The sequence below is a fragment of the Salvelinus fontinalis genome, unplaced genomic scaffold (assembly GCF_029448725.1).
Source record: "Salvelinus fontinalis isolate EN_2023a unplaced genomic scaffold, ASM2944872v1 scaffold_0457, whole genome shotgun sequence".
In the NCBI taxonomy this organism is placed as follows: domain Eukaryota; kingdom Metazoa; phylum Chordata; class Actinopteri; order Salmoniformes; family Salmonidae; genus Salvelinus; species Salvelinus fontinalis.
In genome coordinates, this window is record NW_026600666.1 from 48,649 (window position 1) to 120,737 (window position 72,089).

At 41.7% G+C, this 72,089-nt stretch overlaps 3 protein-coding genes and 1 long non-coding RNA gene across 5 annotated transcripts; all 4 read right to left on the reverse strand.

Annotated features, from left to right (window-relative positions):
- Positions 1 to 8,598: 8,598 nt before the first annotated feature.
- On the reverse strand, positions 8,599 to 10,468 carry LOC129846104 (equistatin-like). The gene is made up of 5 exons (XM_055914096.1): positions 10,405 to 10,468; positions 9,829 to 9,892; positions 9,001 to 9,132; positions 8,800 to 8,898; positions 8,599 to 8,720 (listed from the first exon to the last, which is right to left on the reverse strand). The coding sequence occupies exons 2-4, from the start codon at positions 9,878 to 9,880 to the stop codon at positions 8,816 to 8,818; spliced, it is 267 nt and encodes an 88-aa protein (XP_055770071.1). The 5' UTR covers positions 9,881 to 9,892; positions 10,405 to 10,468; the 3' UTR covers positions 8,599 to 8,720; positions 8,800 to 8,815.
- Positions 10,469 to 23,963: 13,495 nt separating this feature from the next.
- LOC129846103 (equistatin-like) lies at positions 23,964 to 50,914 on the reverse strand. 2 transcript variants are annotated; one of them, XM_055914094.1, is made up of 5 exons: positions 50,494 to 50,914; positions 28,890 to 28,953; positions 24,352 to 24,483; positions 24,151 to 24,249; positions 23,964 to 24,071 (listed from the first exon to the last, which is right to left on the reverse strand). In XM_055914094.1, the coding sequence occupies exons 2-4, from the start codon at positions 28,939 to 28,941 to the stop codon at positions 24,167 to 24,169; spliced, it is 267 nt and encodes an 88-aa protein (XP_055770069.1). In that variant the 5' UTR covers positions 28,942 to 28,953; positions 50,494 to 50,914; the 3' UTR covers positions 23,964 to 24,071; positions 24,151 to 24,166. The 2 variants fall into 2 exon arrangements, with proteins under 2 accessions (XP_055770069.1, XP_055770068.1); XM_055914093.1 differs by lacking the exon at positions 50,494 to 50,914 and adding an exon at positions 29,464 to 29,612.
- A 2,176-nt stretch (positions 50,915 to 53,090) lies between these two features.
- On the reverse strand, positions 53,091 to 55,038 carry LOC129846098 (uncharacterized). The gene is made up of 2 exons (XR_008758201.1): positions 54,310 to 55,038; positions 53,091 to 53,894 (listed from the first exon to the last, which is right to left on the reverse strand). It is a non-coding gene; the product is annotated as an uncharacterized LOC129846098 (long non-coding RNA).
- Positions 55,039 to 57,163: 2,125 nt separating this feature from the next.
- On the reverse strand, positions 57,164 to 58,782 carry LOC129846102 (equistatin-like). Its single transcript, XM_055914092.1, has 4 exons — positions 58,718 to 58,782; positions 58,138 to 58,201; positions 57,370 to 57,501; positions 57,164 to 57,259 (listed from the first exon to the last, which is right to left on the reverse strand). Exons 2-4 carry the CDS (start codon positions 58,187 to 58,189, stop codon positions 57,177 to 57,179), a joined length of 267 nt encoding a protein of 88 aa, XP_055770067.1. The 5' UTR covers positions 58,190 to 58,201; positions 58,718 to 58,782; the 3' UTR covers positions 57,164 to 57,176.
- Between the last annotated feature and the right edge of the window lie 13,307 nt (positions 58,783 to 72,089).

The window sequence follows — 72,089 nt, forward strand, 5'->3', positions numbered from 1 at the left end:
CTTTGAAAGATACATGTTTTACATATAATTCAAGATACACTTGTTCTTAATGCAACCGCTGTGTCAGATTTTAAAAAAACACTTTACGTAAAAAGCACACCATGCAATAATTTGAGACGGCGCTCAGATTTAACAACATTTCTCCGCCATGTTGGAGTCAACAGAATACAAAATTACATCATAAATATTCCCTTAATTTTGATTATCTTCATCAGAATGCAGTGCCAGGAATTCTAGTTCCACAATAAATCGTTGTTTTGTTCGATAATGTCCATTACTTATGTCCAAATAGCTAATTTTGCTAGCATGTGTAGTACACATGTCCAAACGCTCGCGCAGATGCAGGCGGACGAAAACGTTGGACGAAAACTTAAAAAAGTTATATTACAAGTCGAATAAACTGGTCAAACTTAGTAGAGAATCAATCTTCAGGATGTTGTTATCATATATATCCAATAGCGTTCCAACCGGAGCATTCTTTTCAGTCTCTATAAGTAAGGGAACGCATGACGATATCATGAGGAAAGTACGTGACCAAGAACTGGCACTCTGCCAGACCACTGATTCAAACACCTCCCATCCGGTCTCACAACACAGCATAAGCTTCATTCCACGTTCTATTGACTGTTGACATCATATATTACAGGGAATTGAATAGGCGATGACTTTAACATCGACCACTCTCAGAATTCTCACTTCCTGTTTGGATTTTTTCTCAGGTTTTTGCCTGCCATATGAGTTCTGTTATACTCACAGACATCATTCAAACAGTTTTAGAAACTTCAGAGTGTTTCCTATCCAATAGTAATAATAATATGCACATATTAGCATCTGGGACAGAGTAGGAGGCAGTTCACTATGGGCACATAATTCATCCAAAAGTGAAAATGCTGCCCCCTATATCAAAGAAGTTAATGCAACCGCTGTGTCAGATTTAAAAAAAACTTTACGGAAAAAGCACACCATGCAATAATCTGAGTACAGCGCTCAGAGACCAACACAACCCAAATATCCGCCATTTTGGAGTCAACAGAAGTCAGAAATAGCATTATAAATATTCCCTTACCTTTGATGATCTTCATCAGAATGCACTCCCAGGAATCCCAGTTCCACAATAAATGTTTGATTTGTTCGAAAAAGTTCATAATTTATGTCCAAACACTTCCTTTTTGTTCGCGTGTTTAGCCCAGTATTTCAAATTCATGACGCGCGATCACTAGGAGCAGACAAAGTCAAAAAGTTCCATTACAGTTCGTAGAAACATGTCAAACGAAGTATAGAATCAATCTTTAGGATGTTTTTAACATAAATCTTCAATAATGTTCCAACCGGAGAATTACTTTGTCTTCAGAAATGCAGAAATGCAATGCATGGTCTGCAAGCTAACTATCACGTGAAAGCGCATGGTCAGCTCGTGGCACTCTGGGAGAGACCTTACTCAATTCCCGTCTCATTTGCCCCCACTTCACAGTAGCAGCATCAAACAAGGTTCTAAAGACTGTTGACATCTAGTGGAAGCCTTAGGAAGTGCATAATGACCCCATAATGACATAAAGGCATGTTTGCCCACTTGGAGCTATGGAGGCATATGAGAAGATGTGTCACCAAATCAGAAGGTCCAGTAGGTCAGGGGCCATTTGGGAGGCAAAGGGTTTTGGCCATGGCTGATGTAGCTCAGCTCCCAAGAGACACACCTGAAGGACTTGTCAAGATGTTCAACACAATGAGACCTGACGAGACAACGGATGCTGCCAAAAATGATCACTGCATTTTAGAGTATGCAAAGTTCTTATTCAAGAGGCTTGTATATGATATGACACAACAAAAAAGATATTAGACAAAACAAATCTGGGAACTTGGGAGGTTGTTGGTCACCTTGAGAAGGTTAACATCACTTACCACTGTAGAAGAAGCCATCAAGCCAGCCAATTTTGATATAGTTATTTGAGCTGTCAAAGAAACTGCCAAGTTCAACGAAAGTGAAAATACCTACGGAATTCCTAAGCTTGCTGTGAAGTTAGGCAGTTCCCTAAAAGACGTGGAAGAAATGTTGGAATGCTGGGCAATAATGGTTGACGATGATGAGTTGATAAGGAATACCAAGGGCTTTGTGACGCTCTATACTAAGGCATGGTCTGGAAGTGTCTCACATGCTGCACGTTCCACAATCAGTGCGGCCAAGTACAATAAACTAACATCATTACCCAAAACAGAAGATGTTAAAACCTGTTGAGGACAGAGGGCGCTGTTTTCACTTTGGGGGAAAATCGTGCCCAATTTAAACGGCCTCGTACTCAATTCTTGCTCGTACAATATGCATATTATTATTACTATTGGATAGAAAACACTCTCTAGTTTCTAAAACCGTTTGAATTATATCTGTGAGTAAAACAGAACTCCTTTTGCAGCAAACTTCCTGACAGGAAGTGGAAAATCTGAAATCGATGCTCTATTCTAGGGGCTGCCTATTAAAGTCCTTGATATTTAAAAGTTTAGATGCACTTCATACGTCTTCCACTAGATGTCGACAAGGAGTGAGAGAAGAAATGGAGTGTGTAACTTGATCTGGACTCGAATCATAGCTCTTGGCATGGCGTGTCACCAGTTTCCTGTTTTCTTGAGAGCGCGAGGAGGGACCTGGATTTGCCTTCTGATAAGCTGCCGTTATGGAGAACTAATATCTCCGGCTTTGATTTTACATTTACATTTACATTTAAGTCATTTAGCAGACGCTCTTATCCAGAGCGACTTACAAATTGGTGCATTCACCTTATGGCATCCGGTGGAACAGCCACTTTACAATAGTGCATCAGATCTTTTAAGGGGGGGGGGGGGCAGAAGGATTGCTTTATCCTAGGTATTCCTTGAAGAGGTGGGGTTTCAGGTGTCTCCGGAAGGTGGTGATTGACTCCGCTGTCCTGGCGTCGTGAGGGAGTTTGTTCCACCATTGGGGGGCCAGAGCAGCGAACAGTTTTGACTGGGCTGAGCGGGAACTGTACTTCCTCAGTGGTAGGGAGGCGAGCAGGCCAGAGGTGGATGAACGCAGTGCCCTTGTTTGGGTGTAGGGCCTGATCAGAGCCTGAAGGTACTGAGGTGCCGTTCCCCTCACAGCTCCGTAGGCAAGCACCATGGTCTTGTAGCGGATGCGAGCTTCAACTGGAAGCCAGTGGAGAGAGCGGAGGAGCGGGGTGACGTGAGAGAACTTGGGAAGGTTGAACACCAGACGGGCTGCGGCGTTCTGGATGAGTTGTAGGGGTTTAATGGCACAGGCAGGGAGCCCAGCCAGCAGCGAGTTGCAGTAATCCAGACGGGAGATGACGAGTGCCTGGATTAGGACCTGCGCCGCTTCCTGTGTGAGGCAGGGTCGTACTCTGCGGATGTTGTAGAGCATGAACCTACAGGAACGGGCCACCGCCTTGATGTTGGTGGAGAACGACAGGGTGTTGTCCAGGATCACGCCAAGGTTCTTAGCGCTCTGGGAGGAGGACACAATGGAGTTGTCATTTTATTTGATACATGTGACAATATCATCGTAAAGTATGTTTTTTTCAATATAGTTTAATCAGATTATTGAAATTTTTTCGGGAGTTTTGCCGTGTTCCGTTCTCTTCCGTTTGTTGACATGGAGAGATTCGCGCCACTTGGCAAGTGTGCTTGCTAAATCGAGAGGGAAAAAGGCCGTTCTAAATCCAAACAACGATTGTTCCCGACAAAGGACCCCTTGTCCAACATTCTGATGAAAGATCAGCAAAAGTAGGACCCATTTTATGATGCTATTTCATATATCTGTCGAACATGTTGTGCTAGTCGTTTGCGCCCAGCTTTTGGGTACTCTCTCGCTATAACTAAGCTGGATGTCGTAATGAAGTTATTTTTAGAATTCTAACACGGCGATTGCATTAAGAACTAGTGTATCTATCATTTCCTATACAACATGTATTTTTTAGTTATGTTTATGAATAGTCATTTGGTCAGAATATGTGTGTCAGAAAAAGTGTCAGAAAAATATCCAGACGTTGTGGGAAAAGATGCTACCTTAGCACAATGTATAACCACTGATTTCAGCTCTAAATATGCACATTTTCAAACAAAACATAAGTGTATGTATAACCTGATGTTATAGGACTGTCATCTGATGAAGCTTATCAAGGTTAGTCAAAAATTATATATCTTTTGCTGGTTTGTCACGATCGCTAACTTTTACTACTGGGGAATGGCTTGTGTTTCTGGCTATTGTGGTAAGCTAATATAACGCTATATTATGTTTTCACTGTAAAACACTTAAGAAATCGGAAATATTGGCTGGAATCACAAGATGCCTGTCTTTCATTTGCTGTACACCATGTATTTTTCAAAAATGTTTTATGATGAGTATTTAGGTGTTTGACGTTGGTGTCTGTAGTTATTATGGCTGCTTTCGGTGCAATTTCTGATTGTAGCTGCAATGTAAACTATGATTTATACCTGAAATATGCACATTTTTCGAACAAAACATAGATTTATTGAATAACATGTTATAAGACTGTCATCTGATGAAGTTGTTTGTTGGTTAGTTTGGTTGGTTCTTGGTTAGTTAGGTTGGCTTTGTGCATGCTACCTGTGCTGTGAAAAATGTCTGTCCTTTTTTGTATTTGGTGGTGAGCTAACATAAATATACGTGGTGTTTTCGCTGTAAAACATTTAAAAAATCGGACATGTTGGCTGGATTCACAAGATGTGTACCTTTCATATGCTGTATTGGACTTGTTAATGTGTGAAAGTTAAATATTAAAAAAATATATATTTTGAATTTCGCGCCCTGCACTTGAGCTGGCTGTTGTCATAAGTGTACCGACGTCGGGCTTGCAGCCAGAAGAAGTTAAGTATGCTCCCTCTAATTCTCTCTTTCTTTCTCTTTCCCTTCTCTCGAGGACGTGAGACTGAGGACCATGCCTCAGGACTACCTGGCCTGACGACTCCTTGCTGTCCCCAGTCCATATGGTCGTGCTGCTGCTCCAGTTTCAACTGTTCAGAAGAGGACCTGCCACCCCTCAGAGCATGGTTCCTCTCTAGGTCTCTCCTAGGTTCCTGCCATTCTATGGAGTTTTTCCTAGCCCCCGTGCTTCTACATCTAAATTGCTTGCTGTTTGGGGTTTTAGTCTTGGTTTCTGTATAGCACTGTGACATTTGCTGATGTAAAAAGGGCTTTATAAATACATTTGATTGATTGATCGAATGTAACTCTCGGTCTTCCTTTCCTGTTGCAATGCTCATGAGAGCATGGTTCATCATTGCGCTTCGTTTTTGAAACTGCACTTGAAGAAACTTTCAAAGTTCTTGAAATTTTCCACATTGACTGACCTTCGTGTCTTAAATTAATGATTGGCTGTCATTTCACTTTACTAATGTGTGCTGTTCTTGCCACAATATAAACTTGGGTCTTTTAACAAATAGGGCTATCTTCTGTATACCACCCCTACTATGTCACAACAACAGATTGGCTCAAACGCAATAAGGAGTACAGTAATTCCACAAATGAACAAGGCGCACCTGTGAAGATGGCGCCGATGGAGATCGTTGCCTCGCTTCGAGTTCTTAGGAAACTATGCAGTATTGTTTTGTAATGTATTACTTCTTCTATTGTTACACCAGGAAATCTATAGTCTCATTACATTCAGCCGGGAAGAACTATTGGATATAAGAGCAACGTCAACGTATCAAAACTACGACCAAGAATTCGACTTTGCCGAAGCGGAATGTCTGTTCGGACCACCACCCAGGACAATGGATCTAATTCCAGTAGCCGACCCAAAAACAGCAAAGAGGCCACCTGGTCAGGCTCAGTAGACGTGGACGTCGCCCACCGCTCCCGAGTATACTACTAGCCAATGTCAAAGTCTCTTGAAATCAATGTCAACGAAATTCGAGCAAGGGTTCCCTTCCAGAGAGACATCAGAGATTGTAACATTCTCTATTTCACGGAAACCTGGCTCTATCGGGATATGTCGTCGGAATCAGTTCAGCCACCGGGCTTCTCCTGTAACGGTTGTCGTCTTCCTCCTCGTCAGAGGAGGAGAAGTTTGAAGGATCAGAGGACCAATGCGCAGCGTGGTAATTGTTCATCTTATTTAATGAAGTGAACAACTCAAAATACAAAAACAACAAAGTGAAAACCGAAACAGTTCTATCTGGTGCAGACACACAACGACTGAAGACAACCACCCACAAAACCCAACAGAAAACAGGCTACCTAAATATGGTTCCCAATCAGAGACAATGACTAACACCTGCCTCTGATTGAGAACCATATCAGGCCAAACAAGAAACCCCACATAGAAACAGAAAAACTAGACTATACCTATCCAACTCACACCCTGACCACACTAAATCAAAGAAAATACAAAAGAACTATGGTCAGAACGTGACATCTCCAAGCATCGGGCCGACAGAGATAATCACCTCTCTGGGAAGAGGAAGGGCGGGGGTGTATGCTTCATGATTAACGACTCATGGTGTAATCAGAACAACATACAGGAACTCAAGTCCTTCTGCTCACCCGACCTAGGATTCCATACAATCAAATGGCTGCCATTTTACCTACCAAGAGAATTCTCGTCAGTTATAGTCACAGCTATGTACATTCCCCCTCAAGCAAACACCAAGACGGCCATCAGGGAACTTCACTGGACTCTATACTAAATGGAAACCGTTCATCCTGAGGCTGCATTTATTGTAGCTGGGTATTTTAACAAAGCAGATTTGAGAACAAGGCTACCTAAATTCAACCAGCATATTGATTGCGCTATGAGCAGGGTCAATACCTTCGACCACTGCTACTCTAACTTCCGCAATGCATACATAGCCCTCTCCCGCCCTCCCTTCGGCAACTCCGACCATCTTGCTCCTACCGTGTTATAGGCAGAAACTCAAACAGAATGCAGCAGTGGCGAGAACCAGTCAAAGCTGGTCTGACCAGTCGGAAGCCACGCTTCAAGATTGTTTTGATCACGCGGACTGGAATATGTTCCGGTCAGCCTCAGAGAATAACATTGACCTATACGCTGACTATGTGAGTGAATTTATAAGGAAGTACATTGGAGATGTTGTACCCACTGTGACTATTAAGACCCTAAGCTTGTGAGGTGTGGAAACAATTTTTTGCTTTAATGAATTTTGTCTTGCTGCTTTTTTGTTCTGTTGCTGCTGTCTGAATGCTACATCTTGCTTATCTTATGTTGCTCTGTCTGTATGCTATGGCTTGCCCTATGTTGCTCTGCGTGTGCTCACTGCTCAATGATTTTCTATATTGTAATTGTTTTTAATAACCTGCCCAGGGACTACGGTTGAAAATTAGCCAGCTGGCTAAAACCGTCACTTTTACTGAAACGTTGATTAATGTGCACTGTCCCTGTAAAAATATGATAAACGTACACCAACGTCACGCACCAGAGAGCATCCTGTCGGGCTGTATCACAGCCTGGTACGGCAACTGCACCGCCCTCAACCGCAAGGCTATCCACAGGGTGATGCGGTCTGCACAACGCATCACCGGGGGCAAACTACCTATCCTCCATGACACCTACAGCACCCGATGTCACAGGAAGGCCAAAAAGATCAAGGACATCAACCATCCGAGCCCCTGCCTGTTCACACAGCTACCATCCAGAAGGCAAGGTTAGTATAGGTGCATCAAAGCTTGGACCGAGAGACTGAAAAACAGCTTCTATTGCAAGGCCATCAGACTGCTCAACAGCAAACACTAACTCAAAGGCTGCTGCCTACATTGAGACCCAAACACTGGCCACTTTAAACAATGCCTCTGTTTACATTACTTTTATCACGTGTATTTTACACCTTGTCCATATACATATGTACATATTCACATCTTTAGATATGTGTATTAGGTAGTTGGGGAATTGATAGATAATACACTGTCGGAACTAGCATTGCTACACACTAAAATTAGCATGTGTCAAATAAATGTTGAGTTAATTGAAATGCATTCCAGGTGACCACCTCACGAATCTGGCTGAGAGAATGCTAGGAGTGTACAAAGCTGTAAAGGCAAAGGGTGGCTACTTTGAAGAATCTCAATATAGTTTGATTTGTTTAAGATATGATTCCATAATTGACTATTCCACAATGTAGAAAATATTATAACTGAAAACCCTGGAATAAGTAGGTGTGTTAAAACTTGCCTGGGACTGTTGATATAGTATTTTTAGCCTGTAGAAGCAGATGGGATCCTCCTCTTTTTAATAGAAGCCATCAGGCTGTTCTCACCCAATTGCATAGCTTATAGAAATGTTGGCCAACATGAACTCATGAAGTGATTTAGATTTTCAAATTACATTTGCAATGATGTCAGAGTGATTAGAGGGACAATAGAGTGCTGAGTACCAGGCAGTTAACAAGTGTGGTAGACTACTAATGACCATCACCAGCATCAGAGCTTGGAGAAGCCCAATTACTCCATGGTCACGTGGTATTTCATTGCCTTATTGTCCTGTAACCGCCAATGTAGTGGTAATACAGTCACCATAACAGTCCTACTTCCTCTATTTCCCAGAAATGGATTGGTTCAGATATCCTGAACAATTTATCACACCAACAATAAAGTAAGTAATTCAACCATTTAATCTGTTTATATGGGATGTGAATCAGTTCCTGTAGTACAGTAAAGACAACTGTCAATCATTTCAACGTCTTCTTTCCAACATCTTCATTCCAACGCCTTTCACCTACAATTACAGACATAACATTAACATCCAGAATCAGCTGCAAAGTAGTAACATTTAGTGAATGAGTATGTATATACACCTTGGTGGAACAGTTGCTAGCAGTTGATTGGAGCAGTGCCTGGTGGAGTCTCAGTACCCTGGATCTTCTGTCCGGTACTGGTCACACACCAACAGTAACCTACCAGAAATAGACATGTTCCATAAACAATAGACATATTACACTAACACATTGAAGTGTCACATTCAACTGAATTTAGTGTGTATGTGCGTCCGTGTTCACCTGCAGAGCCCCAACATTGCTTAGGGGTGTATTGTCCTGCGGTGTCACACGTTGGGATGTAGGCTCCAATTGGGCCATGTGTCGCAGCATCTCTAGCACGCTCACATGGGGTCTTGGGTCGTATCGTAGCATCTGGACACAGGTAACAAACATTGTAATGTGGACAAAATGTATGGACGTAATATACATTGCTGGACATACATCCCAGAATCTTGGTTTGCGTCCCATTTGGGACCCTACTCTCCCTAGTCAGAAGTAGCTTATACGGATTAGGGTTCCACTTCAGAAGTAACCTACGTACTAACTAGCTAAATACTGAAATTCTGCTACTTTTTTAAAAGCCTTATGCAGGCAAAATTCCATTTCTGTCTTTTGTATAACAGCTGATGAAACGAAGACTGAAAGTGGGGGTAAATTGTATCAGTGTTATTTCCTGATAGTTGCTAGACAATCCAATCATACATCCAGTTGAATGTATGAAACAGTTCATATCAGAATACCTCAGGCCAGCATCTAGACACCAATATACATCTCTGGAACTCGAGGAGTGGCAGGTAGACAAACAGTTAGAGTTGGGCCAGTAACTGAAAGGTTGCTAGTTTTTATTCCTGAGATGACAAGTTGAAATATCTGTCTGTGCCCTTGAGCAAAACCAAACCTTAAATTCTCCAGTGTCACAGTTGATAATGGCTGCCCTCTCAGAGGGTGTCCAAGGGACAACGGGTTATGAAAAGAAACATTAATACCTACGTGTGTGAATAGGACAGAGCAACACCCACTAATGTTTTATTTAAATGTTGGTGAGTAAGTGTGAAGTATGTAACTCACCTCCCAGAGCAAAAGCTGTGCTGACAAGCAGAATGATGGTCAATATCGCCATTGTGATAGTCTCCTGAGAGAGAAAGAGAGCATTTTAAATCTGGAATGGCTGTTGGTACTAGAGGAGAGGTTATGGAAACCCTGTGTTAAGTACAAACGGTTCAACGGCTGAGGCAGCATTTCCTACACCCAGTCCAGAGGACCCCAAGAACCGAGTACGGGCAACACGGCACTACTAAGCTATTGCCAAAACTCCGGTATCATCTCTTCAACCACATACGATAGATAAGCCTGGCACACAGGAATATGGATCCTTTCCAAATGGCTCCTCATTCCGTTTGTAGTGAACCACCTTTGACGAAGGCCCACAGTGCACTACATAGGGAATAATCCTAAATCTGGTCAGAGACTACCCATTTACTGCAAAGGTAACTGTTAGTCTATGCTCTTAATTTCAGGGGGGGGGGGGGGTGTCACTCCACAAAATGGGGACCTATATAGTGCATTACATTTGACCGGGGACACATAAGATTAAGGTGCCATTTAAAGGGGCAGCTAGTCTGTTAAATAATGTCACAATCTCACCTTCTGCACTCTTCCACGGGATTCACTGGTTGTCACTCTGTTGTCTGTGAGTTATGGTCTACTTCTTCCACCTCTCCTTTTAAAGGACCTGTCACAGGTGTGACTATTTGCCTCATTAACCCAATGAGAGTTCCGATGTCGGCCATTATCCAGTGGTGTAAAGAACTAAAGTAAAACTATGGGAAAGTACTACTCAAGTCATTTTTGGGGGTATCTTTACTTTACTATTAATATATTCGACATCTTTCACTTCACTACATTCCTAAAGAAAATAATGTACTTTTTACTCCATACATTTTCCCTGACACCCAAAAGTACTCGTTAGATTTTGAATGATTAGCAGGACAGAAAAATTGTCTGATTCACACACTTATCAAGAGAACATCCCTGGTCATCCCTACTGCCTTTGATCTGGCACACTCACTAGACACAAATGCTTCATTTGTAAATTATGTCTGAGTGTTGGAGTGTGACACTGGCTATCCGTAATCAAATAAAAAAACACGAAAATGGTACCATCTGATCTGGTTTGCTTAATATAATGAATTTGAAATGATTTCTACTTTTGCTACTTAAGTATATTTTATCAATTACATTTAATTTTGATACTTCAGTATATTTAAAACCGAATACATTTAGACTACTCAAGTAATATTTTACTAGGTTTCTTTCACTTTTACTTGAGTCATTTTCTATGAAGGTATCTTCATAGGCAGTGAAGAGAGTAGTAGAGGAAGATGGGTCCAGTTTCGAGGGATCCTGAGAGGCTCCCTGTGAGTATGCCGAGGCCAATAGAGAGTGATAGGAATAACACGTGTTTCAGTAAGGTTGGTTTCTTAGCATTCATAGTCATGGTTATCAACTGTACCGCAGAAATGGAACATAAATCACAGAAAATAGATGTGGTGGTGGTAGCTGCAGAGAACTCCTTGGGTTATGAGATTTTACTGCAAAAGAGTGACAAGGTGTGATGAATGATAGCGTCCTGTTATCCCAGGCTGCCGGCCTGCTTTAGGACAAAGCCCAAGCAGTAGTACTCAGCTCACGTGCTAGGACACAGCCCACGCAGTACTAGTCAGCCTACGCAGTAGTTCTCAGCTAACGCACTAGGACTCAGCCAACCCCATAGTATGATTATGCATTTAATGCTTTTGTTATAAAATTATATTTTTGGGGTGAAAATGATCTTCCCCAAACGTGAAACTCATGCGCTGCATGTGCATGCCAGTTAGGCTCTACACTCATTGTAAAGAGGTTATTTGGCCACTTTAGTTGTACTACAAATGTAGCCAGGTGGTTAAATGGCATAGTTGTATTCATTTATATCCACTAGATGGCACCGTCCCTTTAAGAGATTCATAAATAAGGTGTGCAAGCAGTTATGGGATTGTACATGCGCAGCGTGTAAGAGTAAGCAATTACACTGGAGGGCTACTGAAATCCATCATGGGTCCAACGTTACTTTGGATTGACATGCGGATGTTAGCTTCTTGCTAGCTGAATACCAGTGCTCCCAGAGACACGTTGTGGAGTTAATCATTACATTATTTAAAGCTGCTGTATGGGTGAGGATCTACTGTTCCATGTGGGGTTAAGGTATCACGTGGACAGTGTGTTTAAAGCAGAGCCACTTCTCAGATTGTTTTTATGCACTTTACCAACAGATGTATTTCACTTGATTGTGATTTAGACTGAATATGACATCATGGTGACTTCCTCTTGTGGTGATTTCCCTTCTACATGATCCTATTTTATATATAAGCTTCGACAGTACAAACAACCCCAAATAATGTTTTGTCCTGTGCTGGGTTGACTTTCGCCAGGCTACACAAACCTTATCAAAACATATAGGCCTATTGGCTAGGCTACATGAGGTGTGGCACTATGATTTAAAAAGTTATGCATTGCTTCTTGCCTTACACTGGGCATCATTCCCAAGTGATGGGCTAATATTGTCACCCATCAGACTATTCTTGATTTAATCTTGTCTTTACATGTACTAAATAATATTTGTGACATTTGTTTTGATTTAGAAAGGACAATTATCTTGCACCTGACTCGAATCGGGCAGGGGAAAAATACATTTAATCTATGCACTTAAATAGCGAATGGAGGATTATTTTCCCTTGTTTCATTTTCATGCCAGCCAGGTAGGCTATACTCCTGTAGGAAATATAAGCAATGTTCTTAATATTAGGAAAGTTGATGAATACAGCACGAGTCAAAAGTTTGGACACACCTACTCATTCAAGGGTTTTTCTTCATTTTTACTATTTTCTACATTGTAGAATAACAGTGAAGACATCAAAACTATGAAATATCACATATGGAATCAAGTAGTAAACAAAAGTGTTTAACAAATCAAAATATATGTTATATTTCAAAATATATGTTATATTTGAGATACTTCAAAGTTGCCTTGATGACAGCTTTGCACGCTCTTGGCATTCTCTCAACCAGCTTCACCTGGAATGCTTTTCCAACAGTCTTGAAGGAGTTCCCACATATGCTGAGCACTTGTTGGTTGCTTTTCTTAACTCTGTGGTCCAACTCACTGAGACTGCACTCGTGGAGGTGGTAAATGACCTTTTAATGGTGTCAGACCATGGTTCTTCCTCTGTCCTCGTGTTCCTATGTAACAGTTTAACTTTAGTCCGTCCCCTCGCCCCGGGCGCGAACCAGGAACCCTCTGCACACATCAACAACAGTCACCCACGAAGCATCGTTACCCATCGCTCCACAAAAGCCGCGGCCCTTGCAGAGCAAGGGGAACCACTACTTCAAGATCTCAAAGCGAGTGACGTCACCGATTGAAACGCTATTAGTGCGCACCACCGCTAACTAGCTAGCCATTTCACATCGGTTACACTCACCCCCCTTTCGACCTCCTCCTTTTCCGCAGAAACCAGTGATCCGGGTCAACAGCATCAATGTAACAGTTTAACTTTAGTCCGTCCACTCACGCGAACCAGGGACCATCTGCACACATCAACAACAGTCACCCACGAAGCATCTTTACCCATAGCTCCACAAAAGCCGCGGCCCTTGCAGAGCAAGGGGAACCACTACTTCAAGGTCTCAAAGCGAGTGACGTCACCGATTGAAACGCTATTAGCGCGCACCACCGCTAACTAGCTAGCCATTTCACATCGGTTACACCTACACCTTAGTGCTGCTTTGATACCATAGATCACCACATTCTTTTGGAGAGATTGGAAACTCAAATTGATCTACACGGACAAGTTCTGTCCTGGTTTAGATCTAATCTGTCGGAAAGATATCGGTTCGTCTCTGTGGATGGTTTGTCCTCTGACAAATCAACTGTATATTTCGGTGTTCCTCAAGTTTCCGTTTTAGGACCTCTATTGTTTTCCCTTTATATATATATATATATATATAATATATTACCTCTTGGTGATGTCATTCGGAAACATAATGTTAACTTTCACTGCTTGGCGGACGATACACATTTGTACATTTAGATGAAACATGGTGAAGCCCCAAAATTGCCCTCCCTGGAAACCTATGTTTCAGACATAAGGAACTGGATGGCAGCAAATGTTTTACTTTCAAACTCAGACAAAACAGAGATGCTAGTTCTAGGTCCCTAGAAACAAAGAGATCTTCTGTTGGATCTGACAATTAATCATGATGGTTGTAGTGTGGTCTCAAATAAAACTGGAAAGAACCTCGGCGTTACTCTGGACAATGATCTTTCTATTGATGAACATATCAAGAGTGTTTCAAGGACAGCTTTTTCCATCTCCGTAATTTTGCAAAAATCAGAAACTTTCTGTCCAAAACTGATGCAGAAAAATGTATCCATGCTTTTGTCACTTCTAGATTAGAGTACTGCAATGCTCTACTTTCCGGCTACCAGGATAAAGCACTAAATAAACTTCAGTTCGTGCCAGGGGCGAAAATATGATATCAACCTTGGAGGGGACAATTACATGAAATTTTCTCAGGAGCAATTCCTGAGGGGGACACCAAAAGTAGTGCTGTAACACAGCCTACGCTGTAATATTTTAAATGTATATTGAGGGACCATAATCACTACTACTGGATAATTGTTAGGTACAGTAGTTAACTGAAGGGTTGTCCCAACTTGTTTAAATCATTATAATACTACTACTAATAATAGTTATAGCAGTGTTCCTTATCAGTCCAGTATGTATGCAGGTATTCGTACTTACAACCAGCAATATCAAGAAAGGCCAGTAGGCGGCAATGGTACTGTACACTGTATGGGAGTAGTTTTCATAAATACAATGAACATGGTGTGATCTCATCGTAAAGAATCTCCATTGAGAACCATCACAAAGTTGGTCTCCGTATTGAATTGACCTTTTAATTTGACTTTGATACATTTATATAGTCATTAAATATGTGCACCTGGCCTGAGTCTACTACAATATCTTTACAAGAACAAAAAGCTTAAAATAAGTACAGTTCTAAAAGCAAAATAACTACTTAAATGAAAAACCCAAATAAATCAAACAAAATATCCTTCAGTCAGTGTCTCAACTCTTCAAACAGCAGCTATGGACAAGTATGTCACAAAGTATGCAATTTTAAATAAAATAACATGAAATAAATAATTTGTAAGTGTACTGTCATGTACTAAAAACTGAAAACTACTAAACAACAGAACAAATATCAATTACACCAGGGGTTCTCAAACAGGGGTCCATGGACTAATTGCAAGGTGTCCGTGAAATAAAAAAGTGTAATGAATGTAGTCAGTACCACAAGGTTTCCAGTAAGTTTACATATAATATAGAGGGGGTGGTGGTCCCTGAGGACCGCTGAAAACCTTGCCTGCCTTGCCTCAAAATATGCAGGGGTTCCAGTACCCAAAAAAGGTTGAGAACCACTGCTATACACACTACTGAACAAAAGAACCAAACATATGTTTGCGGGTTTCAATGGATCCAACAAATTGCTGGCAGATATTTTCCCTCGAGACTGTCCAGCCTGTCTTTATGTACATTACAGACAACTACGCCGTTCAGTCTCTCTTGGCCCATGCTAGCCCGTAGCCAAGTCTTTAACCTGCGGAGTGCACTGAAACTCCTCTCAGCCTCACATGAAGACACTGGCACCACAAACAAAATTCTGATCAGCACCTCAACTTGGTCAAACAACCCCCGCACCTCCACTGGAAGCCTCCTGAGGACCTCTGCTGCCTCTCCACTGCTGCTACAGGGGTATTTGTTGTGAAAGAGAGGGATCTGCACTGAAAGAGAATCTATGTTCAGCTCAGGGTACTGATCTAGAGACTCATCCAACTCCCCCGTGAGAAGCGCTCTTTCCAACTTTTGCAGGACATTTAGACTGTCCTGGTCAAAACGGTCGCCAAACTGAACCTCCACACCATCCAACACTTAAAAAAATTCTGCCCTATAGTGATCCACTGCTTTGCCAGCAAATCGCCTGCATACCAGAGACAGTCTGAGTTTTCTTCTGCAGTGAAATGTTTAGACATTCAAGCTCTCCAAGAACAGCAGAGGCAAGTGTGAGGCCCAACACAGTCTTGCCTTTGCTGAAGTGCTCGAATAAGCCACTGGCAGTTGAAGCTGTCTTGGATGCAGTTTTTGCCATCTCCTCTAGGCTGCTGAGTACCCGCTCATACTGCCCTAGCACAGCTCTAATAGCAGTATTCCGCACAGTCCACCTTGTTGGACATAGGGGTTTCAGGGTGGTCAGATTCGTATCTTTGGACGTGGCAATTGATTCAAACATGCTCTTAAACTTTCCTGACTGGCCATAAAGGACACCTAACTGATGGACCCAAGAAAGGGAATCCCGGATCAGTGGGGAGGCTGAGCAGCCAGCCTGTGTAATCAGATTTACACAGTGTGCTCCACAATGGACATAGAGGGCTAATGGCTGCTGCCTCCTCACAATTTCCTGTGCACCTGTGTATTTTCCTGCCATGTTTGAGGCACCATCGTAACTCTGCCCACGTAAGCCAGACATGGGCAAATTGAGCCTCAACAACGCATCAGTTGCCACTTTCGCAATGCCCTCGCCTGTTGTCTCCGACACCCTGTATAGCCCAATAAACTCCTCGTGAGGGACACAGTCATGGTCAACATAACGCAGACAGACACTCTCCTGTTCAGCACCAGAGACATCTTGAGTACCATCAACAGTTAATGAAAATTGTACAATCGGAAGAGACCTAATCTCAGCTGCAATGCCTCGAATGACTGTATTGGCCATGATGTTCAGAATTTCATTCTGTGCTTTGGGGCCTGTGTACATTGTGGTACGCTCTGTTAACCACTTCAGTAAAATGGGATCATCCTCTTCTGCCCTGAGTTTCAAAAGCTGGTATAAATTCCCACTGTCATCCGTGTGGCCTCTAAAGGCTTGTCCCTGTCTTACTACATGCCGCACCGAACTAACAATTTTCATCAAGCAATGCCTTGCGTCCTCCTGCTGTTTACCCCACGCGCTGGATAACTGGACACTGATTGGATTTAGCTGGTGTGCTGTTACAGTTACAAAGTGGCGATGGGTTTGGCAGTTTTGATGTGCTGTGAATTTTTCAATGGCTTTTCTCCAGTTCCTAAATCCTGCACTAATGAAGGCAGCATCTGCTCTTTGGCCAAAAGATGGCTGGCTTGAAAACCCTTGGCTACAGTGAAAACACAACACTCCTTTTATTGATGGATTATAATGTAGCCAGGGGAAATCGCGAAACCATTTCTCTTGAAACGTCAACACTCTGTTTGCGGTTCTATAAATTGTGGGTGTGGCTGATATGGTTTTGTGCCATCACTGAGGTAACTGGACGATGCTGTGCCACTGTCCCCTATACTGGTGCTGCTGGCAACAAGGGTGACACCTGGTCCTGCCGTGGCTGTGACACTGTCCTCTGAAGTCTCTCTCCTTGGCTCTTTCCCTTTCACCACCCTCACTGACTCACAGTCTGTCTCCTAGAAAAGAAATAAGGTGTTTGCTGTACTCCTAACTACCGGTACCCAAAACTACACAATTAATCACAACAGCAATACCATTGCATTAAACAAATCTTAGTTTAGTCACCAGTTTAAGTTGAGTGGGGGTATCCATGGCATTTTCCAATTATGTCCCTATTTTACAAATCAAAAAAATTGAGAAGCTTTCATAATGTTGCCAAACAAAGACTCAACAAACTTACCTGAGACTCCCTGTCTCTGCCAATCTGACCCTGCATATCTGTCCCCAGCTCTGCTGTCTGTGTGTCATCTGTTGCCTGCTCTGCCTAATGACATCATTGTGAAACATTTCCATTAGCATTTCACTTCTTTCTTATGAACATTTTATCAACTCGTCTTTGAGATATTAGGCTACTAGAGTTCTTACTTTGCGTTTTGGTGTACTGAAAAATACTCTGATGGCCGTCTTTTTACTTTTTTCTGACATGTTTCTACCTGGCTGGCTGGCTGGCCGGTCTAGCTGCACACACACACATTTACACAACACATGCTGCAACGTTTTGAAATTTTAACATAGTTTCTTTCATATTGGCAGGCTTCCAACAATAGCTGAATTTGCAAAGCTAGCGAGCACCAATTCCGTTTCTGTGGTGTTTGCTATAATCTTTGCTACCTGGTTAAATAAAGGTGAAAAAAAAAATCACTAGCGACAATTTAGCTTTTGCAACGAGACCATTAAATATATTTAAGACAATGGTATAAGAGAGTGTAGTTCTGTTCAGTTTGGACTTCAGTTTATCGCTAACCTTATCACAGGGACTTTGAAGCACTACAGCTGCATGCTAATCTTGGAATAAACTGACGATAGCAAATATTCCATATTTGACGACACCACATAAATGGAATAGGTACTAGCTAGCTTGATAGTTAATGTTTGCTTTAGTTTGCTCGCTAGCTCTGCAAATTCAGCTAGTGTGTGAACCCTGCAACATTAAAAAAATATATACATTGCTATGGCGCAATTGACTGGATTACCTCACGTCAGTTATGTACATTGAGTGCCTTTCGGACAGTAGATACGAACCCTCTATTACCTTGCAAGCTAAAGAACTGGCAGTGGATCAAATCATTGTGAGGCAAAGGGCGGGGGGGGTCGCAATCTTGTGAAACTTAAAAACGCGCTAATAAGTGTCTATAATCAGCACAAGTGCTTTCATTGCGTATTATTAATATTATTGAAATTACATAGTTATGTTTACAGTGATATATTGGGGGGGACAAATCATATTTTTCCCAGGATGGGGGGGTCGTGTCCCCCCCGTCCCCCCTGGGATTTCCGCCTATGGTTCGTGCTAAACACGGCTGCTAGAATCTTGATTAGAACCACAAAAAGGCATCATATTACTCCAGTGCTAGCCTCTCTACACTGGCTTCCTGTTAAGGCTAGGGCTGATTTCAATGTTTAACTGCTAACCTACAAAGCATTACATGGGCTTGTTCCTCTCTCTTTCCGATTTGATCCTGCCGTACATACCTACACGTACAATACGGTCACAAGACGCAGGCCTCCTTATTGTCCCTAGATTTACTAAGCAAACAACTGGAGGCAGGGCATTCTACAATAGAGCTCAATTTTTATGGAATGGTGTGCCTATCCATGTGACAGGCGCAGACTCGGTCTTGACCTTTAAGTCTTTATTGAAGAGTCATCTTTTCACTAGGTCCAATGATTGGGTGCAGTCTGGCCGAGGGGTGTGAAGCTGACAGAAAGGCACTGGAGCGATGAACCACCCTTGCTGGTTCCCCTCTCTCCACTGGGATTCTCTGCCTCTAACCCTATTATGGGGGCTGAGTCACTGGCTTACTGTTGAACTTCCATGCCGTCCCTAGGAGGGGTGAATCACTTGAGTGGATTTAGTCTCTGTCGTAATATTCCTGTCTGGGTTGGCGCCCCCCTCGGGTTCGTGCCGTGGTGGAGATATTCGTGGGCTATACTCAGCATTGTCTCAGGGTAGTAAGTTGGTGGTTGAAGATATCCCTCTAGTGGTTTGGGGGCTGTGCTTTGGCAAATTGGGTGGGGTTATATCCTGCCTGGTTGGCCCTGTCCGGGGGTATAGTCTGTACAACATGTATTTTTTAGTAAAGTTGATGAGTTCTTTGATTAGATTAGGTGACTGTCCAAAATATCTCCGGAGAATTTTGTGCATTTTGGCTACGTATTCACAATGTAAAACCAAGATTTGTACCTCTAAATATGCACATTTTCGAACAAAACATATATGTATTGTGTAACATGTTATAAGACTGTCATCTGATGAAGTTGGTCAAGTTTAGTGATTCATTTTATATCTTTTGCTGGTTTTTGCGAATGCTATCTTTGCGGTGAATGAATGCGGTTGTGTGTTTGGCTATTGTGGTAAGCTAATATAATGCTATATTGTGTTTTCGGAAATATTGGCTGGATTCACAAGATCTTTATCTTTCATTTGCTGTACACCATGTATTTTTGATTTATACCTCAAATTTGCACATTTTCAAACAAAACATAGATTTATTGTATAACATGTTATAAGACTGTCATCTGATGAAGTTGTTTCTTGGTTAGTGACTAATTATATCTCTATTTGGTCGGTTTTGTGATAGTTACCTATGCGGTAGAAAAATGGTGAAAATATGCGGTTGAGTCTTTTGCTATTGTGGTTAGCTAATAGAAATAAATAGTGTTTTCGCTGTAAAACATTTTTAAAATCGGAAATGATGGCTGGATTCACAAGATGTTTATCTTTCATTTGCTGTATTGGACTTGTGATTTCATGAAATTATATTATATGATATCCCTGTGGCGTTAGGCTAGGCTATGCTAGTCAGCTTTTTTGATGGGGGGGGGGATCACGGATCCGGGAGAGAGAAGCGGTAGAGGTTAACTAACTGCTTGACTAGTTGGGCCCAAGCTTGCAGTACAACATTAAAACCTATGCAGTCTGTCTACAAACAGGCTCTCAAAGTGCTTGATAGGAAGCCCAATAGCCATCATCACCGTTACATCCTCAGAAAGCATGAGCTCCTGAGTTGGGAAAATCTTGTGCAATACACCGAAGCATGTCTTGTATTCAAGATCCTAAATGGCCTGGCTCCCCCTCCACTCAGTATTTTTGTTAACCTGTTGAGGCTAGGGGGTGCTGTTGTCACTATTTATGGAAATCGTGTAATTTTTGAAACGGCTTCCTACAAAATTCTTGATCGTACAATATGCATATTATTATTATTATTGGATGGAAAACAGTCTATAGTTTCTATAGCCGTTGAAATTTTGTCTCTGAGTGGAACAGAACTCATTCTACAGCAATTTCCCTGACATGGAGTCAGATTTCACACATTTTGGCCCCTGTTCTGGAGTCAGTTTAAAGGCCACTGTTATTGCTATGAGTATACGGACACTGCTTACGTCTTCCCCTGGATGCCTTTACGTGATGACGATTTGAATGGTGTGGATTGCGCAATCACAGCCACTATAAATGAAAAACACGTGTAGGTAGGCACTCCTTTCCTGCTGCGTCGGACGCACGGTGGGCACCGACCCGTTCTTTTTCCAAGCATTAGTGGAGCCAGTAATATTTCTCCGGTCATGTTTCTACTCGTTATAGGAGTTAAAAACATCATAAGGTAGTTAATTTAAACCGTTTTATAGCAATTTATACCCGTTTAGTGCGTTTTTGGGACATTTATTTCTGAGACACTGTGAATCTCTGGGCACGCTTCCAGTTCATGCCGAACGCAAGGTGCATTTCTACATGGCAAGAGGACAGCTTTCGACCAAAAGATGATTAGACCCAAGAAAGGATTCTTTGACCAAGATTCTGATGGAAGAACAGCTCAAAGTAGGAACAATTTATTATGATAAATCGTGTTTCTGTCGAAAAATGTTAATGGCTTAGGACGCCATCTTGTTTGACGTAGCTTCGCTAGGCGCAAACTGTATTGAAAAGTAAGGATAATTTAAAAAATGTAATTCCGCGATTGTATTAAGAATTAAATTGTCTATCAATCGCTGTCCACCCTGTATTTTTTAGTCACGTTTATGAGTATTTATGTATACGACTAGATCACTGTCTAATGTGGCGCAGGACATTTTCTGACCAGCTGGGCAACTTTTCTCATTGTCTAACCATGATTTTGGTGGCTAAATATGCACATTTTCGAACAAACTGTATATGTATGTTGTAATGTGATGTTACAGGAGTGTCATCTGAAGAATTCTGAGAAGGTTAGTGAAAAAATTAATATATTTTGGCGATGTTTACGTTATCGCTCTCTTTGGCTAGAATCAATGCTGGTGTAATGTTTGCACATGTGCTATGCTAATATAACGATTTATTGTGTTTTCGCTGTAAGACACTTAGAAAATCTGAAATATTGTCTGTATTCACAGGATCTGTGTCTTTTGATTAGTGTATGCTGTGTATTTTTACGAAATGTTTGATGATTGGTAGTTAGGTAAACACATTGCTCATTGTATTTATTCTAGTCCATTTGTGACGGTGGGTGCAATTGTAAACTATGACATCTACCTGAAATATGCACATTTTTCTAACAAAACCTATCCTATACCATAAATATGTTATCAGACTGTCATCTGATGAGCTTTTTTCTTGGTTAGTGGCTATCAATATCTTAGTTTAGCCGAATTGGTGATAGCTACTGGTGTTGGTGGACAAAGAAAAGATGGTGGATTATGCTAATGTTTTTAGCTAATAGATTTACATCTTTACATAGTGTCTTCCCTGTAAAACATTTTAAAAATCGGACATGTTGGCTGGATTCACAAAATCTGTGTCTTTCATTAGCTGTATTGGACTTTAATGTGTGAAAGATAAATATTTTAAAAAATATAATTTTTTTTAATTTCGCGGCTCTGCCTTTTCAGTGGGGGTGGGGGGGGTGTGCCGCTAGAAAACCCAAACATATGGCAGCAGATCCACAAGGTCTGCCATGAGATGTGACTGTATAGTTCCTTTAATTATGGAAAAGCACCTTTAGTAAATCCGCATTCTCTGTGAGAGCTTCCCATGTCTGGAATACACTGCCACCAGACAACTGCACCAGAAATCACTTTCACAAAATGTATGAAGACATGGCTAAAGGTCAATCAGATTTGTGAACATGATCCCTAGCTGTGTATAGTCACGTGCCATGTTGTCTGTAGCTTGTGAGGTGTGGAAACAATTCGTTGCTTTTATGAATTTTGTCCTGTTGCTCTGTCTGTATGCTATGTCTTGCCCTATGTTGCTCTGCGTGTGCTCACTGCTCAATGATTTTCTATATTGTAATTGTTTTTAATAACCTGCCCAGGGACTGCGGTTGAAAATTAGCCAGCTGGCTAAAAACGTCACTTTTACTGAAACGTTGATTAATGTGCACTGTCCCTGTAAAATTATGATAAACGTACACCAACGTCACGCACCATCGAGAGCATCCTGTCGGGCTGTATCACAGCCTGGTACGGCAACTGCACCGCCCTCAACCGCAAGGCTATCCACAGGGTGATGCGGTCTGCACAACGCATCACCGGGGGCAAACTACCTATCCTCCATGACACCTACAACACCCGTTGTCACAGGAAGGCCAAAAAGATCAAGGACATGAGCCACTGCCTGTTGACACAGCTACCATCCAGAAGGCAAGGTCAGTATAGGTGCATCAAAGCTTGGACCGAGAGACTGAAAAACAGCTTCTATTGCAAGGCCATCAGACTGCTCAACAGCAATCACTAACTCAGAGGCTGCTGCCTACATTGAGACCCAAACACTGGCCACTTTAAACAATGCCTCTGTTTACATTACTTTTATCACATGTATTTTACACCTTGTCCATATACATATGTACATATTCACACCTTTAGATATGTGTATTAGGTAGTTGGGGAATTGATAGACAATACTACACTGTCGGAACTAGCATTGCTACACACTAAAATTAGCATGTGTCAAATAAATGTTGAGTTAATTGAAATGCATTCCAGGTGACCACCTCACGAATCTGGCTGAGAGAATGCTAGGAGTGTACAAAGCTGTAAAGGCAAAGGGTGGCTACTTTGAAGAATCTCAATATAGTTTGATTTGTTTAAGATATGATTCCATAATTGACTATTCCACAATGTAGAAAATATTATAACTGAAAACCCTGGAATAAGTAGGTGTGTTAAAACTTGCCTGGGACTGTTGATATAGTATTTTTAGCCTGTAGAAGCAGATGGGATCCTCCTCTTTTTAATAGAAGCCATCAGGCTGTTCTCACCCAATTGCATAGCTTATAGAAATGTTGGCCAACATGAACTCATGAAGTGATTTAGATTTTCAAATTACATTTGCAATGATGTCAGAGTGATTAGAGGGACAATAGAGTGCTGAGTACCAGGCAGTTAACAAGTGTGGTAGACTACTAATGACCATCACCAGCATCAGAGCTTGGAGAAGCCCAATTACTCCATGGTCACGTGGTATTTCATTGCCTTATTGTCCTGTAACCGCCAATGTAGTGGTAATACAGTCACCATAACAGTCCTACTTCCTCTATTTCCCAGAAATGGATTGGTTCAGATATCCTGAACAATTTATCACACCAACAATAAAGTAAGTAATTCAACCATTTAATCTGTTTATATGGGATGTGAATCAGTTCCTGTAGTACAGTAAAGACAACTGTCAATCATTTAAACGTCTTCATTCCAACGCCTTTCACCTACAATTACAGACATAACATTAACATCCAGAATCAGCTGTAAAGTAGTAACATTTAGTGAATGAGTATGTATATACACCTTGGTGGAACAGTAGCTAGCAGTTGATTGGAGCAGTGCCTGGTGGAGTCTCAGTACCCTGGATCTTCTGTCCGGTACTGGTCACACACCAACAGTAACCTACCAGAAATAGACATGTTCCATAAACAGTAGACATATTACACTAACACATTGAAGTGTCACATTCAACTGAATTTAGTGTGTATGTGCGTCCGTGTTCACCTGCAGAGCCCCAACATTGCTTAGGGGTGTATTGTCCTGCGGCGTCACACGTTGGGATGTAGGCTCCAATTGGGCCATGTGTCGCAGCATCTCTAGCACGCTCACATGGGGTCTTGGGTCGTATCGTAGCATCTGGACACAGGTAACAAACATTGTAATGTGGACAAAATGTATGGACATAATATACATTGCTGGACATACATCCCAGAATCTTGGTTTGCGTCTCATTTGGGACCCTACTCCCCCTAGTCAGAAGTAGTTAATACGGATCAGGGTTCCACTTCAGAAGTAACCTACGTACTAACTAGCTAAATACTGAAATTCTGCTACTTTTTTAAAAGCCCTATGCAGGCAAAATTCCATTTGTCTTTTGTATGACAGCTGATGAAACAAAGACTGAAAGTGGGGGTAAATTGTATCAGTGTTATTTCCTGATAGTTGCTAGACAATCCAATCATACATCCAGTTGAATGTATGAAACAGTTCATATCAGAATACCTCAGGCCAGCATCTAGGCACCAATATACATCTCTGGAAATAGAGTGGCAGGTAGACTAGCAGTTAGAGAGTTGGGCCAGTAACTGAAAGGTTGCTAGTTTTTATCCCTGAGATGACAAGTTGAAATGTCTGTCTGTGCCCTTAAACAAAACAAAACCTTAAATTCTCCAGTGTCACAGTTGATAATGGCTGCCTTCTCAGAGGGTGTCCAAGGGACAACGGGTTATGAAAAGAAACATTAATACCTACGTGTGTGAATAGGACAGAGCAACACCCACTAATGTTTTATTAAAATGTTGGTGAGTAAGTGTGAGGTATGACATCCGGTTTGGAGCGAGCGGTCGCATTTGCATTCGCTCTGCAGGTAGTATAACTTTTCATTACATTTCATTATAGTACAACGGTCTAATTTGTCTAACCTTAGCAATTTCTTCTTAGCTAGCTACTTAGCCGTCTGTGTATAAAAGATAATTGCGTAATTATCGTATTTCGTCGCCTATCGTAGTCCACACTGCTATCTGCCCAGCAGCTAGCAAACGTCCACTAGTATAACTTTTCATTACATTTCATTATAGTACAACGGTCTGATTTTCATTTTCATTACAGTACAACGGTTTGATTTGTTTGATCTTAGCTAGCTACATAGCCGTCATTGCATCAAACATAATTGTGTAGTTATTGAGGTTCGCCAGCCAGCTATTTTCGCCCTAACGTAACGCAACGTAGCCAACACTGCTAGCTAGCCAGCTTGCCACCGAATAGCAGCATTGTAGAAACGAGTGCATTACAACGGAACGACTTGATCAGTGTAGTGTTGGCTGACTACACAGTTGTCTTTGCTATCTTTGATTTGTATTTGTTCGATCTTAGCTAGCTACTTAGCTGGCTACATAGCCGTCTTTGTATCGGTGATAATTGTGTAGTTATCAAGGTTCGCTGAGGTTCGCTAGCCAGGTATTCTCGCCCTAACGTAACGTAACGTAGTCAACCCTGCTAGCTAGCCAGCTAGCCACCGATTAGCAGCACTGTAGAAACGATTACATTACAACGGAACGACTTGACTTGTGTAGTGTTAGCTAGCTACATAGTTTTCTTTGCTATCTTTGTATCTAAGATAATTGTGTAGCTTTGAGTAATTATCGGTTAGCTAGCCAGCTATTTTTCGCCTGCCGCGCTGCCGTCCTCCTACCTAGCCAACACTGCTAGCTAGCCAACTTCTACCGAACAGCAGCACTGTAGAAACTTACATTACAACGGAACGACTTGATTAGCGTAGTGTTAGCTAGTTGTCTTTGCTGTCCTTGTATCCATGATAATTGTGTAGTTTAGAGAAATTTAGTGAAATTGTCGAGGTTACCTAGCCAGCTTCACTTTCAACAACGTAGCCACTGCTAGCCAGGCTACTTCACCAGCCAGCAGTACTATATCATTTTAGTCAATAAGATCTTGTATTTTATTTTTATTTTTTTGCAACGTAAGCTCAACTTTCTGAACATTCGAGACGTGTAGCCCACTTGTCATTCTAATCCCCTTTGCATTAGCGTAGCCTCTTCTGTAGCCTGTCAACCATGTGTCTGTCTATCCCTGTTCTCTCCTCTCTGCACAGACCATACAAACGCTTCACACCGCGTGGCCGCGCCCACCCTAACCTGGTGGTCCCAGCCCGCACGACCCACGTGGAGTTCCAGGTCTCCGGTAGCCTCTGGAACTGCCGATCTGCGGCCAACAAGGCAGAGCTCATCTCAGCCTATGCGTCCCTCCAGTCCCTCGACTTCTTGGCACTGACGGAAACATGGCTCACCACAGATAACACTGCTACTCCTACTGCTCTCTCTTCGTCTGCCCACGTGTTCTCGCACACCCCGAGACCTTCTGGTCAGCGGGGTGGTGGCACCGGGATCCTCATCTCTCCCAAGTGGTCATTCTCTCTTTCTCCCCTTACCCATCTGTCTATCGCCTCCTTTGAATTCCATGCTGTCACAGTTACCAGCCCTTTCAAGCTTAACATCCTTATCATTTATCGCCCTCCAGGTTCCCTTGGAGAGTTCATCAATGAGCTTGATGCCTTGATAAGCTCCTTTCCTGAGGACGGCTCACCTCTCACAGTTCTGGGTGACTTTAACCTCCCCATGTCTATCTTTGACTCATTCCTCTCTGCCTCCTTCTTTCCACTCCTCTCCTCTTTTGACCTCACCCTCTCACCTTCCCCCCCTACTCACAAGGCAGGCAATACGCTTGACCTCATCTTTACTAGATGCTGTTCTTCCACTAACCTCATTGCAACTCCCCTCCAAGTCTCCGACCACTACCTTGTATCCTTTTCCCTCTCGCTCTCATCCAACACTTCCCACACTGCCCCTACTCGGATGGTATCGCGCCGTCCCAACCTCCGCTCTCTCTCCCCCGCTACTCTCTCCTCTTCCATCCTATCATCTCTTCCCTCTGCCCAAACCTTCTCCAACCTATCTCCTGATTCTGCCTCCTCAACCCTCCTCTCCTCCCTTTCTGCATCCTTTGACTCTATGTCCCCTATCCTCCAGGCCGGCTCGGTCCTCCCCTCCCGCTCCGTGGCTCGACGACTCATTGCGAGCTCACAGAACAGGGCTCCGGGCAGCCGAGCGGAAATGGAGGAAAACTCGCCTCCCTGCGGACCTGGCATCCTTTCACTCCCTCCTCTCTACATTTTCCTCTGTCTCTGCTGCTAAAGCCACTTTCTACCACTCTAAATTCCAAGCATCTGCCTCTAACCCTAGGAAGCTCTTTGCCACCTTCTCCTCCCTCCTGAATCCTCCTCCCCCTCCCCCCCCTCCTCCCTCTCTGCAGACGACTTCGTCAACCATTTTGAAAAGAAGGTCGACGACATCCGATCCTCGTTTGCTAAGTCAAACGACACCGCTGGTTCTGCTCACACTGCCCAACCCTGTGCTTTGACCTCTTTCTCCCCTCTCTCTCCAGATGAAATCTCGCGTCTTGTGACGGCCGGCCGCCCAACAACCTGCCCGCTTGACCCTATCCCCTCCTCTCTTCTCCAGACCATTTCCGGAGACCTTCTACCTTACCTCACCTCGCTCATCAACTCATCCTTGACCGCTGGCTACGTCCCTTCCGTCTTCAAGAGAGCGAGAGTTGCACCCCTTCTGAAAAAACCTACACTCGATCCCTCCGATGTCAACAACTACAGACCAGTATCTCTTCTTTCTTTTCTCTCCAAAACTCTTGAACGTGCCGTCCTTGGCCAGCTCTCCTGCTATCTCTCTCAGAATGACCTTCTTGATCCAAATCAGTCAGGTTTCAAGACTAGTCACTCAACTGAGACTGCTCTTCTCTGTATCACGGAGGCGCTCCGCACTGCTAAAGCTAACTCTCTCTCCTCTGCTCTCATCCTTCTAGACCTATCGGCTGCCTTCGATACTGTGAACCATCAGATCCTCCTCTCCACCCTCTCCGAGTTGGGCATCTCCGGCGCGGCCCACGCTTGGATTGCGTCCTACCTGACAGGTCGCTCCTACCAGGTGGCGTGGCGAGAATCTGTCTCCTCACCACGCGCTCTCTCCACTGGCTTCCAGTTGAAGCTCGCATCCGCTACAAGACCATGGTGCTTGCCTACGGAGCTGTGAGGGGAACGGCACCTCAGTACCTTCAGGCTCTGATCAGGCCCTACACCCAAACAAGGGCACTGCGTTCATCCACCTCTGGCCTGCTCGCCTCCCTACCACTGAGGAAGTACAGTTCCCGCTCAGCCCAGTCAAAACTGTTCGCTGCTCTGGCACCCCAATGGTGGAACAAACTCCCTCACGACGCCAGGACAGCGGAGTCAATCACCACCTTCCGGAGACACCTGAAACCCCACCTCTTCAAGGAATACCTAGGATAGGATAAAGCAATCCTTCTGCCCCCCCCCCCCCTTAAAAGATCTAGATGCACTATTGTAAAGTGGCTGTTCCACTGGATGTCATTAGGTGAATGCACCAATTTGTAAGTCGCTCTGGATAAGAGCGTCTGCTAAATGACTTAAATGTAAATGTAAATGTAAATCTCACCTCCCAGAGCAAAAGCTGTGCTGACAAGCAGAATGATGGTCAATATCGCCATTGTGATAGTCTCCTGAGAGAGAAAGAGAGCATTTTAAATCTGGAATGGTTGTTGGTACTAGAGGAGAGGTTATGGAAACCCTGTGTTAAGTACCAAACTTAAACAACGGCTGAGGCAGCATTTCCTACACCCAGTCCAGAGGACCCCAAGAACCGAGTACGGGCCACACGGCACTATTAAGCTATTGCCAGAACTCCGGTATCATCTCATGAACCACATACGATAGATAAGCCTGGCACACAGGAATATGGATACTTTCCAAATGGCTCCTCATTCCATTTGTAGTGAACCACCTTGGACGAAGGCCCACAGTACACTACATAGGGAATCATCCTAGATCTAGTCAGAGACTACCCATTTACTGCAAAGGTAACTGTTAGTCTATGCTCTTAATTTCAGGGGGGGGGGGGGCACTCAAAAAAATGGGGACCTATATAGTGCATTGCATTTGACCGGGGACACATAAGATTAAGGAGCCATTTAAAGGGGCAGCTAGTCTATTAAATAATGTCACAATCTCACCTTCTGCACTCTTCCAAGGGATTCACTGGTTGTCTCTCTGTTGTCTGTGAGTTATGGTCTACTTCTTCCACCTCTCCTTTTAAAGGACCTGTCACAGGTGTGACTATTTGCCTCATTAACCCAATGAGAGTTCCGATGTCGGCCATTATCCAGTGGTGTAAAGAACTAAAGTAAAACTATGTGAAAGTACTACTCAAGTCATTTTTGGGGGTATCTTTACTTTACTATTAATATATTCGACATCTTTCACTTCACTACATTCCTAAAGAAAATAATGTACTTTTTACTCCATACATTTTACCTGACACCCAAAAGTACTCGTTAGATTTTGAATGATTAGCAGGACAGAACAATTGTCTGATTCACACACTTATCAAGAGAACATCCCTGGTCATCCCTACTGCCTTTGATCTGGCACACTCACTAAACACAAATGCTTCATTTTAAATTATGTCTGAGTGTTGGAGTGTGACACTGGCTATCCGTAATCAAATAAAAAAAAACGAAAATGGTACCATCTGATCTGGTTTGCTTAATATAATGAATTTGAAATGATTTCTACTTTTGCTACTTAAGTATAATTTATCAATTACATTTAATTTTGATACTTCAGTATATTTAAAACCGAATACATTTAGACTACTCAAGTAATATTTTACTAGGTGGCTTTCACTTTTACTTGAGTCATTTTCTATGAAGGTATCTTCTTAGGCAGTGAAGAGAGTAGTAGAGGAAGATGGGTCCAGTTTCGAGGGATCCTGAGAGGCTCCCTGTGAGTATGCCGAGGCCAATAGAGAGTGATAGGAATAACACGTGTTTCAGTAAGGTTGGTTTCTTAGCATTCATAGTCATGGTTATCAACTGTACCGCAGAAATGGAACATAAATCACAGAAAATAGATGTTGTGGTGGTAGCTGCAGAGAACTCCTTGGGTTATGAGATTTTACTGCAAAAGAGTGACAAGGTGTGATGAACGATAGTGTCCTGTTTTCCCAGGCTGCCGGCCTGCTGTAGGACAAAGACCAAGCAGTAGTACTCAGCTCACGTGCTAGGACACAGCCCACGCAGTACTAGTCAGCCTACGCAGTAGTTCTCAGCTAACGCACTAGGACAGTCCACCCAATAGGACTCAGCCAACCCCATAGTATGATTATGCATTTAATGCTTTTGTTATAAAATTATATTTTTGGGGTGAAAATGATCTTCCCCAAACGTGAAACTCATGCGCTGCATGTGCATGCCAGTTAGGCTCTACACTCATTGTAAAGAGGTTATTTGGCCACTTTAGTTGTAATACAAATGTAGCCAGGTGGTTAAATGGCATAGTTGTATTCATTTATTTCCACTAGATGGCACTGTCCCTTTAAGAGATTCATAAATAAGGTGTGCAAGCAGTTATGGGATTGTACATGCGCAGCGTGTAAGAGTAAGCAAATACACTGGAGGGCTACTGAAATCCATCGTGGGTCCAAGTGACTTTGGATTGACATGGGGATGTTAGCTTCTTGCTAGCTGAATACCAGTGCTCCCAGAGACACGTTGTGGAGTTAATCATTACATTATTTAAAGCTGCTGTATGGGTGAGGATCTACTGTTCCATGTGGGGTTAAGGTATCACGTGGACAGTGTGTTTAAAGCAGAGCCACTTCTCAGATTGTTTTTATGCACATTACCAAGAGATGTATTTCACTTGATTGTGATTTAGACTGAATATGACATAATGGTGACTTCCTCTTGTGGTGATTTCCCTTCTACATGATCCTATTTTATATATAACCTTCGACAGTACAAACAACCCCAAATAATGTTTTGTCCTGTGCTGGGTTGACTTTCGCCAGGCTACACAAACCTTATCAAAAAATATAGGCCTATTGGCTAGGCTACATGAGGTGTGGCACTATGATTTGAAAAAGTTGAAAAAAAAAGTTATGCATTGCTAGAGAGATTAAAGTAGATGTCACGTGTCAAAATATTGATTGATGACCCTAAGTCCAGCTGTCAAAAAAAATGATTGATGACCCTATGTTCTGCTGACGTGTGCAAGCCCAGGGTTTCCTGTCCTGACCCCCCTTTTGGTTTGAGGGGGGGGGGGTGGGGGGGCGTGGTTTATGACCCTAAGTCCAGCTGTCAAAAAAAATGATTGATGACCATATGTCCTGCTGACGTGTGCAAGCCCAGGGTTTCCTGTCCTGACCCCCCTTTTGGTTTGTTCTCAGGGCTTAGCGTTTTATGCTGTTTTTGAATTTGTCATGCTGTTTGATGTCATGTGTCCTGTTGGGGGCTGGGGTGGGTGGGGGTGTGTGTGCTGAACATTTCAAAGAGTAAGGCCTATTTTATAGCCCTCCGGGGTTGTTGTCTAGGAAACACTAATGTCAGGGGAGTTTGCAACAGCCTTGTAAAGCCCCGGAACAATCACTGTTTAAGACTGTACAAGATCTTAAGAATAACCATGGAATTTGGGATCGGTGACAAAGCGGTGATGACTGTAACATCTGAAGCAGGCCCTAGGGTTGCCCATAGAGCAAGGGCCCAGTATCAACCCGCAATATATGATTCTCCAAAAAAACGTTTTTTAAATGTGTATAGAACCCAAATACCGCCAGCAAATGCGCTGAAAGATCAAGTGTTGATGTCTAATGGCCAGCTGTGGGGGTATCGGTTTGATTACCTGGCCTGTAGAGTGACCCTCTATACGGTAGCTGAAGGAGAAGAATATACAGACCAGACTGTAGGCTTGGACTATGGTGTTGAAGACTGATCGGTTTTTCGCAAGGTTGTGTGTCCTGAACTGGGCCTTATCACCAAGGGGTACAGTGTGTTCACGGGCCACGAGACCCGTTGGGAAGGGACCCCTGACTCCTCAGGACAAATATTTCACAGGGTGAAAATACAAAGACAGAATGGACGTCCGTGCGGCTGCGTGGAGTTCTATATCGGCACCGAGAAAATCCGAAACCAAAACATTATGGAGGGTGGCCTGACTGGTGATTCCAGACTGCGTCTGCTTATTCCTTTTAAAAGTTGGGATGTAATGGAATTGAACATGTTGAAGGCGTTGGATGCTCTCTTTGTACAGAGCCAACAGCGGCAGAGCCTTGTTCATTTAAAGAAGTGCATAATATATACGAATCGTAAAGATTACGATTCAAAAGAGCCTCAAGAAGATACAGCGTCAGAAGAAAACTAAGTAAGCGGATGCTTTAACCACGCCCAGATACCCAAAGGCCTAGTTCTACAATAAAAAGAAAAAAGCAGACAGTTCTTCACTTCATCATACACCATGGATATCCAGACCATCTACGAGGACTCCGCTACGTCACAGGGGCCCGACACTAAGGACTCAATGCCACGAAGCCCTACACTCTACTCCCCCCTGGCAAGACCCGAGACACCCCCTACATTTACACAACCTGAGGATGTGTTTGATGGGGTGGCCAGTACTATTTTTGTGGACACAATCAAGGCCTCTGTAGCTACACTTTTAGACGTGGTGATTGGCGAATATATACGAGAAAAATGCATCGTCTGTGAGATCAATCATCCCAACCAGCGTCGTCATCCTTGCCTCTACGACCCTCCTAGATACTACTTTTTCAATCATTTTGAGGAGTTGGTGAAAAGACTGTGGTCCTGCCGTTTTATACCAGCGTTGGTCATCGCCCTGGAGTCTATGGGTCTTGTGCCGTCTATCCCTAGAGTTTACGGGGTAACCGAAGCCTTCCTACATGAACTGAAGGAGGCCATCTTCATCCACGAAAAACTCAAAGAAATCCGACACACCCTGGTGGACGACAACAAATACCGGGAAGCTGTGGTGGCTGATGTGATGCTTTTCTGGCTCAATAAATCCCAAGAGACCGAGTGACATTTTGTTATTTAGACGTAAAGCTATGGGTAACTATGTGGCTACGATGTTGGAGCGAATAAATACATTTTTTCTTTTGAGACACCTTACAAATGTTATGCATCAGATTATTGAAAATAAAGTGAACAATGTATCATTCTACACTACACACAATACCTGGGCTAATGTAGAGCGTTTGCTGAAAATGGAACAAAACATGAATCATGTATACATACGGGGGAGAGTATGCAATGGACACATATGGTATCAAGAATTGTTGATGATTCTGAAGAACTAGAAATAACTTTGGCTAGGATTTTACATTATCTGTTTGAACCACCATTTAATGTGAACGTGTATCATATTTGTTGTTTATATACTTATATATCCGACGTGTGTGTTTTAAAAATTCAGCAACACAAACCTGTAAATCTAAACCATATATACAGGGTGTTGCATGCTGTGATTGTTGAGAAAACTGGGACTTGTATCTTGCAACAAATCCTGAATTGGCTGTATACGTAATACAAGGTGTTAAAAAAAAAAATTCACAAACTGAAACGTTGTCGTTATTTGAAAGTGGCTCATTAACGTTATTGTAACTCGGAGCGGCAAGAAGGATGGCTGAGCAGCTATTGAAAAACATTTATTATAATCCCGCTAACCCCGGGTCTTATGGTGGTAAAGAGCGTTTACAGAGAGCTATAGCCGAAGAAACAGGTAGCCTGTTAAGCGATGCTAAAGTGAATGAGTGGTTATCAGAGCAGGATGCCTGTACTCTCCATAAACCTGTAAGAAAACAATTTCCAAGAAATAGAGTTTTTTCTACGCATCCCTTATCCCAATTTCAGACAGATCTATGTGACATGCAGGCCCTGGCAGATAAAAATGATGGAAATCGCTACATGCTAACGGTTATAGATATTTTCTCTAAAGTAGCCTTTGTAAGGGTGTTAAAAAATAAGAGCGAGCCGAGGTAACCCGGGCCTTTGACTCAAACTTGAAGGCAGGAGGCGCACCCAAGAAAGTGCAGACTGATGGATGAAAATAATTTTTTAACTTCTACTGCCTCAGAAACCCGGATCCGGGAGCACCCCCCACCCCCCACACACTGTTTAGCATAGCTAGCATAGCTTCACAAGTAGATAGTAGCATCTAAATATCATTAAATCACAAGTCCAAGACACCAGATGAAAGATACAGATCTTGTGAATAAAGCCACCATTTCCGATTTTTAAAATGTTTTACAGGGAAGACACAATGTAAAGATGTACATCTATTACCTAAAAACACATTAGCATAATCCACCATCTTTTATTTGTCCACCAACACCAGTAGCCATCACCAATTCGGCTAAACTAAGATATTTATAGCCCCTAACCAACAAAAAAACTCATTAGATGACAGTCTGATAACATATTTATGGTATGGGATAGGTTTTGTTAGAAAAATGTGCATATTTCAGGTAGCTGCCATAGGTTACAATTGCACCCACCGTCACAAATGGACTAGAATAATTACAATGAGCAACGTGTTTACCTAACTACTAATCATCAAACATTTCGTAAAAATACACAGCATACACTAATCGAAAGACACAGATCCTGTGAATACAGACAATATTTCAGATTTTCTAAGTGTCTTACAGCGAAAACACAATAAATCGTTATATTAGCATAGCACATAGCACATAGCAGCCCAGCATTGATTCTAGCCAAAGTGAGCGATAAAAGTCAACATCGCCAAAAGATATTAATTTTTTCACTAACCTTCTCAGAATTCTTCCGATGACACTCCTGTAACATCATTTTACAATATACATATACAGTTTGTTCGAAAAGGTGCATATTTAGCCATACAAAACCGTGGTTACACAATGAAAATAGTAGCAAAACAAGCCTGAAAATGTCGGTCGCCATCTTTCAGAGTGATCTAGTTTAATTAATAGCTAATCATATACTTGACTAAAAAATACAGGGTTTACAGGAATCGAAAGACAAATTAGTTCTTAATGCAACCGCTGATTTACATTTTTAAAATTATCCTTACTTTTCAATACAGGGTTCGCCAAGTGAAGCTATACCAAACAAAATGGCGAAATATGCGTTTAAAATATTTCGACAGAAACACGATTTATCATATTAAATATTGCTTACTTTGAGCTGTTCTTCCATCAGATTCTTGGGCAATGTATCCTTTCTATGTTATAAACGTCTTTTGGTCGATAGATGTCCTCTGTCCTTCGAAATGTCCACCACCAACGACCGACATCCCAAAACGTGTCCAAACTTTCAGAGTGCACGACAAATAAATTCCTCAGAATCGCACTAAACGGATATAAATTGCTATAAAACGGTTCAAATTAACTACATTATGATGTTTTTAACACCTAGAACGAGTAAAAACATGACCGGAGAAATATTGCTGGTTAGAAAACGATTTGGAACGAGGCAGGTCCGATGTCCTTGACGCTTCAGGCGCACGACGAGAAAGGGCGGTCTCTATACATTTTGGTCTTTTATAATGGCTGTGAAAATCCCATCGATTCCATTGAAAGCGTGATGACGTACAGACACCCAGAGGAAGACGTAGGCAGTGTCGGTTTCTTCATAGCATTCACTGTCGCCTTAAAAACAGACCCCAGATCAGAGGTAAAAAAATTTGAAATCTGAACCCTGTCATGAAAAGTGCTGTAGAAATTGTTCTGTACAACTCAGAGACAAAATTTCAACTTCTATAGAAACTAGAAGGTGTTTTCTATCCAATAATAACAATAATATGCATATTGTACGATCAAGAATTTAGCACGAGGCAGTTTAATTTGGAGACACAAATATGCTAATGCGGAACAGCACCCCCTATAGTTCCAAGAGGTTAATAAGACATTTCAGAAGCTAATGAAGAAGCATAATATAATACATTTTGCTACAGGCTCGGATTTGAAAGCTTCGGTTGTGGAACGCTTTAAGCTTAATAAGTTCCGCAGGTTCCGATAACTTTTTGCAATAAAAATCCCGGTCCTTATCTTTGATATTATACCAACTATGGGGGTATGTAATCTCGCTGAGACCTACTTCCCAAGCGTCTGATAACTCTATAGGCTTTGGAAAATTGGTTGTATAATTCGAACTCTGATTATTACGATATATATGTGCAGATGCATTACTGGGGAGAGTCAGGTAGAAGCCGCTGTGTTCCATGATGCACTCCTGTGTACACGAGAATGAGGAGCTAGTTATCCTGACTGAGGGTTTAAGTTAACACCCGTTGCATCCACCACATCGTGCTCCAATACCCAACTGTTGAACTTTTGGGGCCAGTTTTTCCAACGAACCAGCAACCATTTTTTACCCTTTTCTCTCTTCTGATCTAGAATCTCCTCCACGTGAAAGACTTTGTCTTTACCCACCCAACTGGACCTTCTGTAATTCCTTCTCATAAAAAGATCCCTCTATAGGCTCCCCGTCATAATCTTTTAACTTGTAGACAGGGGGTATGCGTGGCAGACATTCTGTAACGGTAAACAACTCATCGCTGTAACCTTGCTCATATTTTTTGTCGAAAACACACCTCAACTTAGATATACGCACCAAGTCACCCACATTGAATTTAAAGTAAAACATTTTCTTACGGCGAAGGGGGAACAAACCATACAGATTTTTAAAGACTTGAATAGAGTTTTCAGAAGACACCTCAGAGGGCTTCATACGTATACTCTTATGGTAGCTGTTGTTGTACCCCTTTACTAAATCCTGAACGATATCGATATATCTGTGTGTGTTGTGAGCTGTAAAATATCTCCACATCCGCTCCTTCAACGTTCTATTAAAACCTGTTATGGCTGCAGCCCGACGCCGGTACACCTATGACAACATCCCGCTCAAGTGCAGGGCGCGAAATTCAAAATCTATTTTTTTTTAATATTTAACTTTCACACATTAACAAGTCCAATACAGCATTTGAAAGATAAACATCTTGTCAATCCAGCCAACATGTGTAACGGTATTCCTCCTCCTCTTCAACCGAAGAGGAGGAGCAGGGATTGAACCAAGATGCAGCGGGTTGTGATAACATAATTTTAATAAAACAAGACGGGAAAAACACGAAACGAAACCACTTGAAATAATAAACAAAATAACAAAACAAATGTAGACAAACCTGAACTATACGAACTTACATATAACACGAAGAACGCACGAACAGGGAAAATAGACTACACAAAAAGAACGATGTACAAACAAACCGAACAGTCCTGTATGGTGCGACAAACACTGACACAGGAGACAACCACCCACAACGAACACTGTGAAACAACCTATCTAAATATGACTCTCAATTAGAGGAAACGCCAAACACCTGCCTCTAATTGAGAGCCATACCAGGCAACCCTTAAACCAACATAGAAACAGAAAACATAGAATGCCCACCCAAACTCACGTCCTGACCAAGTAACACATACAACAAACTAACAGAAATAGGTCAGGAACGTGACAACATGTCCGATTTTTTAAATGTTTTACAGAGAAAACACCACATATATTTATGTTAGCTCACCACCAAATAAAAAAGAGGACAGACATTTTTCACAGCACAAGTAGGATGCAAGTAGCATGCACAAGCCAACCTAACTAACCTAGAACCAACCTAAATAACCTAGAAAAAACTACCTCAGATGACAGTCCTATAACATGTTACACAATAAATCTATGTTTTGTTCAAAAAATGTGCATATTTTAGCTATAAATCAGTTTTACATTACTGCTACCATCATAGCTACAGTCAGAAATCGCACGGGAGTAGCCAGAGTAAATACAGACACCAACGTCAACAACCTAATTACTCATCATAAAACATTTCAGAAAAATATATGGTGTATAGCAAAATGAAAGACAAAGATCTTGTGAATAGAGCCAATACTTCCGATTTTTTAAGTGTTTTACAGCGAAAACACAATATATCGTTATATTAGCTTACTGCAATGGCTAACACACAACAACATTGATTCCAAGTAATCGGTAGCGATAGCACAGCTCGACAGATATATTAAATATCATCCCAAATTGGGTCCTTATCTTTGTTGATCTTCCATCAGAATGTTTTAAAGGGGTCCATTGTCCAGTACAGTCTTTTTTTGGATCCAGAACGAACTATTTCCCTCTTGAATTAGCAAGCACACTGGCCGTGCGGCGCTAACCTCTCCTTCTTCAAACAATTCTTCCAAAGCATCACGTCTAAAGTCCTGAATAAATTTAAATAATATAATTAAACTATATTGAAAATCATACTTTAGGATGATATTGTGACATGTATCAAGTCAAATCGAAGCCGGAGGTTATATTCACGTATAACGACAGTTTTCCAGGAGGCAATACAAAGTCCAACTTCGCGTCTTGGAGAAAACATTTTATGGGGGTCCTCTCACTCCAAGAGGCTGTATTCAATTCCTGAACGAGATATTCAAGTCCTTTCTGCTCTCACTTCCGCATGACACCCAGGGGAAGGCGTATGACGTGTTTCTATGGTACCAAGTGACATGCCCTTTTATAGACAAGCTCTTGAAAAGAGACCTCGCATTTGGAAATCTCACTTCCGGATAGGAAATGGGCTGCAGAAAGAGTTCTGGTTCACTTAGAGAAATAATTCAAACGGTTTAAGAAACTAGAGAGTCTTTTCTATCCAATAGAAATGATAATATGCATATTGTACGAGCAAGAATTGAGTAGGAGGCCGTTTGAAATGGCCACCTATTTTCAGGTTACTCAGTGCTGTCCCTTGCAGCCATAAGAAGTTAAAAAAGGTTTCTATAGAACCGTCGACAGGATCGTCTCAGAGTTGAATGAACACCTAACCCTGAACAAGATGGAAATATTCCTATTCTACAACCCTATCCATAAAAGGATACAAATCTCAGGGCCTGCTAACGGTGGTATAAAGACCAGCGGTAATTTATCCTACATGTTGGGGATGGGTCCCAATAAATGGACGTATGTGAAAGATAAATTATTCCCATTTCCTGCGGATATCCATGCAGGATTTTACAACATATTTGTGTATACCGACATCATAACCTATCAAAGGGTCGGAGACACATGTGTGCCCCTCCTGCGAACAGTTCATATAGATGGAAAGGATGGGGACATCATCACTGTCAATTATGACAAGCCGCACTACGTACCCGTCAGCAAGAAATATATTGAAAACATTCTGGTTGAGCTTAAAACGGATCAGAACGAAAACATTGAATTTACTTATGGTAAAACGAATTTTAAAACTCCACTTTAGACCCACCAAAACCTCTCTACATATATAATATTTGGTATTATATTTTTACACATAATACAAATAAAAGGGTTATGGAGCACCATCAGCTCGACCCTAACCGTTATGTTTCATACTATGTGGATCAAGTTGGTAATGGACTACCAGGATATCATGGAGCACCGACAATGTACGGTGCGGGGATAGGGGGTATATTTCGTAACCTCTTTAGGATGGTTTTACCGTTTATGAAGAGAGGCTTCAGCATAGCCAAACCACATTTAAAATCAGCGGCTAAAAATATAGTAAGTGAGGTTGTAGCAAATGCTATGACCCGAAGGGCGTCACCAGATGTGGAGCATCAAGAAGGCTCGGGGCTTATGATACTGTCTCGAAGGCCAAAAAAGAGACCCCCAGGTTTAAGGCGCAGGCCGGCACCTAAAAAGCGGAGGTTAACTGTTAAAAGAACCTCAGTAAGTCAAAGACGTGGTAAAGTGAGGAGGTCTGGACCAAAAAGAATACTAGGAAGTATTTTCTAAAAGAATAAGTGACATGGCTCTTTTACACCGAATGTCCTCTGAAGCTATAAAGACAGAACTCGATCTTTTCACGGCACCGTTAACGCAGCATTCAATAGACAGGTCCAGTTATGTGTAGATAGCCCCCCTCTCGGCTATTACAGATAACAGGCCTATCGAATTTTTCATACCAGGCCACGGTGACAACTATCTGGACCTCAACAACACCTTGGTGCATTTACATCTAAAAGTGACCAAAAGAGATGGGTCTAATATTGCAGGCGATGCCAAAGTGAGTCTCATTAATTACCCCTTGGCCACCATCTTCTCCCAAGTGGATGTGACTTTGGGTGAACGCCTAATCAGTCAAAGCAGCGCCACCTACCCATATAGAGCCATCATGGAGTGTTTGCTAAACTACTCCGAAGACACTCTCAAAACACAATTTAGCGCCGGGTTGTTTAGCAAGGATACTGCAGGAGCCGCTATGGAATCGACAGACCCTTCCACCGGTGCAAACAAAGGACTGGCGGCACGCGCTCGCTACTGCGCCGAATCTCGAGAGTTTCATTTGCTAGGTCCTATACACTCTGACATTTTCTTTCAAGAACGGTTGCTCTTAAATTCTGTTGATTTAAGATTAAAATTAACCAGGGCCAAGGATGAGTTTTGCCCGATGTCTCCCCAAGACGGGGATTTTAGTTTGAAAGTGTTGGGGGCCACCCTTTTTATTAAAAAAGTGTCTGTATCTCCGGCAGTACGCCTGGGTCACTCACATGCTTTGATGAAAGGAAATGCCCTTTACCCTCTCCAAAGAATTACCATGAAAACCTTTAGCATACCTGTGGGCAGTAGAATCTGCAGTCAAGAAAACCTATTTCTAGGCCCTTTACCTAGATATGTGGTTATAGGTCTGGTTGATCACGCCTCTAATACGGGGAGTTTAGATAAAAAAAACTTTAATTTTCAACACTTCAATGCAGAGTATGTAGCTCTCTGTCAGGTTCCGGCTAAGGCTTTCCAACCCCAATTTAACAACAACATATCTGTGCGAGAATTTTACAATCTATTCCTGGCTACAGGGCGACATCTCAAAGATCTCTCTTTGCCTATTGACAGAAATGATTTTGCAGAGGGTTACACGTTGTATGCTATCAATTTATCCCCAAATGATGACACCTCAGGAAATCTGTCTGTGATGTCCCAAGGTAACCTCAGGCTGGAAATGCGTTTCCGTACACCTTTAACCTGTACAGTTAGCATGATTGTTTACGCATGCTCTGATTCAATCTTGGAAGTGAATGCCCGAAGACAGGTCTTAGTGGATTATTATTAAGGACCTTTGAGCAAAGACATGAATACCCAAGAGTTGGAAGGGCTCATGAGCCGCTTGATTGGAAAACAATTTTGTGGAGTGATGGCTTGTGATGAATTACCTATTGAGATATGGCCTGAGAGGCCTGCAATGTTTATTGTCAATACCCATCCTAAACACATGCCTGGTGAACATTGGCTAGCTATGACATTAGAACAGGAAGGTGGAAGAAAAATCTCAACTTTTTTTGATTCCTATGGCTTTCCCCCCGGTTTTTCACATTTCCCTAACTCTATTAAAGATTTTTTGACCCTAAACGGTTCAAAGATCTACTACTGCATCAAACAAGTGCAAGATAACCTTTCCACTACATGCGGTCACCACTGTGTATTTTACCTGTGCCAAAGAGCAAGATGTTACGTCTCTTTATAAGGATGATTTAAGAAGTAATGATAACCTTGTATCTTGTTTTGTTAGAAAATATCAAAAGTGTTCAAATGTGTGTCCTTTAAGAACGCGTAATCAAGGCGTATGCTCACGTCATATGTTTCAAGAATGCCACAAATGTTAAATTGCTTATTTTTCAAATAAAAAAATTCTTGAATTTAATCATAGTCATTCAAAAGTCATTTTCAAAAGTCTAACCACGCCGAGAGATCGGGATTAGGAAAAGGTCCTGAGACGTTCATGGGAGTAAATGAGTTAGCATCATCGTTTTCATAGGGGGGCGGTGTCGTTGGGGCATCTTTAGGGGTGCTGTATCTCGTTGAAGGCTTTTGTTTTAAAGCTTGAATCTGTTGACGAAGCTTATGGTTGGATACACCCGAGAGGGGAATGTTGAGGATTGCCAGGGCCTTAAGAAACTGACGCCAGCCGGGAGGCCTTCGGTCATCAGCAACCTTGTGGGCAGCCGTGGTGCTTTTAAGCAAGTCCAGCATATGTGAACCCCTGACAACAGAGCCCTGAAGGATAAACTCTCCAGAGTCGTTCCAAGCAGCTATCCCCTTTGAGTCTTTTGTCTTGTTCATAATGTATTTAACATTCTTCCTGTTACGTAAAGGCACATGTGTCAGTAGGTCATGCATAACTTTATCTTCAAATGGCATTTGAGCTTCACCAGACATATGATCTTCACTAGGTAAGATCGCCGGTACAGACCTTACAGGGGCATGGCTATCGCTAGGTTCGACATCTGTTAAAGGGTCCGGTAGGGAAAGTGTTAAATGGTTAGTCTCTCTCTCCCCTTGCTTTACCAGAGTCAAATACCTTTGCATTAGGTTTGTGTATTTTTGAATCTTATCATAGGGGTTCAATCCTTTTCGGTTCAAAACATCCTTCATGGCCGTATCCAAATCATTTTCCGCTGTTTTTCTGATATTTTCAGGACCCTGCATTTGTTTTTTAAGTCTATCCAACTCTTGTTGAGGCACCAAGTACATTTTAGTGGCCATCACACCGCGTGTTCAACCCCCACGTCTGGCCGCAATAAGGCTGGTGATGAAGGGCACGGCTATACTGAGTAAAGGTAGAAGAAAACCCCCAGACTGTTGTATACTATGTCTTTTCTTTTGAAGACTGGCCCTTTTATTGGCAAAGAGTTTGATCGCGGTCTTTAGTCTCTTTAATTTTTTCAATTGGTTCAGGGTGAGTGGAATGCGTCCTTTGAGAAGATTCAAAGCAATCTCACATAGGGCTAATATGAGATCTGAAGAACAGCGACCCAAGATGGCCTTCCGTTCTTTAGCTGTAGACCCAACTAGCCTTCTCAAGAGGGGCAGGTTTCTTTTTAAAGCCTCTGTTCGCGGCTTGTGTGTAAAAACCTCCTGGGAGTATGGGTGAATGGGATCGTAGTCATATGTTTCGCAGAAACCGTTCAGGCTCCTTATGGCATCCTTTAACCTTCTAGGCTTTATTTCCGCTGTAAACACATGAAAATAGCTTTTAATATAAGATGCCCACACTTTTTGTTTTTAAGGTCTAAAAATATTTTTATGTATGGAATTCTTGGACTCGTCTACAATTCAGGGTCGGCGTTGGGATGCAGGCAATTTGTTCCGGAGACTCTATGGCCGGTTCGAGCTCAGTTATACCTCGGAGTGTCTGCGTGAATGCTTCAGAATCTATAAAACATTCGACAATATTAAAGCTCTAATCCCTTTATATAATATTGACATTTTATACGTTAAGAATACATGCCCTAATGCATGTTTAATATTGCTATAACATACATAATGTTCAAACAATTCCACACAACAGACAAATCTAATATAAATCTATATTTATTTCAAGAACTCACCTTCTGAAAGATCCATTAGGAGTTTTTCCTAGATGCTATTTTAACGGGTCAGGCCGATAACGATTCTTGGGGTTTCTGTAGGTGCTGTTTGCATCTGAACTAAAACGCTGCTAACAGGGTCGCGGTTGTCAATAGAGTTTGTCCCCCACTACCTAGAGAAAGTACTGTATGAATTCACATAGCATCGGGTTGACGTTTTTTTAGAACTAGACCCCAGCTATATTTAACTCCTAAGTTATTTGGTTCAAACAAAGGGATTGGTGGGTTTAAACCTTATTACACCCTAGGCTATTCTACAAACTAACCGGGTGCTAGCACCTCGATGCTGGGGGTTGGGAGTTCTAGACAAAGGGGGACTGATTTACTTTTTAAAAACCCTACAGCCTCTGTTTTAGACCCTAAAACATAAATTATGTTTTGACATGTTGTTAATGATTCGTAAGTGGCCGTAAGACATACCACTGCTGGCTTGCTTCTGAAGCTAAGCAGGGTTGGTCCTGGTCAGTCCCTGGATGGGAGACCAGATGCTGCTGGAAGTGGTGTTGGAGGGCCAGTAGGAGGCACTCTTTCCTCTGGTCTAAAAAATATCCCAATGCCCCAGGGCAGTGATTGGGGACACTGTCCTGTATAGGGTGCCGTCTTTCGGATGGGACATTAAACGGGTGTCCTGACTCTCTGAGGTCATTAAAGATCCCATGGCACTTTTCGTAAGAGTAGGGGTGTTAACCCCGGTGTCCTGGCTAAATCCCAATCTGGCCCTCAAACCATCATGGTCACCTAATAATCCCCAGTTTACAATTGGCTCATTCATCCCCCTCCTCTCCCCTGAAACTATTCCCCAGGTCGTTGCTGCAAATGAGAACGTGTTCTCAGTCAACTTACCTGGTAAAATAACGGTAAAATAAATAAAATAAATAAATAAAAGACAAAGACTAGAGAGAGAGAGAGCCTTGAGTGCTGACGCATGGTTTTTTTGAACACACACCCCACCCCGTTTTCTTTGTTTTAAAACACACACACACATCCACTCCAGTACACGCACGCACACACACGCGCGCACATGGCTTTTTCCGCAAGTTTTTTTTTTTTCCCTCAGGGACAGACTGAGCTAAGAGTGAACAAACTAACGAGTTCATGACATGGTGAGATTCTGCTTTTAAAACCATTTATTTCATTCAAAATATTTAGTACATACATTTTATAATCGTTCATAATTATGGTCTTTTACGATGCCTTTCTTACAGATCCAGGGATCTGGTGCAACCACCCCCCATTGTCCGTGTCTAATTCTTCACCCTCAAAATGCCGGGATCTCTTGCAAGGTTCATCAAAACTGCCGTAAGTTTCCACTCCAGGGGTAGATCCTACGTCGGGCCTTTTGGTCGTGACTATGTCTCAAGGACAGCCTAGGCCAGCGCTTTAACTGTTTGCGATTTTTGAAGAGACTGTCCAGTTTATATATAAGGGTTATGAAAATCGAATAATCCAACCATTTAAAACTAAACACAGGAATAAAAAAGTTTACATCTTTGCATGCTCTGGAAGCTACTGGAGAATTGACAGACTTTGTAGCATTATCAGCATCATAAACTTCACAGGCTAAAATTGTCACTTTGTTGTCAGGGCTATAGTCCATTGAAGCGATTCTTAGAGCCTTCAGATCCCTGCCCCCGAAGACCTGTTCTTCCAACGCATAGCCGGGCACGTGTGTACCACTCAGAGCCTGTTCAATTTTACAGAGCGCCAGCCTGATCTTTAGCCATTCTCTCATCCCCAGAGCAGGAGGTTTTGTCTGATGCAAGGGTTTGGGGCCACTGTCTGTGAATATCTTTACCGTAGAATCCTCCGAGTGGAATATGTAAGAAATATGGCCATCACTCGTACCCAAAAATCCTTTAAAACTTTCTGGAGGTTCACACAGAACTTCTTCAAGGCTTTGGACACTGGGCTCATGACAAGCAGAGCATAACATCCCTGAAATTGGCATAGGTGGCATTTTTGTTTAATATTCAGGGGGGGGGGTTATCATGTACAGGCTTAAACAGGGATTGTTCCGTGGCTTTATGAGGCTGTTGCAAACCCCCCTGACATTAGTGTTTCCTAGACAGCAACCCCGGAGGGCAATAAAATAGGCCTTATTCTTTGAAATGTTCAGCACACACACCCCCACCCACCCCAGCCCCCAACAGGACACATGACATCAAAAAGCATGACAAATTCAAAAACAGCATAAAACACTTTTACACACTAAGGCCTGAGAACAAACCAAAAGGGGGGTCAGGACAGGAAACCCTGGGCTTGCACACGTCACCAGGACATAGGGTCATCAATCTTTTTTTTGACAGCTGGACTTAGGGTCATCAATCAATATTTTGACACGTGACATCTACTTGAATCTCTCTATTGCTTCTTGCCTGGGCATCATTCACAAGTAATGGGCTAATATTGTCACCCATCAGACTATTCTTGATTTAATCTTGTCTTTACATGTACTAAATAATATTTGTGACATTTGTTTTGATTTAGAAAGGACAATTATCTTGCACCTGACTCGAATCGGGCAGGGTAAAATTACATTTAACCTATGCACTTAAATCGCGAATGGAGGATTATTTTCCCTTGTTTCATTTTCATGCCAGCCAGGTAGGCTATACTCCTGTTGGAAATGTAGGCAATGTTCTTAATATTAGGAAAGTTTATAAATACAGCACGAGTCAAAAGTTTGAACACACCTACTCATTCAAGGGTTTTTCTTCATTTTTACTATTTTCTACATTGTAGAATAAAAGTGAAGACATCAAAACTATGCAATATCACATATGGAATCAAGTAGTAAACAAAAGTGTTTAACAAATCAAAATATATGTTATATTTCAAAATATATGTTATATTTGAGATACTTGAAAGCTTGCCTTGATGCCTTGCTTGATGAAAGCTTTGCAAACACTTGGCATTGTCTCAACCAGCTTCACCTGGAATGCTTTTCCAACAGTCTTGAAGGAGTTCCCACATATGCTGAGCACTTGTTGGTTGCTTTTCTTAACTCTGTGGTCCAACTCACTGAGACTGCACTCGTGGAGGTGGTAAATGACCTTTTAATGGTGTCAGACCATGGTTCTTCCTCTGTCCTCGTGTTCCTATGTAACAGTTTAACTTTAGTCCGTCCCCTCGCCCCGGGCGCGAACCAGGAACCCTCTGCACACATTAACAACAGTCACCCACGAAGCATCGTTACCCATCGCTTGCAGAGCAAGGGGAAGCACTACTTCAAGGTCTCAAAGCGAGTGACGTCACCGATTGAAACGCTATTAGTGCGCACCACCGCTAACTGGCTAGCCATTTCACATCGGTTACACTCACCCCCCTTTCGACCTCCTCCTTTTCCGCAGAAACCAGTGATCCGGGTCAACAGCATCAATGTAACAGTTTAACTTTAGTCCGTCCACTCACGCGAACCAAGGACCATCTGCACACATCAACAACAGTCACCCACGAAGCATCGTTACCCATAGCTCCACAAAAGCCACGGCCCTTAAGGAGCAAGGGGAACCACTACTTCAAGGTCTCAAAGCGAGTGACGTCACCGAATAAAACGCTATTAGCGCACACCACCGCTAACTAGCTAGCCATTTCACATTGGTTACACCTACACCTTAGTGCTGCTTTGATACCATACCATACCACATTCTTTTGGAGAGATTGGAAACCCAAATTGATCTACACGGACAAGTTCTGTCCTGGTTTAGATCTAATCTGTCGGAAATATATCGGTTCGTCTCTGTGGATGGTTTGTCCTCTGACAAATCAACTGTATATTTCGGTGTTCCTCAAGTTTCCGTTTTAGGACCTCTATTGTTTTCACTTTATATATATATATATAATATATTACCTCTTGGTGATGTCATTCGGAAACATAATGTTAACTTTCACTGCTTGGCGGACGATACACATTTGTACATTTAGATGAAACATGGTGAAGCCCCAAAATTGCCCTCCCTGGAAACCTATGTTTCAGACATAAGGAACTGGATGGCAGCAAATGTTTTACTTTCAAATTCAGACAAAACAGAGATGCTAGTTCTAGGTCCCTAGAAACAAAGAGATCTTCTGTTGTATCTGACAATTAATCATGATGGTTGTAGTGTGGTCTCAAATAAAACTGGAAAGGACCTCATCGTTACTCTGGACCATGTTCTTTCTATTGATGAACATATCAAGAGTGTTTCAAGGACAGCTTTTTCCATCTCCGTAATTTTGCAAAAATCAGAAACTTTGTCCAAAAATGATGCAGAAAAATGTATCCATGCTTTTGTCACTTCTAGATTAGAGTACTGCAATGCTCTACTTTCCGGCTACCAGGATAAAGCACTAAATAAACTTCAGTTCGTGCTAAACACGGCTGCTAGAATCTTGACTAGAACCACAAAAAGGCATCATATTAATCCAGTGCTAGCCTCTCTACACAGGCTTCCTGTTAAGGCTAGGGCTGATTTCAATGTTTAACTGCTAACCTACAAAGCATTACATGGGCTTGTTCCTCTCTCTTTCCGATTTGATCCTGCCGTACATACCTACGCGTACAATACGGTCACAAGACGCAGGCCTCCTTATTGTCCCTAGATTTACTAAGCAAACAACTGGAGGCAGGGCATTCTACAATAGAGCTCAATTTTTATGGAATGGTGTGCCTATCCATGTGACAGGCGCAGACTCGGTCTTGACCTTTAAGTCTTTATTGAAGACTCATCTTTTCACTAGGTCCAATGATTGGGTATAGTCTGGCCGAGGGGTGTGAAGCTGACAGTAAGGCACTGGAGCGATGAACCACTTTTGCTGTCTCTGCTTGGCTGGTTCCCCTCTCGCCACTGTGAATCTCTGTCTCTAACCCTATTACGGGGGTTGAGTCACTTGCTAACTGGTGCTCTTCCATGCCGTCCCTAGGAGGGGTGAATCACTTGAGTGGATTTAGTCTCTGTCGTAATCTTCCTGTCTGGGTTGGCGCCCCCCTCGGGTTCGTGCCGTGGTGGAGATATTCGTGGGCTATACTCAGCATTGTCTCAGGGTAGTAAGTTGGTGGTTGAAGATATCCCTCTAGTGGTTTGGGGAATCTGCTTTGGCAAATTGGGTGGGGTTATATCCTGCCTGGTTGGCCCTGTCCGGGGGTATAGTCTGTACAACATGTATTTTTTAGTAAAGTTTATGATGAGTTCTTTGATTAGATTAGGTGATGTCCAAAATTTCTCCGGAGAATTTTGTGCATTTTGGATACCTATTCACAATGTAAAACCAAGATTTGTACCTCTAAATATGCACATTTTCGAACAAAACATATATGTATTGTGTAACATGATGTTATTAGACTGTCATCTGATGAAGTTGGTCAAGGTTAGTGATTAATTTTATATCTTTTGCTGGTTTTTGCGAATGCTATCTTTGTGGTGAATGAATGCGGTTGTGTGTTTGGCTATTGTGGTAAGCTAATATAATGCTATATTGTGTTTTCGGAAATATTGGCTGGATTCACAAGATGTTTATCTTTCATTTGCTGTACACCATGTATTTTTCATTAATGTTTTATGATGAGTATTTAGGTATTTCACGTTGCTCTCTGTAATTATTCTGGCTGCTTTGGTGATATTTTTGATGGTAGCTGCAATGTAAAACTATGATTTATACCTCAAATATGCACATTTTCGAACAAAACATAGATTTATTGTATAACATGTTATATGACTGTCATCTGATGAAGTTGTTTCTTGGTTAGTGACTAATTATATCTCTATTTGGTCGGTTTTGTGATAGTTACCTATGCGGTAGAAAAATTGTGAAAATATGCGGTTGAGTCTTTTGCTATTGTGGTTAGCTAATAGAAATAAATAGTGTTTTCGCTGTAAAAGATTTTTAAAATCGAAAATGATGGCTGGATTCACAAGATGTTTATCTTTCATTTGCTGTATTGGACTTGTGATTTCATGAAATTATATTATATGATATCCCTGTGGCGTTAAGCAAGGCTATGCTAGTCAGCTTTTTTGATGGGGGGGGAACAGGATCCGGAAGAGAGAAGCGGTAGAGGTTAACCTCTACAGAGTACCTAACCCGGATCCGGGAGCACCCCCCACACCCCCCACACTGATTAGCATCGCTAGCATAGCGTCACAATTAAATAGTAGCATCTAAATATCATTAAATCACAAGTCCAAGACACCCAATGAAAGACACAGATCTTGTGAATAAAACCACCATTTCAGATTTTTTAAATGTTTTACAGGGAAGACACAATATGTAAATCTATTAGCTAAACACGTTAGCAAAATGACACCATTTTCTTACTCCAACAGTTTCTTACTCCATCAGGTGCTATCACCAATTCGGCTAAACTAAGATATTGATAGCCACTAACCAACAAAAAAATTCTTAAGATGACAGTCTGATAACATATTTATGGTATAGCATAGTTTTTTTTTTTTAAATGTGCATTTTTCAGGTATAAATCACAGTTCTACATTGCAGCTGCAATCTGATATAGTGCTGATGCAGCTAGAACAATTACAGAGACCAACGTTATATAGCTAATTACTTGTCTTAAAACATTTCAGAAAAAATACACAGCGTACAGACATTGAAAGCCCAACATCTGGTGAATCCAAACAATATTTCAGATTTTTTAAATGTTTTATAGCGAAATTAGCATAACTAGCTAATTAGCATAACCAGGCCAGCCAAAACCAGCTGGACGCGCGCGACCAGTTCACATGCACGACAGATATATGAAATAACATCGTAAATTGGGTCTTACTATTGCTGGTCTTTCATCAGAATGTTGATCAAGGTGTCCTTAGTCCTGATGAGTCGTTCAATCCATTCACAATGGCAACTTCCCCTCTTCATTTAGCCTGGGTACTGGTCGACTGGCACGGTCCATGTCCAAAGTTAAAAAACTCAAAGAACGGAACACGGCAAAACTCCCGAAAAAATTCTAATAATCTGATTAAACTATATTGAAAAAACATACATTACGGTGATATGGTCACATGTATCAAACAAACTTCGACACGGAGATAGTTTTCATCCGTAACGTCAGCATAACAAAAGACAATGCCACCTCTGAAAACGCGCATCTCAGAAACCGGAAGTTGTCGGTCACGCTAAAGAAATAGGTCTTATTTCACGTCAGTACAAGATAAACAAAAAATTTCTCCTCTGACGTCTTCCAGACACCCAGAGGAAGAAGAAGGAAGTGTCATTCGGGTCATAGGTCGCGTGACCATATATAGGCAGAGCTTTGAAGCGAGCATACACATCTTGCAATCTTTTTCTGGCTCAGGGAAAGTGCTGTGAAATGACCTGTGTTTGACTCAGAGACTCAATTGGAACGGTTTTAGAAACCATAGCTTGTTTTCTATCCAATGCTATATGGTTATATGCATATAGTAACAGCAATAATTGAATAAGAGGCAGTTTAGTCTGTAGAGGCAATTATGCTAATGCGAAACAGCACCCCCTGTATTCTCAAGAAGTTAATAACCTGCCCAGGGACTGCAGTTGAAAATTAGCCAGCTGTCCGTCACTTTTACTGAAACGTTGATTAACTTCTTGAGAATACAGGGGGTGCTGTTTTCGCATTAGCATAATTGCCTCTACAGATTAAACTGCCTCTTATTCAATTATTGCTGTTACTATATGCATATAACCATATACCATTGGATAGAAAACAAGCTATGGTTTCTAAAACCGTTTCAATTTTGTCTCTGAGTGAAACACAAGTCATTTGACAGCACTTTCCCTGAGCAAGAAGAAGATTGCAAGATGTGTATGCTCGCTTCAACGCTCTGCCTATATATGGTCACGCCACCTATGACCCGAAACACACTTCATTCGTCTTCCTCTGGGTGTCAGGAAGACGTCAGAGGAGAAATTTTTTGTTTATCTTGTACTGACGTGAAATAAGACCTATTTCTTTAGCGTGACCGACAACTTCCGGTTTTCTGAAACGCGCGTTTTAGAGGTGCAATTGTCTTTTGTTATGCTGCCGTTACGGATGAAAACTATCTCCGTCTCGAAGTTTGTTTGATACATGTGACCATATCATCTTAATGTATGTTTTTTCAATATAGTTTAATCAGATTATTTGAATTTTTTCGGGAGTTTTGCCGTGTTCCGTTCTGTGAGTTTTTTAACTTTGGACAGAACCGTGCTAGTCGACCAGTACCTACGCTAAATGAAGAGGGAAAGTTGCCATTGTGAATGGATTGAACGACTCATCAGGACTAAGGACACCTTTATCAACATTCTGATGAAAGATCAGCAATAGTAAGACCCAATTTACGATGTTATTTCATATATCTGTCGTGCATGTGAACTGGTCGGGCCCGCCCAGCTGGTTCTGGCTGGCGTGGCTATGCTAATTTAGCGCTACATTTTGTTTTCGCTATAAAACATTTAACCCTTTCACACGTACCATCACACAGGGTGTGATCGTTCTACAGTGGTCCCTGAAGCGTACGATCACACCCTGTGTGATTAGAACACCCATTTAGAACGCTCGTTTAGAACGGCCAGTTTCGAATGACGCAACAATCAGCGTTTGAGTTGGCCACACTTTTTTCAGAAATTATTTACACAAACAGTCCTTACAAAGTTATGTCCAGAATGTGAGCAGTTTATTTTTTGGATTCAATGTTCAGACATTCACAGAAGTATATACAGTATAGCATAACACAATCATCCTAACCGGGAAAATGTAGGCTACAATAGTCCTAGCGCTAACTGAGGAAAGATTGACCCAACACAAGCAGTTATATTTTCTAACTCTAGGCTGACATAAACTACAATATGAATTAGCTAATAGCAATTACTATGTATAATTAATCACATCACGGGTGTTCTCACCATTGATCGAAATAATTAGGTAAAACTTTATAGAAATCGAAAGTAATCCGATGATTAGTTTCAGCGCGCAGCCATGCATTTTTCCTCACAGAAACCGAAGAGAAGACGAGATGAGTTTGGTCTGTTTATAGTATTGTAATGAAACAGCAGGGTCGTTACAGTATGCATGTTGAAGGGGTGTGTCATCTACCATCGTTCACATCCCACCATTCATTTCCGGAAGTACTCAAAGAATTTATGAACTCTTACTCACCTCATTTTGTTATAACATCTTTGGTCAAACAGACGATTACGTGAACCCAGAATGCATTGTATGTCAACAAACATGGCTACACAGCTGGAATTAGCTTAGCTCATCATAATCAGTATAACCTTCAAAAAAGTATTTTACACACATATGTGCCCATTACAATCTGTGCAAGAATCGGAATGCATGATTTGTCACCTAGATTTGAAAACATGTGAATAAAACGGTAAATACACAAATAATTGCCACACGAAACATTTTCTGATAGTGATTTATTGATACAAGTGGCGCGTGCCGGCAGTCAACCACGTACCCTCTCACTGTAAACCATTCAGTGTTGTTGTTTATGTATGTAGCTAGTGAGCTAAGCTGAAGCATTAGCAATCTTTCAAAAGGAGACAACAAACAAATGTGGAAATTATGGAGATTTTTTAAAAATTCTGACAATGAGTCAGAGTATGAAAGTCAGGAATCAGATTCTGACTGAGTGAGGAGCTGCCCCCCAACCTTGTAGCCACTGAGAACCCTGAATCTGAATTTCCCTTGTCCACTGACGAAGTCCCAGGTCCCTTTGAAGATGCTGGTGGTGATGGTGGCAGACTGACAGTGGATGAAGTACAGTTCTGTGGTAGCTGGAAGGCTGCCAGCCATTTCATCCCTCCTGGCCCTGCTGATTGTGTTGATGAGTCCCAGTCTGGAGTGCAACGCCCCTTGCCATTTCCAACTGAGGCAGAGTGCTTCAAGTTGTTTCTGACAGAGGAGCTGGTGGGAGAGATAGTAGAGACCAATCACTATGCCTTGGAGCTACAGGAGAAGAGAGAGCCAGGAGTGGGGGACAACCACAATTTGTGAAATGTACACATTCCTGGTGACAGTAAAGACTGCTTTCTAGTTCTGCTGCTATGACTGCATTTCATCAACGCTACTACCATCCTAAATGACCCGTTATACAAAATAAGAAATGTTAACAGCTGGCAGTAAAGTGGCATGACAAACGAGACGTCCAAGTCCTCTCCACTGTCCATACAGCAACCATGTTGGCCACAGGGAAGGTGGACCACCTGACGGGAGAGAGAAACAAACCAGACAGAGAAACATCAAACCAGACTGCGTGCTTGACTATTACCTCAAAATGGGGGCAGTGGATAAGGCTGACATGATAAACAGCTTTGTGGAATGTACTCAGAAAACGACCAAGTGGTATAAGATATTTCTCCAGGGTAGCGTCAAAATACAACATGCCAATATTTCTGACGCATTTAGCATTGTTTTACAGAACTAATAGAATAATGTAACTAGCTACATAAGCACGATTGAATATAACACCATAAAAGGTGAGTAACATGAGTAACGTTACCTAGCGTGTCCGCGGTTATAAGGAATATACACAAATATATTATGCTCCATACACAGTGAGCTACGGTAGAAACGGTATAACACGACACAGAAACTATTATAACGTAATTAGGCACTTACTTTGATAGAAACGCAGTCTTGATTTGAAGATGGGTCTCTGTAGTGACGCTTCTAGCGCTGAGACGCTGTGCCACTTGGGAGTCATAAGGCCAGGGTAGCTTCGAAATACAACACATGCTAATACTTCCCTGACGAAATTAGCATTGTTTTCCAGAGCTAATAGGAGAATGTAGCTAGATACCTAAGCATTGAGTATAACACCATAAATGTTATGAAATGAGTAACGTTACATCGCCTGTCCGCGGTTATAAGGAATGTACATAAAAACATGACGTTACAGTAGAAACGACATAACACGACATGCAGAAACTATTATAACGTATTAAGGCACTTTGATAGAAACGCACACATTACCAAAGGTATTATTGGTAACGAAAACAACTTTGATTTCGATGCAGGCGACAGGTGGAAAATATGAACACGTGTATGCAGGACGGCAGATGAGTAAATGTCCTGCACAAACAATTGAGAAGTGTTTGGGGAATTTTGTCCGGGTCAGAAATGTCCCAAAAATTAATTGGTCCGCAAAAGTAAAAATGACTACTTTTATGTGAATGAATAAGGCGAAACACACATCATTTCAAACTGTTATTAGAAAATAAAAAACTTGTTAGAAAATAATTTTAAATTGACAAATAAAACAGGCTGCGTGCTTTGGTTTGAGGGCAGCGCAGGTTAAATGTACTGTTACATAACAATCACATTCTGGAATGGAGAGAACGTTCTAACATCACGTGCATAAAAAAAACTCACGCTGGGGCGACCGTTAGAAATATTTGGAACTCACGCATGAAAGGGTTAATAAATCTGAAATATTGTTTGGATTCACCAGATGTTGGGCTTTCAATATCTGTACGCTGTGTATTTTTTCTGAAATGTTTTAAGACAAGTAATTAGTTATATGAAGTTGGTCTCTGTAATTGTTCTGGCTGCATCAGCACTATATCAGATTGCAGCTGCAATGTAGAACTGTGATTTATACCTGAAAAATGCACATTTAAAAAAAAAAAACTATGCTATACCATAAATATGTTATCAGACTGTCATCTTATGAATTTGTTTGTTGGTTAGTGGCTATATATATTTTCATTTAGTCGAATTAGTGATAGCTACTGACACAGGAAAAAACTGTTGGAGTAAAAAAATGGTGTCTTTTGCTAACGTGTTTAGCTAATAGATTTACATATTGTGTCTTCCCTGTAAAACATTTTAAAAATCTGAAATGGTGGCTTTATTCACAAGATCTGTGTCTTTCATTGGGTGTCTTGGTCTTGTGATTTAATGATATTTAGATGCTACTATTTAATTGTGACGCTATGCTAGCGATGCTAATCAGTGTGGGGGGGGGGGTGGGGGGTGCTCCCGAATCCGGGTTAGGTACTCGGTAGAGGTTAATGTGCACTGTCCCTGTAAAAATATGATAAACGTACACCAACGTCACGCACCAGAGAGCATCCTGTCGGGCTGTATCACAGCCTGGTACGGCAACTGCACCGCCCTCAACCGCAAGGCTATCCACAGGGTGATGCGGTCTGCACAACGCATCACCGGGGGCAAACTACCTATCCTCCATGACACCTACAGCACCCGATGTCACAGGAAGGCCAAAAAGAGCAAGGACATCAACCACCCGAGCCACTGCCTGTTCACACAGCTACCATCCAGAAGGCAAGGTCAGTATAGGTGCATCAAAGCTTGGACCGAGAGACTGAAAAACAGCTTCTATTGCAAGGCCATCAACTGCTCAACAGCAATCACTAACTCAGAGGCTGCTGCCTACATTGAGACACAAACACTGGCCACTTTAAACAATGTCACACTAAACAATGCCTCTGTTTACATTACTTTTATCACGTGTATTTTACACCTTGTCCATATACTTATATGTACATATTCACACCTTTAGATATGTGTATTAGGTAGTTGGGGAATTGGTAGTTGGGGAATTGATAGATAGTACTACACTGTCGGAACTAGCATTGCTACACACTAAAATTAGCATGTGTCAAATAAATGTTGAGTTAATTGAAATGCATTCCAGGTGACCACCTCACGAATCAGGCTGAGAGAATGCTAGGAGTGTACAAAGCTGTAAAGGCAAAGGGTGGCTACTTTGAAGAATCTCAATATAGTTTGATTTGTTTAAGAAATGATTCCATAATTGACTATTCCACAATGTAGAAAATATTATAACTGAAAACCCTGGAACAAGTAGGTGTGTTAAAACTTGCCTGGTACTGTTGATAGTATTTTTAGCCTGTAGAAGCTGATGGGATCCTCCTTTATTTAATAGAAGCCATCAGGCTGTTCTCACCCAATTGCATAGCTTATAGAAATGTTGGCCAACATGAACTCATGAAGTGATTTAGATTTTCAAATTACATTTGCAATGATGTCAGAGTGATTAGAGGGACAATAAAGTGCTGAGTACCAGACAGTTAACAAGTGTGGTAGACTACTAATGACCATCACCAGCATCAGAGCTTGGAGAAGCCCAATTACTCCATGGTCACGTGGTATTTCATTGCCTTATTGTCCTGTTACCGCCAATGTAGTGGTAATACAGTCACCATAACAGTCCTACTTCCTCTATTTCCCAGAAATGGATTGGTTCAGATATCCTGAACAATTTATCACACCAACAATAAAGTAAGTAATTCAACCATTTAATCTGTTTATATGGGATGTGAATCAGTTCCTGTAGTACAGTAAAGACAACTGTCAATCATTTCAACATCTTCTTTCCAGCATCTTCATTCCAACGCCTTTCACCTACAATTACAGACATAACATTAACATCCAGAATCAGCTGCAAAGTAGTAACATTTAGTGAATGAGTATGTATATACACCTTAGTGAAACAGTTGCTAGCAGTTGATTGGAGCAGTGCCTGGTTGAGTCTCAGTACCCTGGATCTCCTGTCCGGTACTGGTCACACACCAACAGTAACCTACCAGAAATAGACATGTTCCATAAACAATAGACATATTACACTAACACATTGAAGTGTCACATTCAACTGAATTGGAGAATTTAGTGTGTATGTGCGTCCGTGTTCACCTGCAGAGCCCCAACATTGCTTAGGGGTGTATTGTCCTGCGGTGTCACACGTTGGGATGTAGGCTCCAATTGGGCCATGTGTCGCGGCATCTCTAGCACGCTCACATGGGGTCTTAGGTCGTATCGTAGCATCTGGACACAGGTAACAAACATCTTGGTTTGCGTCCCATTTGGGACCCTACTCCCCCTAGTCAGAAGTAGTTTATACGGATTAGGGTTCCACTTCAGAAGTAACCTACGTACTAACTAGCTAAATACTGAAATTGTGCTACTTTTTTAAAAGCCCTATGCAGGCAAAATTCCATTTCTGTCTTTTGTATAACAGCTGATGAAACAAAGACTGAAAGTGGGGGTAAACTGTATCAGTGTTATTTCCTGATAGTTGCTAGACAATCCAATCATACATCCAGTTGAATTTATGAAACAGTTCATATCAGAATACCTCAGGCCAGCATCTAGACACCAATATACATCTCTGGAAATAGAGTGGCAGGTAGACTAGCAGTTAGAGAGATGTGCCAGTAACTGAAAGGTTGCTAGTTTTTATCCCTGAGATGACAAGTTGAAATATCTGTCTGTACCCTTAAAAACAAAACCTTAAATTCTCCAGTGTCACAGTTGATAATGGCTGCCCTCTCAGAGGGTGTCCAAGGGACAACGGGTTATGAAAAGAAACATTAATACCTACGTGTGTGAATAGGACAGAGCAACACCCACTAATGTTTTATTAAAATGTTGGTGAGTAAGTGTGAGGTATGTCACTCTTACCTCCCAGAGCAAAAGCTGTGCTGACAAGCAGAATGATGGTCAATATCGCCATTGTGATAGTCTCCTGAGAGAGAAAGAGAGCATTTTAAATCTGGAATGGCTGTTGGTACTAGAGGAGAGGTTATGGAAACCCTGTGTTAAGTACAAAACTTAAACAACGGCTGAGGCAGCATTTCCTACACCCAGTCCAGAGGACCCCAAGAACCGAGTACGGGCAACACGGCACTACTAAGCTATTGCCAAAACTCCGGTATCATCTCTTCAACCACATACGATAGATAAACCTGGAACACAGGAATATGGATCCTTTCCAAATGGCTCCTCATTCCGTTTGTAGTGAACCACCTTTGACGAAGGCCCACAGTGCACTACATAGGGAATCATCCTAGATCTAGTCAGAGACTACCAATTTACTGCAAAGGTAACTGTTAGTCTATGCTCTTAATTTCAGGGGGGGGGGGGGGGGGGGCACACCACAAAATGGGGACCTATATAGTGCACTACATTTGACCGGGGACACATAAGATTAAGGTGCCATTTAAAGGGGCAGCTAGTCTGTTAAATAATGTCACAATCTCACCTTCTGCACTCTTCCAAGGGATTCACTGGTTGTCTCTCTGTTGTCTGTGAGTTACGGTCTACTTCTTCCACCTCTCCTTTTAAAGGACCTGTCACAGGTGTGACTATTTGCCTCATTAACCCAATGAGAGTTCCGATGTCGGCCATTATCCAGTGGTGTAAAGAACTAAAGTTAAACTATGTGAAAGTACTACTCAAGTCATTTTTGGGGGTATCTTTACTTTACTATTAATATATTTGACATCTTTCACTTCACTACATTCCTAAAGAAAATAATGTACTTTTTACTCCATACATTTTCCCTGACACCCAAAAGTACTCGTTAGATTTTGAATGATTAGCAGGACAGAAAAATTGTCTGATTCACACACTTATCAAGAGAACATCCCTGGTCATCTATCTACTGCCTTTGATCTGGCACACTCACTAAACACAAATGCTTCATTTGTAAATTATGTCTGAGTGTTGGAGTGTGACACTGGCTATCTGTAATCAAATAAAAAAACACGAAAATGGTACCATCTGATCTGGTTTGCTTAATACAATGAATTTGAAATGATTTCTACTTTTGCTACTTAAGTATATTTTATCAATTACATTTAATTTTGATTCTTCAGTATATTTAAAACTGAATACATTTAGACTACTCAAGTAATATTTTACTAGGTGACTTTCACTTTTACTTGAGTCATTTTCTCTGAAGGTATCTTCATAGGCAGTGAAGAGAGTAGTAGAGGAAGATGGGTCCAGTTTCGAGGGATCCTGAGAGGCTCCCTGTGAGTATGCCGAGGCCAATAGAGAGTGATAGGAATAACATGTGTTTCAGTAAGGTTGGTTTCTTAGAATTCATAGTCATGGTTATCAACTGTACCGCAGAAATGGAACATAAATCACAGAAAATAGATGTTGTGGTGGTAGCTGCAGAGAACTCCTTGGGTTATGAGATTTTACTGCAAAAGAGTGACAAGGTGTGATGAATGATAGTGTCCTGTTTTCCCAGGCTGCCGGCCTTCTTTAGGACAAAGCCCAAGCAGTAGTACTCAGCTCACGTGCTAGGACACAGCCCACGCAGTACTAGTCAGCCTACGCAGTAGTTCTCAGCTAACGCACTAGGACTCAGTCCACCCAATAGGACTCAGACAACCCCATAGTATGATTATGCATTTAATGCTTTTGTTATAAAATTATATTTTTGTGGTGAAAATGATCTTCCCCAAACGTGAAACTCATGCGCTGCATGTGCATGCCAGTTAACCTCTTTACAATGAGTGTACAGCCTATTTGGCCACTTTAGTTGTAATACAAATGTAGCCAGGTGGTTTAATGGCATAGTTGTATTCATTTATATCTAATAGATGGCACTGTCCAGATTCATAAATAAGGTGTGCAAGCAGTTATGGGATTGTACATGCGCAGCTTGTAAGAGTAAGCAATTACACTGGAGGGCTACTGAAATCAATCATGGGTCCAATGTTACTTTGGATTGATATGCGGATGTTAGCTTCTTGCTAGCTGAATACCAGTGCTCCCAGAGACACGTTGTGGAGTTAATCATTACATTATTTAAAGCTGCTGTATGGGTGAGAATCTACTGTTCCATGTGGGGTTAGGGTATCACGTGGACAGTGTGTTTAAAACCTGTTATGGCTGCAAGGGGTAGTATTGAGTAGCCTGATAAAATGTGTCCATTTCAAACGGCGTCGTACTCAATTCTTGCTCGTACAATATGCATATTATTATTACTATTGGATAGAAAACACTCTCTAGTTTCTAAAACCGTTTGAATTATTTATCTGAGTGAAACAGAACTCCTTCTGCAGCACTTTTCCTGACCCGGAAGTTCAAAGTCTGAAATCGAGGCTCTCTTCCTCTTCACGCCTATACATGGGCAATGAATGTAAGAGTCTACGTACACTTCATACACCTTCCTCTGGGTGTCAAGAAGGCTGTGAGAGAAGAAAGGAGGTAATTATCTCGATCTGGGATGGAATACACCCTCTTGGAATGACGTGTACCCAAATTCCGGTAATCTGAAGAACGCAATTTGGACATTGGGGTTGGCTTTTGTTTTGCTGACTATTATTTGCTGAATATTATTTCCGGCTTTGATTTTATTTGATACATGTCACCATATCATCGTAACGTATGTTTTTTCAATATAGTTTCATCAGATTATTGAAATTTTTTCGGGAGTTTTGCCTTGTTCCGTTCTCTTCCGTTTGTTTACATGGAGATATCCGTGCAACCCGGCTAGCACGCTTGCTAAATGGAGAGAGAAAGTTGCCATTCTGAATCCAAACAACGACTCATCTGGACAAAGGACACCTTGTTCAACATTCTGATGAAAGATCAGCAAAAGTAAGACCCAATTTATGATGTTATTTCATATATCTGTTGTAGTCGCCAGCGCCCAAGTGTTTCTATTGTGCTAAGCTAAGCTAATATAACGCAACATTTTGTTTCCGCTGTAAAACACTTAATAAATCGGAAATATTGTCTGGCATCACAAAATGCCTGTCTTCATTTACTGTACACTATGTATTTTTCAGAATTTTTTATGATGAGTAATTAGTTATTTGACGTTGGTGTCTGTAAATATTATGGCTGCTTTCGGTGCAATTTCTGAATGTAGCTGCAATGTAAACTATGATTTATACCTGAAATATGCAAATTTTTCAAAAAAAACATATGCTATACAATAAACATGTTATCAGACTGTCATATGATGAGGTTGATTCTTGGTTAGTGGCTATTTTTATCGTTATTTGGCCGAATTTGTGATAGCTACTGATGGAGTCAAAAACTGACGGAGTAAGAATAGTGGTGTCTTTTGCTAACGTGGTTAGCTAATAGATTTACATATTGTGTCTTCCCTGTAAAACATTTTAAAAATCGGACATGTTGGCTTGATTCACAAGATGTGCACCTTTCATCTGGTGTCTTGGACTTGTTAATGTGTGAAAGTTAAATATTTAAAAAATATATATTTTGAATTTCGGGCCCTGCACTTGAGCTGGATGTTGTCATAAGTGTACCGGTGTCGGGCTGCAGCGCAAACAGGTTAAATCACAAGTCCAAGACACCTAATGAAAGATACAGATCTTATGAATAAAGCCACCATTTCAGATTTTTAAAATGTTTTACAGGGAAGAAAAAATATGTAAATCTATTAGCTAACCACGTTAGCAAAAGACACCACTTTTCTAACTCCATCAGTTTCTTACTCCATCAGGTGCTATCACCAATTCGGCTAAACTAAGATATTGATAGCCACTAACCAAGAAAAAACCTCATCAGATGACAGTCTGATAACATATTTATGGTATAGGATAGGTTTTGTTAGAAAAATTTGCATATTTCAGGTAGATATCATAGTTTACAATTGCAGCCACCGTCACAAATGGACTAGAATAAATACATAGAGCAACGTGTTTACCTAATTACTAATCATCAAACATTTCGTAAAAATACACAGCATACACTAATCGAAAGACACAGATCCTGTGAATACAGACAATATTTCAGATTTTCTAAGTGTCTTACAGCGAAAACACAATAAATCGTTATATTAGCATACCACATATGCAAACGTTACCAGAGCATTGATTCTAGCCAAAGAGAGCGATAACGTAAACATCGCCAAAATATATTAATTTTTTCACTAACCTTCTCAGAATTCTTCAGATGACACTCCTGTAACATCACATTACAACATACATATACAGCTTGTTCGAAAATGTGCATATTTAGCCACCAAAATCATGGTTAGACAATGACAAAAGTTGCCAAGCTGGTCAGACAATGTCGTGCGCCATATTAGACAGTTATCTAGTCGTATACATAAATACTCATAAACGTGACTAAAAAATATAGGGTGGACAGCGATTGATAGACAATTTAATTCTTAATACAATCGCTGATTTACATTTTTTTAATTATCCTTACTTTTCAATACAGTTTGCGCCAAGCGAAGCTACGTCAAACAAAATGGCGTCATAAGCGATTAACATTTTTCGACAGAAACACGATTTATCATAATAAATTGTTTCTACTTTGAGCTGTTCTTCCATCAGAATCTTGGGCAAAGAATCCTTTCTTGGGTCTAATCGTCTTTTGGTCGAAAGCTGTCCTCTTGCCATGTAGAAATGCCCATTGCGTTCGGCATGAATTGGAACCGTGCCCAGAGATTCACAGTGTCTCAGAAATAAATGTCCCAAAATCGCACTAAACGGATATAAATTGCTATAAAACGGTTTAAATTAACTACCTTATGATGTTTTTAACTCCTATAACGAGTAGAAACATGACCGGAGAAATATTACTGGCTACACTAATGCTTGGAAAAAGAGCAGGTCGGTGTCCACCGCGCGCCCGACGCATCTGGAAAAGAGTTCCTACCTACACGTGTTTTTGTTTTATAGGGGCTGTGATTGCGCAATCGATACCATTCAAATCGTCATCACGTAAAGGCATCCAGGGGAAGAAGTAAGCAGTGTCCGTATCCTGATAGCGTTCACAGTGGCCTTTAAACTGACTCCAGATCAGGGGCCAAAATGTGCAATTATGCTAATGAGAAAACAGCACCCCCTGTAGTCGCAAGAAGTTAAGACCATGTATAGGCATCAAATTGAAAAGAGCATCGATTTCTGACATTTAATTCCTGGTCAGGAAAAGTGCTGCAGAAGGACTTCTGTTTCACTCAGAGAAATAATTTTAGAAACTAGAAAGTGTTTTCTATCCAAAAAGAATAATAATATTCATATTGTACGAGCAGATTTGAGTAGGAGGCCGTTTGAAATGGGCACGATTTCACTGGCTACTCAACACTTTGCCTTGCAGCCATAAGAAGTTAACTTTCACATATTAACAAGTCCAATACAGCATATGAAAGGTAGACATCTTGTGAATCCAGCCAACATGTCCATTTTTTAAAATGTTTTACAGCGAAAACACCACGTATATTTATGTTAGCTCACCACCAAATACAAAAAATGACAGACATTTTCACAGCACAGGTAGCATGCACAAAGCCAACCTAACTTACCAAGAACCAACCAAACTAACCAACAAACAACTTCATCAGATGACAGTCTTATAACATGTTATTCAATAAATCTATGTTTTGTTCGAAAAATGTGCATATTTCAGGTATAAATCATAGTTTACCATTGCAGCCACCATCACAACTCTCACCAAAGCAACTAGAATAACTACAGAGAGCAACGTGTATTAACTAAATACTCATCATAAAACATTTCTGAAAAATACACAGCGTACAGCAAATGAAAGACAAAGATCTTGTGAATCCAGCCAATATGTCAGATTTTTAAGTGTTTTACAGCGAAAACACTATAGCATTATATTAGCTTACTCCAATAGCCAACCAAACAACAGCATTGATTCAAGCCAACAATAGCGATAACAAATAAACCAGCAAAATATATTAATTTATTCACTAACCTTCTCAAACTTCTTCAGATGACAGTCCTATAACATCGTATTACACAATACATATAGAGTTTGTTCGAAAATGTGCATATTTAACAGCACAAATCGTGGCACAAATCGTGACTTCCGGCGCCGAACAAGATGGCCGACTCGCTTCGCGTTCCTTGGAAAATATGCAGGATTTTTTTTTTTTATGTCTTATTCCTTACATTGGTACCCCAGGTAATCTTAGGTTTCATTACATACAGTCGGGAGGAACTACTGAATATAAGAGCAACGTCAACTCACCGTCGTTACAACCAGGAATATGACTTTCCCGAAACGGATCCAGTGTTTTGCCTTCCATCCAATACAATGGATCTGATCCCAGCCGGCGACGCTATGCGACGCCGTAAAAGGGGCAAACGTAGCGGTCTCCTGGTCAGGCTTCGGAGACGGGCACATCGCGCTCCACTCCCTAGCATACTACTCGCCAATGTCCAGTCTCTTGACAATACGGTTGATGAAATCCGAGCACGGGTAACATTCCAGAGGAACATCAGAGATTGTAAGGTTCTCTGCTTCACGGAAACAACTCAAGAGACGCTAACGGAGTCGGTGCAGCCAGCTGGCTTCTTCACGCATCGCGCCGACAGAAACATACATCTTTCTGGTAAGAAGAGGGGCGAGGGGGTATGCCTTATGTTTAACGAGACGTGGTGTGATCATAACAACATACAGGAACTCAAGTCATTCTGTTCACCTGATCTAGAACTCCTCACATTCAAATGTCGACCGCATAATCTACCAAGGGAATTCTCTTCGATTATAATCACAGCCGTATATATTCCCCCCCAAGCAGACACAACGATGGCCCTGAACGAACTTTATCTGACTCTTTGTAAACTGGAAACCACACACCCTGAGGCTGCATTCATCGTAGCTGGGGATTTTAACAAGGCCAATCTGAAAACAAACTCCATAAATTCTATCCGCATATCGATTGTGCTACCAGGGCTAGTAAAACCTTGGATCATTGTTACACTAACTTCCGCGACGCATATAAGGCCCTCCCCCGCCCTCCTTTCGGAAAAGCTGACCACGACTCCATTTTGTTGCTTCCAGCCTACAAACAGAAACTAAAACAACAAGCTCCCTCGCTCAGGTCTGTTCAACGCTGGTCCGACCAATCTGACTCCACGCTTAAAGACTGCTTCAATCACGCGTATTGGAATATGTTCCGCATTGCGTCCAACAACAACATTGACGAATATGCTGATTCGGTGAGCGAGTTCATTAGAAAGTGCATTGACGATGTCGTACCCACAGCAATGATTAAAACATTCCCAAACCAGAAACCGTGGATTGACGGCAGCATTCGCGTGAAACTGAAAGCGCGAACCACTGCTTTTAAACAGAGCAAGGTGACCGGAAACATGACCGAATACAAACAGTGTAGCTGTTCTCTCCGCAAGGCAATCAAACTAGCTAAGTCCCAGTACAGAGACAAAATTGAGTCGCAATTCAACAGCTCAGACACAAGAGGTATGTGGCAGGGTCTACAGTCAATCACGGATTACAAAAAGAAAACCAGCCCCGTCGCGGACCAGGATGTCTTGCTCCCAGACAGGCTTAATAATTTTTGCTCGCTTTGAGGACAATACAGTGCCACTGACACGGCCCGCTACCAAAACCTGCGGGCTCTCCTTCACTGCAGCCGAGGTGAGTAAAACATTTAAACGTGTTAACCCTCGCAAGGCTGCAGGCCCAGACGGCATTCCCAGCCGCGTCCTCAGAGCATGCGCAGACCAGCTGGCTGGTGTGTTTACGGACATATTCAATCAATCCTTATCCCAGTCTGCTGTTCCCACATGCTTCAAGAGGGCAACCATTGTTCCTGTTCCAAGAAAGCGAAGGTAACTGAGCTAAACGACTACCGCCCCGTAGCACTCACTTCCGTCATCATGAAGTGCTTTGAGAGACTAGTCAAGGACCATATCACCTCCACCCTGCCGGACACCCTAGACCAACTCCAATTTGCTTACCGACCCAATAGGTCCACAGACGACGCAATCGCAACCACACTGCACACTGCCCTAACCCATCTGGACAAGAAGAATACCTAGGGGCAGCACTGAGTAACCTGAAAATAGGTGGCCATTTCAAACGGCCTCCTACTCAATTCTTGCTCGTACAATATGCATATTATCATTGCTATTGGATAGAAAACACTCTCTAGTTTCTTAAACCGTTTGAATTATTTCTCTAAGTGAACCAGAACTCTTTCTGCAGCTCATTTCCTATCCGGGATTGAGATTTCCAAATGCGAGGTCTCTTTTCAAGAGCTTGTCTATAAAAGGGCATGTCACTTGGGACCATAGAAACACGTCATACGCCTTCCCCTGGGTGTCATGCGGAAGTGAGAGCAGAAAGGACTTGAATATCTCTTTCAGGGATTGAATACAGCCTCTTGGAGTGAGAGGACCGCCATAATTTTTTTTCTCCAAGACGCGAAGTTGGACTTTGTATTGCCTCCTGGAAAACTGTCGTTATACGTGAATATAACCTCCGGCTTCGATTTGACTTGATACATGTCACAATATCATCCTAAAGTATGTTTTTTCATTATAGCTAAATTATATTATTTAAATTTATTCGGGACTTTAGACATGATAGGAAGAATTTATTTTGATTTAGACGCTTTGGAAGAATTATTTGATGAAGGAGAGGTTAGCGCCGCACGGTCAGTGTGCTTGCTAATTCAAGAGGGAAATAGTTCGTTCTGGATCCAACAAAAAGACGGTACTGGACAATGGACCCCTTTACAACATTCTGATGGAAGATCAACAAAGATAAGGACCCAATTTGGGATGCTATTTAATATATCTGTCGAGCTGTGCTATCGCTACCGATTACTTGGAATCAATGTTGTTGTGTGTTAGCCATTGCAGTAAGCTAATATAACGATATATTGTGTTTTCGCTGTAAAACACTTAAAAAATCGGAAATATTGTCTGTATTCACAAGATCTTTGTCTTTCATTTTGCTATACACTATATATTTTTTCTGAAATGTTTTATGATGAGTAATTAGGTTGTTGACGTTGGTGTCTGTATTTACTCTGGCTACTCCCGTGCGATTTCTGACTGTACCTATGATGGTAGCATCAATGTAAAACTGATTTATAGCTAAAATATGCACATTTTTTGAACAAACATAGATTTATTGTGTAACATGTTATAGGACTGTCATCTGAGGTAGTTTTTTCTAGGTTATTTAGGTTGGTTCTAGGTTAGTTAAGTTGGCTTGTGCATGCTACTTGCATCCTACTTGTGCTGTGAAAAATGTCTGTCCTCTTTTTTATTTGGTGGTGAGCTAACATAAATATATGTGGTGTTTTCTCTGTAAAACATTAAAAAAATCGGACATGTTGGCTGGATTGACAAGATGTTTATCTTTCAAATGCTGTATTGGACTTGTTAATGTGTGAAAGTTAAATATTAAAAAAAAATAGATTTAGAATTTCGCGCCCTACAATTGAGCTGGATGTTGTCATAAGTGTACCGACGTCGGGACAGCCCGCCTAACAGGTTAACATCTGCTAACCATGTGTATGTGACAAATAAAATTTGATTTGATTTATACAATGAGAATAGTAGCCAAAATGCCAACAATATGTCGGGAGAAATTTTGGGAGAGGCACCTAATCTATCCAGTAACTAACCCTAAACTTGACTAAAAAATACAGGTTGGACAGCAAATGAAAGATACATTAGTTCTTAATGCAATCGCTGTGTTCGATTTTTAAAATTAACGTTACTACGGCATACAGCGTGCGTTAAAGCGAGACCGCACCGAAATTAATGGAGGAATATGAGTTTTACATTTTTCAACAGAACAACGAATGAACATCATAAATAGTTCTTACTTTTTGATGAGCTCCCATCAGAATCTTGGGCAAGTTGTCCTTTGTCCAAAAGAATCGTTGCTCGGTTGTAAATTGTCGCCTTCAACTTTGGAATTAGCAGTAAACATTAGCCATGTGGCCCAGAAGTGCCCAACACACTAGAACGCAGCACAAATAAATACCCGAAAATCGCAATATACAGATATAAACTGATATAACTCGGTTTAAAATAACAACATTATGATGTCTTTAACACCTATATCGAATAAAATCTGAGCCGGATATATCTAAGGGCTATAACGGGAGCTTTCTAGAACGCCATCCTGAGGTCTGTCTTGCGTCATGGCGAAGGAAGGAAAGAGAGGGCCCCACGTTGCCAGCCCATTTATAAGGCCTCAGATCTGCCTAGCAACTCCATTCCAATTCTCACTATTTGCTGACATCCAGGGGAAGGCGTATGCAGTGCATCTCAACCAATAGAAGACATGCAAATTAATAAACTGACCTCAGAACAGCCTGAAGATTTCAGATTTCTCACTTCCTCATAGGAATATTGCTCCAACTCGAGTTCTGTTTTACTCACAGATATAATTCAAACGGTTTTAGAAACTAGAGAGTGTTTTCTATCCAATAGTAATAATAATATGCATATTGTACGAGCAAGAATTGAGTACGAGGCAGTTTAACCTGTCTAGGATGAGGTTGCCGCTAGCGGCACTCCCCCCCCACCCCCACTGAAAAGGCAGAGCCGCGAAATTCAAAAAATTTTTTTTTTTTTAATATTTAACTTTCACACATTAAAGTCCAATACAGCTAATGAAAGACACAGATCTTGTGAATCCAGCCAACATGTCAGATTTTTAAAATGTTTTACAGGGAAGACACAATATGTAAAGATGTACATCTATTACCTAAAAACACATTAGCATAATCCACCATCTTTTATTTGTCCACCAACACCAGTAGCTATCACCAATTCGGCTAAACTAAGATATTTATAGCCCCTAACCAAGAAAAAAACTCATCAGATGACAGTCTGATAACATATTTATGGTATGGGATAGGTTTTGTTAGAAAAATTTGTATATTTCAGGTAGATGGCATAGGTTACAATTGCACCCACCGTCACAAATGGACTAGAATAACTACATAGAGCAACGTGTTTACCTACTTACTAATCATCAAACATTTTGTAAAAATACACAGCATACACTAATCGAAAGACACAGATCCTGTGAATACAGACAATATTTCAGATTTTCTAAGTGTCTTACAGCGAAAACACAATAAATCGTTATATTAGCATAGCACATAGCACATAGCAGCCCAGCATTGATTCTAGCCAAAGTGAGCGATAACGTCAACATTGCCAAAATATATTATTTTTTTCACTAACCTTCTCAGAATTCTTCAGATGACACCCCTGTAACATCACATTACAACATGCATATACAGTTTGTTCGTAAATGTGCATATTTAGCCACCAAAATCATGGTTAGACAATGTGAAATGTAGCCCAGCTGGTGAGAAAATGTCCGTGCGCCATATTAGACAGTGATCTACTCTTATACATAAATACTCATAAACGTGACTAAAAAATATAGGGTGGACAGGGATTGATAGACAATTTAATTCTTAATACAATCGCGGAATTACATTTTTTAAATTATCCTTACTTTTCAATACAGTTTGCGCCAAGCGAAGCTACGTCAAAAAACATGGCGTCCTAAGCCACTAACATTTTTCGACAGAAACACGATTTATCATAATAAATTGTTCCTACTTTGAGCTGTTCTTCCATCAGTATCTTGGGCAAAGGATCCTTTCTTGGGTCTAATCGTCTTTTGGTGGAAAGCTGTCCTCTTGCCATGTGGAAATGCCAACTGCGTTCGGGATGAACTGGAAGCGTGCCCAGCTATTCACAGCGTTTCAGAAATAAATGTCCCAAAATCGCACTAAACGGATATAAATTGCTATAAAACGCTTTAAATTAACTACCTTATGATGTTTTTAACTCCTATAACGAGTCTTAACATGACCGGAGAAAGATTACTCCCAACACTAATGCTTGGAACAGGTGCGGGTCGGTGTCCTCCACGCGCATGACGCACCAAGAAAAGACTTGCTAGCTACAGGGTTTTTTAATTTATAGTGCCTGTGAACGCGCAATCGACCCCATTCAAATCGTCATCACGTAAAGGCATCCAGGGGAAGACGTAAGCAGTGTCCGTATACTCATAGCAATAACAGTGCCCTTTTAACTGACTCCAGATCAGGGGCCAACATTTCTGAAATCTGACTCCATGTCAGGGAAATTGCTGTAGAATGGGTTCTGTTCCACTTAGAGACAAAATTTCAACTCCTATAGAAACTATAGACTGTTTTCTATCCAATAATAATAATAATATGCATATTGTACGATCAAGAATTTTGTGGGAAGCCGTTTCAAAAATTACACGATTAGCATAAATAGTGACAACAGCGCCCCCAGCCTCAACAGGTTAATTTGGGAACAACATTTTTACAAAGTGCAAACAGCACCCCCTATTAAGAAAAGGTGAACTCTGTGGTCCAACTCACTGAGACTGCACTCGTGGAGGTGGTAAATTACCTTTTAATGGTGTCAGACCATGGTTCTTCCTCTGTCCTCGTGTTCCTATGTAACAGTTTAACTTTAGTCCGTCCCCTCGCCCCGGGCGCGAACCAGGAACCCTCTGCACACATCAACAACAGTCACCCACGAAGCATCGTTACCCATCGCTCCACAAAAGCCGCGGCCCTTGCAGAGCAAGGGGAACCACTACTTCAAGGTCTCAAAGCGAGTGACGTCACCGATTGAAACGCTATTAGCGCGCACCACCGCTAACTAGCTAGCCATTTCACATCGGTTACACTCACCCCCCTTTCGACCTCCTCCTTTTCCGCAGCAACCAGTGATCCGGGTCAACAGCATCAATGTAACAGTTTAACTTTAGTCCGTCCACTCGCGCGAACCAGGGACCATCTGCACACATCAACAACAGTCACCCACGAAGCATCGTTACCCATCGCTCCACAAAAGCTGCGGCCCTTGCAGAGCAAGGGGAACCACTACTTCAAGGTCTCAAAGCGAGTGACGTCACCGAATGAAACGCTATTAGCGCACACCACCGCTCACTAGCTAGCCATTTCACATCGGTTACACCTACACCTTAGTGCTGCTTTGCTCCATAGATCACAACATTCTTTTGTAGAGATTGGAAACCCAAATTGATCTACACGGACAAGTTCTGTCCTGGTTTAAATCTTATCTGTAGGAAAGATATCAGTTCGTCTCTGTGGATGGTTTGTCCTCTGACAAATCAACTGTATATTTTGGTGTTCCTCAAGTTCCCGTTTTAGGACCTCTATTGTTTTCACTTTATATATATATATAATACACTGCTCAAAAAAATAAAGGGAACACTTAAAAAACACAATGTAACTCCAAGTCAATCACACTTCTTTGAAATCAAACTGTCCACTTAGGAAGCAACACTGATTGACAATAAATTTCACATGCTGTTGTGCAAATGGAATAGACAAAAGGTGGAAATTATAGGCAATTAGCAAGACACCCCCCAAAACAGGAGTGATTCTGCAGGTGGTGACCACAGACCACTTCTCAGTTCCTATGCTTCCTGGCAGATGTTTTGGTCACTTTTGAATGCTGGCGGTGCTCTCACTCTAGTGGTAACATGAGACGGAGTCTACAACCCACACAAGTGGCTCAGGTAGTGCAGTTCATCCAGGATGGCACATCAATGCGAACTGTGGCAAAAAGGTTTGCTGTGTCTGTCAGCGTAGTGTCCAGAGCATGAAGGCGCTACCAGGAGACAGGCCAGTACATCAGGAGACGTGGAGGAGGCCGTAGGAGGGCAACAACCCAGCAGCAGGACCGGTACCTCCGCCTTAGTGCAAGGAGGTGCACTGCCAGAGCCCTGCAAAATGACCTCCAATAGGCCACAAATGTGCATTGATTGACTTGGAGTTACATGGTGTTGTTTAAGTGTTCCCTTTA

Excerpts from the sequence above, each read along its gene's own strand:
- LOC129846102 (XM_055914092.1), bottom strand. The coding sequence starts at position 58,189 with ATGGCGATATTGACCATCATTCTGCTTGTCAGCACAGCTTTTGCTCTG. Across the intron at positions 57,502-58,137 it reads CACAGCTTTTGCTCTGGGAG|ATGCTACGATACGACCTAAG; the intron begins GTAAGAGTGACA and ends ACCTGTGTCCAG. Across the intron at positions 57,260-57,369 it reads GCAATGTTGGGGCTCTGCAG|GTTACTGTTGGTGTGTGACC; the intron begins GTGAACACGGAC and ends TATTTCTGGTAG.
- LOC129846103 (XM_055914094.1), bottom strand. The coding sequence starts at position 28,941 with ATGGCGATATTGACCATCATTCTGCTTGTCAGCACAGCTTTTGCTCTG. Across the intron at positions 24,484-28,889 it reads CACAGCTTTTGCTCTGGGAG|ATGCTACGATACGACCCAAG; the intron begins GTGAGATTTACA and ends ACCTGTGTCCAG. Across the intron at positions 24,250-24,351 it reads GCAATGTTGGGGCTCTGCAG|GTTACTGTTGGTGTGTGACC; the intron begins GTGAACACGGAC and ends TATTTCTGGTAG.
- LOC129846104 (XM_055914096.1), bottom strand. The coding sequence starts at position 9,880 with ATGGCGATATTGACCATCATTCTGCTTGTCAGCACAGCTTTTGCTCTG. Across the intron at positions 9,133-9,828 it reads CACAGCTTTTGCTCTGGGAG|ATGCTACGATACGACCCAAG; the intron begins GTGAGTTACATA and ends ACCTGTGTCCAG. Across the intron at positions 8,899-9,000 it reads GCAATGTTGGGGCTCTGCAG|GTTACTGTTGGTGTGTGACC; the intron begins GTGAACACGGAC and ends TATTTCTGGTAG.